Source organism: Acipenser ruthenus, chromosome 52, assembly GCF_902713425.1.
Source record: "Acipenser ruthenus chromosome 52, fAciRut3.2 maternal haplotype, whole genome shotgun sequence".
Classification (NCBI taxonomy): Eukaryota; Metazoa; Chordata; class Actinopteri; order Acipenseriformes; family Acipenseridae; genus Acipenser; species Acipenser ruthenus.
This window is the reverse complement of record NC_081240.1, coordinates 8036482-8108570: the sequence shown is the minus strand read 5'-3', so window position 1 is coordinate 8108570 and position 72089 is coordinate 8036482. Positions and strand designations below refer to the sequence as shown.

At 40.5% G+C, this 72089-nt stretch overlaps 2 protein-coding genes and 1 pseudogene across 2 annotated transcripts in view; 1 reads left to right on the top strand and 2 right to left on the bottom strand.

The window, feature by feature from the left end:
- LOC117969063 (tripartite motif-containing protein 16-like) overlaps positions 1-11872 on the bottom strand; it is a 12898-nt gene extending 1026 nt beyond the window's left edge. The window contains exons 1-5 of the mRNA XM_059016377.1: positions 11274-11872; positions 8957-9046; positions 8542-8775; positions 8228-8387; positions 6655-6720 (exon numbers count right to left, since the gene is read on the bottom strand). Of these exons, the coding sequence (XP_058872360.1) occupies positions 6655-6720; positions 8228-8387; positions 8542-8775; positions 8957-9046; positions 11274-11861 (1138 nt within the window). The 5' untranslated portion in view covers positions 11862-11872. The remainder of the gene's footprint in view (positions 1-6654; positions 6721-8227; positions 8388-8541; positions 8776-8956; positions 9047-11273) is intronic.
- Positions 11873-19825: 7953 nt separating this feature from the next.
- LOC117433048 (tripartite motif-containing protein 16-like protein) lies at positions 19826-27284 on the top strand. Its single transcript, XM_034910890.2, has 6 exons — positions 19826-20417; positions 23380-23475; positions 23653-23886; positions 24036-24195; positions 24803-24868; positions 26442-27284. Exons 1-6 carry the CDS (start codon positions 19836-19838, stop codon positions 26972-26974), a joined length of 1671 nt encoding a protein of 556 aa, XP_034766781.2. The 5' UTR covers positions 19826-19835; the 3' UTR covers positions 26975-27284.
- Positions 27285-43475: 16191 nt separating this feature from the next.
- LOC117432758 (tripartite motif-containing protein 16-like) lies at positions 43476-53565 on the bottom strand (annotated as a pseudogene).
- Positions 53566-72089: the final 18524 nt, after the last annotated feature.

The following is a 72089-nucleotide window of genomic DNA, read 5'->3' as shown; positions in this document are numbered from 1 at the left end:
TGCTCCCTCCTCAATTATTATTATTATTATTATTATTATTATTATTATTATTATTATTATTATTATTATTATTATTATTATTATTTATTTCTTAGCAGACGCCCTTATCCAGGGCGACTTACAATTGTTACAAGATATCACATTATACATTATTTCACATTATACAAATATCACATTATTTTTTCATACAATTACCCATTTATACAGTTGGGTTTTTACTGGAACAATCTAGGTAAAGTACCTTGCTCAAGGGTACAGCAGCAGTGTCCCCCACTGGGGATTGAACCCACAACCCTCAGGTCAAGAGTCCAGAGCCCTAACCGCTACTCCACACTGCTGCCCCCTCCATACTCCCTCCTGTATGCTCCCTCCTCCCTGCTCCCTCCTGTATGATCCCTACTGCTCCCTGCTCCCTACTGTATGCTCCCCTCTCCTTCCTGTATGCTCCCTCCTCCCTCTTCCCTCCACCTCTATGCTCCCCGCTGCCTCCTGTATGCTCCCTACTGCTCCCTCCTCCCTGCTGCCTTCTCCCTCCTCTGTCCTGTTGCTCCCTCCTCCCTGCTCTCTCCTATATGCTCCCTTCTCCCTGCTCCTCCTCCATGCTCCCTCCTCCATCTATGCTCAATCATCCCTGCTCCTGCCTCCGTACTCCCTCCTGTATGATCCCTCCTCCTTCCTCCATGCTCCCTCCTCCCTGCTTCCTCCTATATGCTCCTTCCTCCCTGTTCCCTTCTTTATGCTCCCTCCTCTCTCCTGCATGGACCCTGCTGCATCCTCTCCTCCCTTTTCCCTGCTCCATTCTTTATGCCCCTTCCTCCCTGCTCCCTCCTTCATGCTCCCTACTCCAGGCTCCCTGCCCCCTCCTCCCTGCTTTTTATAGACAAGTATATTTAGAGTGTAATAATTAAGGTTGATAATAGATTTGATCTATAATTCTTACTTGAGATTTATTTCTGACTTTGGATAAGTTCTCCCTTTTTATTTTTCTGTCTTCAATAAACTGCTGCTGCTAATAATTAAACCCTCTTCCTGTTTGATTGTTTTGTTTATTATAATTCCTACATTTTATCAAACTTCTTCAATTGGAACCCATCAAATGCAACTCTACATACAATTACAGTTCACTTAATGTTCCTACAGGGTATGTGTTGCCATTTTACCCACTCAGACCCCTTGCTTACTAAATATCTTCAATAGAATATCATCCACTCTTCAAATATCTGTCTAATATTTTAATGAGCAATCCGTCCCACAAGTGCAGTGATACTGCAATATACATTTACTACCAGCACAGGATGACTGGGAGGGATAGCTGTTCATTTTACCCCACAACTGGTTTCACATGCATTGTACATGTATTAAAAGATGGGATGATTTTCTATTCAGGGACACCAAGATATTTAGGGAGAGAAAGGTCTGAGTGGAAAAACTGGCAACAAATGCCCCTCCCCCAGTCATTCTGCATGTATTCATCTGAAACAATACTTGTTGGAGAGGAGTGTAGATTAATGGCTTCACAATTACTAATAAATAATAATAATTGCTGCCCTCAAGCTCCACCCCTCCCTGTTCTGTAGTGTTAGCTCTTCTCACAATGGAGTGACCCATCTTTCAATCAATCAAATGTTTCAGTGAAAACAGACTTACATTTTAAAAACTCAGCTCTGTTCCTTGGCTCTGGAGCCTGCAGACTGTAAACTGCAACTTCATTCACTGGGCAGAAAAAAGAGAGAGAAATAGAATTGAAACATACACAACAGTCATTGTCTGCTGCATCTTCAAATCACTCCCTGCTCCATCATCCCTCCTCTCTGCTCCCTCCTCCCCCCTGCCTGCTCCCTCCTCCCTGCTCCCTCCTCCCTGCTCCCTCCTCCCTGCTCCCCCCTGCCTGCTCCCGCCTCCATCCTCCCTGCTCCCCCTGCCTGCTCCCTCCTACATCCTCCCTGCTCCCTCCTACATCCTCCCTTCTCCCTCCTCCTCCTCCCTACTCCCCCCTGCCTGCTCCCTCCTCCATTCTCCCTGCTCCCTCCTCCCTGTTCCCTGTTCCCTCCTCCCTGCTCCCTGTTCCCTCCTCCTTGCTCCACCAGTTATCAGACGTTATTTTTGGTGTTTTGGGGCGATCAGCCAATAATACAATCGTTTCCACCCTTTCTGCATTTTCATTGGTCAGATTATATGTCAGTCACACAGCCTGAGGAAACTGCTGAATGTGAGCTGAAGCAATCATGAAACTTCATCACTGAGAGCCGCAGTGGAATGTTATTATAGTTTAAAAAATAATGTTTACACACACACACACACACACACACACACACACACACACACACACACAACTAATAGAAATAATAATGTTTTTATATTTCTGATAAATACAACTAAATAATAATAATAATAATAATAATAATAATAATAATAATAATAATAATAATAATAATAATAATAGTTGTTACATATATAGACATGTTTTTTTTTTAAATATCTCTTTATACATTATTCAGCTTGGTGTGATTATTATTGTTTAGCAGCGTACTGTAAGGTGTCTGTACACGTATGTTATTAATGTAGTTATAACGTTATATTAAACAGCAACACATCCCACAATCCTCTCGGGAGCGCTTGATAAAGAAACCCGTCCAGCCCTCCCTGATCAATCCAAGAGAAACCCACGTTTCCAACATCAGAACCACCGCGGCAACAGCCGCTCCGCATCCCATCTGAGGACAGAGCTGCATTTCCATGAGGGAGTCACCGCGAACATGGAGAAACCGGACACCCGAAAAATCACCCGGACCCACATCAACGGGCTTTGAAATACACTCTGATTCGGACTGAAGGGAATCCACTTCACACAAAAAGGGTTCACAGAAATGTGAGCAAAAACAACCACCCTCAGAACAAACCCGTGAACACAGAAATGGAAAAATAGAAATGTGAAAGCGCGTCATTTTAACACGCTCCCTAACAATTGCCACGGAAACCCTGACGACAAAAAAACAAAACAAAAACAAAACAGGAATGACACTCTGCATTGAAGAAGTATTCAGCTCCACAACACCTGAAAAACTACAGGAAACATCAGCTTATTATCAGAAGAGTTTCTTTTTTTAATTTTTTTTTAAAGGGGTGGATACCCATTTCGTACGTGAAAGGGAATGTGCTGTTTTTAAGTTACAAGTTCAAAGTGTTCTCTTTGGTTGCAGTCGCGTATCACTCCTAGTACAGACCACAGCAATTGCGGGTTTCTCTGTACTGTCTCACACATTGCAAACCTTAATTTAAACTGTGTTCACGTTATCAAAGTTGTTGCTATTTTAAGTACAATTCTTTATGGAATTCACCAGAGATTATAAAAATACTGCATGGGGCAGTGTGTGTGTGCGTGTGCGTGTGTGTGTGTGTGTGTGTATATATGTGTGTGTGTAAACATTATTTTTTAAACTATAATAACATTCCACTGAGGCTCTCAGTGATGAAGTATTACGATTGCTTCAGCTCACATTCAGCAGTTTCCTCAGGCTGTGTGACTGACATATAATCTGACCAATGAAAGATACGATCCCCTCTATTCATACATAGCCTGTCATATCTGATCCTGTAAGATACGATCCCCTCTATTAATACAGAGCCTGTCATATCTGATCCTGTAAGATACGATCCCCTCTATTAATACAGAGCCTGTCATATCTGATCCTGTAAGATACGATGCCCTCTATTAATACAGAGCCTGTCATATCTGATCCTGTAAGATACGATGCCCTCTATTAATACAGAGCCTGTCATATCTGATCCTGTAAGATACGATGCCCTCTATTAATACAGAGCCTGTCATATCTGATCCTGTAACATACAATGCCATCTATTAATACAGAGCCTGTCATATCTGATCCTGTAAGATACGATCCCCTCTATTAATACAGAGCCTGTCATATCTGATCCTGTAAGATACGATCCCCTCTATTAATACAGAGCCTGTCATATCTGATCCTGTAAGATACGATCCCCTCTGTTAATACAGAGCCTGTCATATCTGATCCTGTAACATACAATGCCCTCTATTAATACAGAGCCTGTCATATCTGATCCTGTAAGATACAATCCCCTCTATTAATACAGAGCCTGTCATATCTGATCCTGTAAGATACGATCCCCTCTATTAATACAGAGTCTGTCATATCTGATCCTGTGAGATACGATCCCCTCTATTAATACAGAGCCTGTCATATCTGATCCTGTAAGATACGATCCCCTCTATTAATACAGACATGAAGGACTGCTGTGCTGTAAGTAGTTCCTCTTGGATTGTCTGTCGGGACTGTACTATAAAATAACATTTGCTTACTAAGGTGGGTGTTCATTAGTTTTTATTACAAGCTGGATTGAGGTTGCAGACTCTTCGGGGGATATTTTAGAGACATTATAATAATTGTTGCGATTGTTCAACATCTTTCATCTGAAGTCGATTTAATTGACTAACAAACAGGAATGAATTCAATGTAATGTGTTGCCACTGTGAGAAGCTCATTTTAACAGAATACTGCGAATTACAATTGTGATCAATGATGTGTTGGAATTGATTAAAAGGGAATGGGAATTGATTTTAAAAAGTTATTGAGATTGAAAAAAAGGAATTGACCCGAACCCTGTTCACAAATGGCCAGTTTCACACGAGGCTGAAGATAGCTTCTTATTCGCCTGTTTCTTATTCAGACTTTGATCTGCTCCAAACTGAATGGTTGGCTTTGTATGTAAGAGGTTAAATCACGTTGGGCTGCTAATTTCTCTGTGGATATTTACAGAGGGGCAGCTCCTAAACAATGTTCAGTTCTTATTTGCTCGGCCCAACACTGATTTCAGGGTCAAAACAGCTGACACACATGCCAATGTATGTGTTATAGTTGAAGGAGTAACAGTGTATTTAAGGGGTTAAATCACGTTGGGCTGCTAATTTCTCTGGATATTTATAGAGGGGCAGTAAGTTATAAGTTTTGTCTCCAAAATTATTTAACATAACTATCATTCTGTGGGACAAAATGCTAATTCTGTGGGACAAAATGCTAATTTTTCCTGTGTTTTCCTGTGTTTTTGTCCTTTTCTCCTCCCCTTTACAAATTCATTTGATGATTATTGAGTCATTAGCGTCTCAACGACAATGCAAAAATGTGTCATTTCTGTGCTCTGTGTTGTTTCACATCATGGTTTTTCTAAGTATAACTTTGCTATATCTTGTATGAAACAGTTTTTCTTTTTATATCCCATGTATAAAAAGAATCTTCTTCTGAATAGCAGAGTTATCTAGTTTACATGACATAAATATAAAACCTGATAACCTTTGATTAGCGTTCCCCCAGTTCACATCAGTCTAGACAAACACTTTTGAATAACGTTTAAAATGGAAAATGAAGGATCTCACCTAATTTAACTCCCTGTCACAATTCATCTCTCCTGCATGCTCCCTGCTGCATCCTCCCTCCTCCCTTTTCCCTGCTCCCTCCTCTATCCTTCCTCCCTGCTCCCTCCTCTATGAACCCTCCTCCCTGCTCCCTCTATGCTCCCTCCTCCCTCCTTTATGCTCCCTGCTCCCTCCTCCATGCTCCCTCCTCCCTTCTTCATAATTAAACCCTCTTGCTGTTTGATTGTTTTGTTCATTATAATTCCTCAATCTTATCAAACTTCTTCATTTGGAACTAATCAAATGCAACTGTGCATACAATTACAGTTCACTTAACCCTTCGGTCCATTTATTCAGCGTGTCTCAGGCGCGTCAGGTCCAATTTATTTTCACACATGCAGTTTATTTTAGACACGCAGTTTAAAAGTATTTTCACAGTAAAACAGGTTTAAAAGTCTCTGCATATCAACAGGACTCTCAGTACTGCATCTCCAGCCCCGCTCCTTGTTCGCTGTATTTTTCACATACCTCTTCATAGTCGTGCATACTGATAAATCATCTCCTGATCACTTGATTTATCACCAAACTCCTCAATAATGCGATCCAAGTCATTATTTTATTACTATAACACCTAAAAGAAGCTCTGCAAATGTCTGTGATGTTCTTTGAGCGCTGGATGCGGAAGCAGCTATCTTGTTTGTTTATGTCCGTGTTATCTATGTGGTGCCGGGGCTATCTGTATTCATGAGAAACTCCCTTTTAAATATTGGCAGGGATGGGGTTAAATTCCCCTCCCTGCCCAGGTTTATTGTGTCAGGTGGGAGTAATTAACAATCAATTAGCACCCAGCCACCTGACATAACAGGAGGCCTCAGCTCCTCAGTAGAGAGAGGTAGCTGAGGAAGCAAGGGTGGTTTTTGTGTTGCTTGCTGGGTTTTTCTTTGTGTGCTGTTCATTTTACCCCACAACTGGTTTCACATGCATTGTACATGTATTAAAAGATGGGATGATTATCTATTCAGGGATACCAAGATATTTAGGGAGAGAAAAACAGGCAACAAATGCCCCTCCCCCAGTCATTCTGCATATATTCATCTGAACCAATACTTGATGGAGAGGAGTGTAGATTAATGGCTTCACAATTACTAATAAATAATAATAATTGCTGCCCTCAAGCTCCACCCCTCCCTGTTCTGTAGTGTTAGCTCTTCTCACAATGGAGTGACCCATCTTTCAATCAAATGTTTCAGTGAAAACAGACTTACATTGTAAAAACTCAGCTCTGTTCCTTGGCTCTGGAGCCTGCAGACTGTAAACTGCAACTTCATTCACTGGGCAGAAAAAAGAGAGAGAAATAGAATTGAAACATATACAACAGTCATTGTCTGCTGCATCTTCAATTCACTCCCTGCTCCATCATCCCTCCTCCCTGCTCCCTCCTCCATCCTCCCTGCTCCCCCTGCCTGCTCCCCCTACCTGCTCCCTCCTCCATCCTCCCTGCTCCCCTCACCTGCTCCCTACTCCATCCTCCCTCCTCCCTGCTCACCCTGCCTGCTCCCTCCTCCATTCTCCCTGCTCCCTCCTCCATGCTCCCTGTTCCCTCCTCCTTGCTCCAACTATCAGATGTTATTTTTGGTGTTTTGGGGCGATCAGCCAATAATACAACCGTTTCCACCCTTTCTGCATTTTCATTGGTCAGATTATATGTCAGTCACACAGCCTGAGGAAACTGCTGAATGTGAGCTGAAGCAATCGTAATACTTCATCACTGAGAGCCTCAGTGGAATGTTATTATAGTTTAAAAAATAATGTTTACACACACACACACACACACACACACACACACACACACACACACATTTAATAGAAATAATAATATGTTTTTATATTTCTCATAAATACAACTAAATAATAATAATAATAATAATAATAATAATAATAATAATAATAATAATAATGATAATAATAATAATAATAAATCCTGAATCTTTTATTTTCTTCTGTAATATCAAGTTGAAATCAAGTTTAAGGATGTCATCAACACTGTATTGCTGCGGCGGGTCCTCAATATTCCCTCCTAATAATAATAATAATAATAATAATAATAATAATAGGTGTTACATATATAGACATGTTTTTTTTAATATCTCTTTATACATTATTCATCTAAGTGTGATTATTATTCTTTAGCAGCGTACTGTAAGGTGTTTGTATGCGTATGTTATTAATGTAGTTATAACGTTATATTAACTGGATAGCAGCTTTTTTCAATTGGGCTCATCCACGGTCATGAATATGTATTCCTTCCGTATCAGTGCAGCAGCCAAAGTCAATGTGAACACGTCTGCCACTGCACTGGAGTCTTGTGTTCCTTCCTCTCCATCACATATCTTTACCCAGCAGTATAGTGTACATATTAGGACACCCTTGTGCATCAAACATACAGCAGTCATTGCCTGCTCCAACCTCAAATCACTCCATCTTCCCTGCTTCATCAGTCCTTGTTCCATCCTTCCTGCTCCCTTCTACCTCCTCCCTCCTACCACCTACCTGCTCCCTCCTGCATGCACCCTTCTCCCTCCAGTCTGCTTCATCACTCCCTGCTCCTTCCTCCCTGCTCCCTCCTCCATGTTGCCTCCTCCCACTTACATGCTTCCTCTTCCTTACTCACTCTTTCATGCTCCCTCCTCCCTGCTGCCTCCTCCCTTCTCAAAACTACATTATTTATATAACCAGCAATCTGCAAGAGGTCTTTATTAATGTCTTGCAAGTCCTGTCCCTCCTCAAGCCATGGTCTATTTGAGAAATCTCTACCAAAGGAATCTATTTCACACCAACCTGTTGTGGTTATTTTGACTAATTCCCCCTTGCAGAAGTCCTCAATATGGTCTTTAAGTTCAGATACAGCTTTCCTCACAGCCTCAAAAGAGATGTCTGTATTGACAGTAACGCTGGGTAAGTCTCCAGCTTCAGGAGGGGCACAGAGAGACTGGAAATTCTACAACAGGAAAGTGGAGAAAAGGAGTTTTCAGTGAAACAGAATGGGGTCCAAAACATTCCTGGGGAAAAGCAAGGATTCATTCAACTGGAGAGGTCTGTCTGAAACCGTCCCAGTTGTGGACTTGAGATTTTCTAACAAGCAGTGATGTTACCTGTAGAAAATGGATGTGATCCTCTGTCTCTGAAAGTTGTTTCAGCTCAGCATTTCTCCTCCTTAGCTCAGCAATCTCCTGCTCCAGTTTCTTCATGCGTCCTTCTGCCTGATTCACTGCAGCCTTCTCATTAGCTCCAATCAGCTCAATAACCTCAGTGTGGATCTTCTCAATGTATCGGATCAGCTCAGTAAAGATCTTCTCACTTTCCTTTATTTCTATGCATGCAGATCTCTGAGTGAAAGAACACAGTAGAGGAGACATGGTTAGTATTGATATCAAAAACACATCAGGCATAAAGAGTAAATTTCTGTAGATGTGTTCCAGTCAATCTGTTAATAATAATAATAATAATAATAATAATAATAATAATAATAATAATAATAATAATAATCCCCCTTTTGTCAATACCCACTTTCAGTGACCCCACAGCCTGTTTCAGCTCCTCCACGTCTTTCAGCCTCTCCTGGATTCTCTGTTGTATTTCTGTCTGTGTCTCTTCCAGCTGCTTCTGTGTAGAATCACAGTGACATTTCTGATGGAGCATTGAGTGATATCCTGTCACACCCAACACATGCCTGTTTAAGTATGCTATTGAAACTGATAGAATCATTTTAGTTGAAATATATTTTATGTTTTCTTGTCCCCTTACCTCTTTACAATGTGTGCAATAATTCTGAGTCAAATATATTTTGTCTTCAGTTCTAGTTGCAGGCCATAGACACCTGTAACACAGGCTAGATCAGACAACGTGTGTATAGTAGTAAGATACAACACCATCTAGTGCACAGCTGCCAGCAATACAAAAGGACACTTGACCCACAGTAGCTGTCCATTAGATGGTACTGTTTCATACTAGTAACAGTGAATGATGGCTGATCTAGCATGTGTTACATGTTTGTTTTGTCAAGCACCTAAGAAACTGAAGCAGCATTCTCTTTAATGGATATTTAGGGCTTCTGATTTCTGGTTTTATCTGATAAACACAGATAAAACAGCCCTGATACAAAACAATGAAATCAGTTTATACCCAATAAACACCAGACAAACACTGGACATGGTTACTCAATTCACATTGACTTCACCCCTTTCCATGTGAAAAAATACAATAAAATAACCTAAAACCTAAAAAAACATTTCTCATAGCAGTCGGGCAATGTCCCTCCTTCCTGACTTGTATCTCTCATTGATTCATTCTGAATACTTTAAACTGAGTGGCAGCACATTCCTGCATTTCTATTGTAGGATTGCACACGCTTGTGAGATTTGAAACGAGATTACAATTAGAAACGGAGGTTTGTTCTTGCTCGTGGGATTTCAAGCTATATTACAGTTCAATAGGAGGATTCACACACTCGTGGAATTTAAAACAGAATTGCAAATTGTGAAGAAATGTAAAAAAAAATGTTACCTTCCTTTGGTGACTTGTTTCTCTTACTGTATGACAGTGTGATGGGGTGCTAGCTCGCCCCTATAAATTTGTGTTTGTTATTGTTGTTATTTTTACTGTTTTCATTATGTTTTTTTGATTCTTGTTTTGGTGTGGATCAGCAGGGAGGGGGTTAAGTTCCTCCCTGTGAAAATACATGTGAGAATGTGGCTGGAGCCTTAAGTGCTTAATTGTTAATTATTAGTTAATTGGGCTCCAGCCACAGAGTATAAAGGGCAGGTGAAACCCTTTGTGTGGAGGTGTTTTTTTCTGTTTGGGAGTGCTGGGTTTTGGGGAGTTTTGTGTTTGGAAGGAGGGAGTGTTTTGTTTGAAAAGCCTTGGAACCTGACCATTTATTTTGTAAGTTGTCACGTGTATTATTTGTATTTGAACCTTTTTGTTGGCCCTTGTGCTTATTTATTTGATTATTTTTTTGTTTAATAAAGATCATTATTTTGCCCCTTTCACTGTCTCTGAGCCTCAAATCTCTGTCATCCTGCCACAGACAGGTATTTACTTTTTTCTACATTTCACATAAGAGTGTTGGAAACTACAAATTAAAAGTGAAATGGTGCTTTTGTCTGATTTACTTTTGCTGCGCTACAACCCTGAAAACACGTAAACTATCCGTGCTGTAGAGAGAGTCACTGGCAGTTCTTCCTTTAACTTTGCGTGAGGAACTATCGTTCCTCTCAATTAATCTTGGTGATTTTTTTGCTTTTTTAAATTATGTGCTTGTCTTTGCTGGGAATGTTATTTTTAAACAGTCTAAACAATAAAACTATAATATCTTAAACAATTAAACTGATATATGATTTTATTAAGTCACAAGATACATATAGAAAAACTCTAGGAATATAAATGATGCTAATTTTACACTATAAATTCCAATGCACCACAAAACAGCTGAACAAATCCTTCTACCCTGTGAGGCAGGACTGAGGTCCTGCACGTGTAAATAGTGTATATTTATTAAATTATAAATCAAGAAATTTTCTAGTTGTTTTCAAGCAGTGTTTTGTTTTGAATGTTTTGTGTTTTTTGTATCAAAGAAAACCTCCTGTGTCTCTCCTGTCAATCGGCGATAGCCACACCTGTAACAACACCCCTGTCACACCCTGAAATACATTGTAGTACATCATAGTTTAGATAGAGCAATTAAAAAACTAGGGCTCTCTAAATAGCTCTTAATATACAATTAAAATCTGATCTGATGTGAAACTCTATAACCTAGTAAACAGACATGTTAAATATCCCTGGGAATTCTTATCTTCTAGGATAGCTACAAGGAAATGGTTCAAACCCTTACCTGTTTCACACTCCTTTCTGCCTCAGCTGAGACTGTATCATGGCTCTTGTGTTTATTTTGTGTACACAGCCAGCAAATACACGCCTGATCGGTTCTACAGAAGACCTCCAAAACTCGTTGGTGTTCATCACAAAGCTTCTGCTCCAGATCTCCAATTGCATTGATCAGCTTGTGTCTCTTTAATGTTGTAACTTCACTGTGAGACATTACGTGTGTTTCACAGTAAGAGGCCAGGCACGTCAAACAGGATTTCACAGCTTTGAACTTTCTCCCAGTGCAGAAATCACACGGCACATCTCCAAGTCCAGCATAACTTTGAGCAGGAGGAGGATTGAGTACAGTCTTCTTTAATTTCTCCACAACTTCAGCCAGCATGGTGTTTCTGCGCAGAACAGGCCTTGGGGTAAATGTCTCTCTGCACTGGGGGCAGCTGTACACACCTGTATGATCAGTCTGATCCCAGCAGATCTTAATACACCCCATACAGTAACTGTGTCCACATGGAATAGCGACTGGGTCATTCAATAGCTCCAGACACAGTGAACAGCTGAACTGATCCTCTGACCACAAGTTTGAAGCCATTCTTGCTGCAGTGAGACAGAGAGACTGACGATTTCACAGAAACTTCACTGTGCTGATTTCCTGGAATTGTGTAAATCTCTAAGAGGCAGGATTTTGGACTGAGGCCAGGTTTAGACAAGCAGCCTGAGCAGAAACTGCTGAATTAGTGTGAGAGGGGTGGAGAGGAGAGAGTTGTTAGTGGGACTGGAGTTTGAGAATGGCATTGTCACAGTAACCCTTCTATAGCTACAGTATGTATTTGACTGCACTAGACCTTCACTTCTGTGTGGGTCTGAATCCTCAGAAGTTCACAAGGGAAGTGAGTTTGGTGGAGTTCGATCTTCGTGGGCATTAATCCACATCTCAAAGTCCATTAGTCCTCAACCACAAACTTGTCTCTGAGCACCAACTGCTTTCTTCCCTCCCAGTTCAGGGCAAGCTTGAGGCACAGAGTATAAACTGCTCACCCCCCCTAAGAGAATGTGAAGGGTGGTCCCTCCAGTCCAGGGGAGGCTGTATATTATGAGAACTAGACATGTTCTAGTGTTATCAGACAGGATGTGTACGTTACTGACATACTCATTTACTACAGTGCTGATTTCATGAGTTAAAACCATTTTATACAGAACAGACACTCAAACAAAGCTTACAATCAAGGGACATACTTTTCAAATCTGTGCACTATTTGTTTTATTCATTTCAGACAATGTCTTCCCTCTCATCAGCAGAACATCATCTTCTCAAGTCCCTTCTTGTTTTGCTGTTGCTCGTTTTGTTCTCCACACTTCTTTATTTCCACTCTCTTTGACTCAGGTGAAGCCCATTGATCCTGCAGCCCCCACACTGGTTTCCTCTCCCCGTTCACTTCCTTCCTTCCTGTGTTACAGGTAATAGGACCCCACCTCCTGACCCCCTTCATCAAACATTTCAAAGAGATTTCATTTCAATCAGCCATGCTGCTGTGTTTTCATGAACAGATACAATTGGTCATTTTGAAAACTCTCCTGATAGATAGATATTAATGAACACTCATGGGCACCACACTGAGGTTAAAGGTTTAAACGTCATCATGTTCTTTACATTTCTTACCTGATGAGGATTTTCAATGGCTGTTTCTGATTAGATTTTATTCGCTATGCTTAATAACTATTCCAGCAAAACATTGCTTCTGAAAGACTCCTGGAGGCTGATTGTGGGGAAGCGTATGACTGTTGCACGGGCTGCAGTGCACAATGCTTACCCTGTAGACTTCAGTGCCCAGCGCACCACCAATATGCTTCCCCACCTCGTTTCCACACAATCAGCCAGGACAAGAGTTTTCAGAGGCAATTGTTGCTGAAATAGTTAGTAAGCATTTCAAATAAAGATCTAAGCAAAAATCACATTGAATCATTCAGCACACACATACTAGGACATTAAAGATCAGAAATGCAATATTAAGAATATATAGATGATATAAACAATACTTTAATCAACCAATTTTCAATTGTATTTCTTTAATAAAAAAATCTTACATGAAGTTATTGCTGATCAAATTTAAAACCATTACATTGTTTTGATTAAAGTGCAAATTGAAAATCATATTTATTTTATTAAAAACTTAAATACAACCTTATTTATTCATTTTAAATTTAATTAACGTATTTATTGTCATTGTGAAAGTAAAATACTCTGACAATCTGACAATCTTTAGCTTGTATTTGAAGACGGTGCTATTATCTTTTCAGATGCACCAATATATTTAGAAAGCGAGGGATCTGAGTGGGTAGAATGGACAGAAATGCCCCCACTTCAGTTCTCAATTGTTTTTGGAGGGGAGGGGAGTTTTCTTCTTCAACAAGGAGAACAAGTGGAATAACAAGAACAAGCTTGTTTTCATGTTTAGACTGTCCATTTCCCCTGATTTATCACAGTATTAACAATGGGTTTGACTGCTGTGTTAGAGTGTCTAGTTCTGTACAGGAATATAAGAAGGATGGAACTCCAGCCATTGGAATAGTTGTGTCAATACCCTCGATTCACCATGAAATGTGATCCTGGGCTGGAATCACAATATGTGCTTCTGTTGTTTCTGTTGAAATGATACAGAGAAAGGGATGGGTTTCACAAGAAACGAAACTTCCCTGTGTTTCTGAATTCCAGGAGTTATATAAAGCTCTAAGACGCAGGGTTTGGGACTGAGGACAGGTTTAGACAAGCAGGCTGAGCAGAGACTGCTGAATCAGTGTGAGAGGGGCGGAGAGGAGAGAGTTGTGAGTGGGACTGGAGTTTGAGAATGGCACCCTCTGTCACAGCGCTCCTTCAAGACTGAAGCTTTCTCCAATGGGACAGGCCCATTCCCAGTAGAGACTCTGAATGCGGGCGGGACACTGGCCACATAAACAATCCCATCTCCTTCCAAGAACTCAGTCCTGTATACAGGACACGTGATGGGTTTGCATGAGAAATCCTGGAGTGAGTCAGAAGAGATCTTTCCTTTCTACTGGAGAGAAATCGAGGGCTCTCAGTATATCTGCAGGGACATGTCATGTGTTCTTCATGAGTGATGAAAGGCTTTGCAATGATAAGCTATGAAGCTCTTTTCCTTCATCACACCTGCAGATATATCTGGAATGGACTGACGGTTCAGCTTTGGGTTTTCACTTCTCAAAAGACATACAGCAGCCACCAGATCCTCTTCACTTGCATTAGCTGGCAGAGTTATTGAAATCATGCTATAGTTTGATACAGATTTGTTCTTCTAATACTGTGGAGTGTAGAAAAGGTATAGTGATTCAAGCAGCACTATCACTATACTCCAGAGCAGGGGCTCCCAGACTTATGATGGTCACATGCCCCCTTCCAGAGCTATCAGCTGTCTGCGTACCCCAAGCATAGAGGTTTCCATTTTAATGTTATTTTTAATATATGCTTTCATAATACACATATTTATACACATACACAATAATACATACAATATCAATGACTATAATAATATCAATATGATACTTTTCCAGTGCAGCTGCGCAATGTCCCTCGATCCTTCCTGACTTGTCCTTTAAACCCGTGTTGTCCTTTACAACATGTTCCTCTGTGAGAGAGCTTTAAAGTTAAGGGTGATTCAAGGAAGCATTGGGCATGTTTAGACTGCATGTGTTATTATTTAACTACATGTTTATAGTGGGTTAGATCTCAGCCTTGTATACAATACAATCAGGATTAGATTGTGCAGATTTGCTGTTCTGTTCAGTAGAATGTCTTTGTCCACAAGTATCAGTACTTTAACTAGTGAGCACTGTTTCCAGTTTAATACAGAATTCTATTTCAGTACATTCAAAATGACCTGCTCATAAACATGTCAGGAAATCATTACTAAACAATTTCTGTAGCGCATGTTCAGCTATTTCTGTATCCTCTCACCCATCGTTCTTCCCCACCTCTTCTACAGCTGTACCCCTACCCAAACAGAACAGTGCAGACCTGTGAAAATAGTCTTTCTACTGATGTACCAGTGATATGAGAAGAGGGCTGACCCTCACATGACTGATTTAATTGTGATCCAGATCCCTGGCAGGTGAATCAGTCCCATAGTGTGCACCCTATTGACAGTGCTATAGCAGGTGAATCAGTCCCATGGTGTGATATTCACAGTGCTATGGCAGGTGAATCAGTCCCATGCTGTGCTATTGACAGTGCTATAGCAGGTGAATCAGTCCCATGCTGTGCTATTGACAGTGCTATGGCAGGTGAATCAGTCCCATGCTGTGCTATTGACAGTGCTATAGCAGGTGAATCAGTCCCATGGTGTACACCCTATTGACAGTGCTATGGCAGGTGAATATTGACACAGGTTCTTCCTGCAGTGTGACAGAGACTCACGGTTTCACAACAACAAATGGAAATTCCCTGTATTTCTGATTTCCAGGAGTTCTATGAAGCTCTAAGAGGGGTTTGTATTGAGATGATCCACACAGGCGTTCAATTCAAAACTTGCACCAGACCAGATAAAAAAAGATATCATGAATATAACGTGTTGTGAGTAAACATGGTGATGCTCTAAAAATCCCATTAAAAGACACATTCAGGGGCAGAAGAAGCACCCATGGCTGTGCCCTGTACCTGCAAATAAATCTCGTTCTCGTGTGCAAAATCATTTCTAGTGAGAACAATGTGTTCCATATCAAGCAAACACGCTGTGGAAGGAATATGCATAGCGGTTCATTTATCTAAAAAGATCCTCAATGTATTAAAGCCATCTGCATGTGGGATATTGATGTACAAACTCATAACATCAAGGGAAATAAGGATACTGTTCTGATTTTGTAACTTATTTTAGAAAGTTGGCTTATTAACACACTTCTATCCCTTAGAGGTGAGGGGAACTCCACCACTAGTGGTCTGAGATACTAATCAATGTAATTTGAGAGAGGTTCAATGAGAGAACCAAGAGCAGAAACTATGGGATGACTGGTGGATTATCAAGTGATTTATGGAGCTCAGGCAGCACATATAGTACAGGCTTAACAGGAGAATTACTCTTCAGATACAGATGTGCATTATCAGACATGCAGCCAGATTCCAATGCAGATTGTGTAAAACCATCTCTTTCTGATTTAAAACCTCCATTCCTCATGAAGTGTGATCCTGGGCTGGAATCACAATATGTGCTTCTGCTGTTTCTGTTGAGATGATACAGAGACAGGGATGGGTTTCACAAGAAACGAAACTTACCTGTGTTTCTGAATTCCAGGAGTTATATAAAGCTCTAAGAGGCGGGGTTTGGACTGAGGTTTTGATAAAAAGGTTTAGCAGAAACTGAGATGCTTACAACTATTGATAATTTACTGAGATCTTTACTGATTTTTATTTTTATTTTTATGTGACACAATTAATTCAATGTTTTAAATTATTACCATTTGACTCATAAAATGATAGTGCTTTGTAGTTTGGTTGTTTTATGAGTCAGCTTAAAAAAAAACTGAAGCTACTACAAATTAGAAAATGCAGCCCTTTGCAATTCATAAATAAATAAACAATGAAGCCGTTTGCAAAGCACAGATATTTTTTCATCCTTTTACACTTCTGTTATCTTTGCTTTTGGTGATCGAATAGCCAATTGCTTTAAGCTTAGACTTTTCTGTCCCTTAGCCATAAGGTGCAATACACTGTACACAAGCCTCACATATAATCTATCATGGGTACCTACCAAGGACAAAAAACTCACATTTGTATCCCCAAAATGAATTAACATAGCTGGGAATTCGTTGGCTGCGAATCTGAGTGGGTAAAATGGACAGAAATGCCTCCACTTCAGTTCTCAATTGTTTTTGGAGGGGAGGGGAGTTTTCTTCTTCAACAAGGAGAACAAGTGGAATAACAAGAACAAGCTTGTTTCCATGTTTAGACTGTCCATTTCTCCTGATTTATCACAGTATTAACAATGGGTTTGACTGCTGTGTTAGAGTGTCTAGTTCTGTACAAGAATATAAGAAGGATGGAGCTCCAGCCATTGGAATAGTTGTGTCAATACCCTCGATTCACCATGAAGTGTGATCCTGGGTTGGAATCACAATATGTGCTTCTGCTGTTTCTGTTGAAATGATACAGAGACAGGGATGGGTTTCACAAGAAACGAAACTTACCTGTGTTTCTGAATTCCAGGAGTTATATTAAGCTCTAAGAGGTGGGGTTTGGGACTGAGGACAGGTTTAGAAAAACAGGCTGAGCAGACTCTGCTGAATCAGTGTGAGAGGGGCGGAGAGGAGAGAGTGGGACAGGAGTTTGAGAATGGCACCCTCTGTAACAGCGCTCCTTCAAGACTGAAGCTTTCTCCCAATGGGACAGGCCCATTCCCAGTAGAGACTCTGAATGCGGGCGGGACACTGGCACACAAACATCCCACCTCCTTCCAAGAACCCAGTCCTATATACTGGACATGTGATGGGGTTTGCATGAGAAATCCTGGAGTGAGTCAGAAGAGATTTTTCCTTTCTACTGGAGAGAAATCGAGGACTCTCAGTATATCTCTGCCCCTCTCACACTGATTCAGCAGTCTCTGCTCAGCCTGCTTGTCTAAACCTGTCCTCAGTCCCAAACCCCGCCTCTTAGAGGTTTATATAACTCCTGGAGTTCAGAAACACAGATAAGTTTTGTTTCTTGTGAAACCCATCCCTGTCTCTGTATCATTTCAACAGAAACAGCAGTAGCACATATTGTGATTCCAGCCCAGGATCACACTTCATGGTGAATCGAGGGTATTGACACAACTATTCCGATGGCTGGAGTTCCATCCTTCTTATATTCCTGTACAGAACTAGACACTCTAACACAGCAGTCAAACACATTGTTAATACTGTGATAAATCAGGAGAAATGGACAGTCTAAACATGGAAACAAGCTTGTTCTTGTTATTCCACTTGTTCTCCTTGTTGAATAAGAAAACTCCCCTCCCCTCCAAAAACAATTGAGAACTGAAGTGGGGGCATTTCTGTCCATTTTACCCACTCAGATCCCTCGCTTTCTAAATATATTGGTGCGTCTGAAAAGATAATAGCATCGTCTTCAAATACAAGCTAAAGATTGTCAGATTGCTATTTATTTTACTTTCACAATGAAAATTCATAAATAAACTTATTTAAAATGAATAAATAAGGTTGTATTCATGTTTATATAAGAAATATAATTTTCAATTTGTCAAAACAATTTATTGGTTTTAAATTTGATCAGCAATAACTGCATGTAAAAGTTTTTTTCTTAAATAAATATCATTCAAAATAGGTCATTTAAATTAAGCTATTGTTTATATCATCTATATATTCTTAATATTACATGTCTGATCTTTAATATCCTAGTATGTGTATTCTGAATGATTCAACATGATTTTTGCTTAGATCTTTATTTGAAATGCTTACTAAGTATTCCAGCAAGAATAGCCTCTGAAAACTCTTGTCCAGGCTGATTGTGTGGAAACGAGGTGGGGAAGCATATTGGTGGTGCGCTGGGCACTGAAGTCCACAGGGTAAGCATTGTGCACTGCAGCCCATGCAACAGCCATACGCTTCCCCACAATCAGCCTCCAGGAGTCTTTTCAGAAGCAGTGTTTGCTGGAATAGTTAGTAAGCATGGTGAATAAAATCTAATCAGAAACAGCCATAGAAAATCCTCATCAGGTAAGAAATGTAAAGAACATGATGACGTTTAAACCTTTAACCTCAGTGTGGTGCCCATGAGTGTTCATTAATTTCTATCTATCAGGAGAGTTTTCAAAATGACCAATTGTATCTGTTCATGAAAACACAGCAGCATGGCTGATTGAAATGAAATCTCTTTGAAATGTTTGATGAAGGGGGTGAGGAGGTGGGGTCCTATTACCTGTAACACAGGAAGGAAGGAAGTGAACGGGGAGAGGAAACCAGTGTGGGGGCTGCAGGATCAATGGGCTTCACCTGAGTCAAAGAGAGTGGAAATAAAGAAGTGTGGAAAACAAAACGAGCAACAGCAAAACAAGAAGGGACTTGAGAGAATGATGTTCTGCTGATGAGAGGGAAGACATTGTCTGAAATGAATAAAACAAATAGTGCACAGATTTGAAAAGTAGGTCCCTTGATTGTAAGCTTTGTTTGAGTGTCTGTTCTGTATAAAATGGTTTTAACTCATGAAATCAGCACTGTAATAAATGAGTATGTCAGTAACATACACACCCTGTCTGATAACACTAGAACATGTCTAGTTCTCATAATATACAGCCTCGCCTGGACTGGAGGGACCACCCTTCACATTCTCTTAGGGGGTTAGCAGACCTTGTTCCTCAAGCTTGCTTTGAACTGGAGAGAAGAAAGCCATTGGTGCTCAGTTTGTGGTTGAGGACTAATGGACTTTGAGATGTGGATTAATGCCCACGAAGATCAAACTCCACCAAACTCCGCCTCTTAGAGTGTTACACAATTCCAGGAAATCAGCACAGTTAAGTTTTGTTTGTCGTGAAATTGTCAGCCTCTCTGTCTCACTGCAGCAAGAATGGCTTCAAACTTGTGGTCAGAGGATCAGTTTAGCTGTTCAGTGTGTCTGGAGCTATTGAAGGACCCAGTCACTACATCATGTGGACACAGTTACTGTATGGGGTGTATTAAGAACTACTGGGATCAGACTGATCATACAGGTGTCTACAGCTGCCCCCAGTGCAGAGAGACCTTTACCCCAAGGCCTGATCTGCGCAGAAACACCATGCTGGCTGAAGTTGTGGAGGAATTAAAGAAGACAGGACTCAATCCTCCTCCTGCTCAAAGTTATGCTGGACCTGGAGATGTGCCGTGTGATTTCTGCACTGGGAGAAAGTTCAAAGCTGTGAAATCCTGTTTGACGTGCCTGGCCTCTTTTTGTGAAACACACGTCAAGCCACACTATGAGGGGGCTGCTTTCAAGAGGCACAAGCTGATCAATTCAATTGAAAATCTGGAGCAGAAGCTTTGTGCTGAACACCAGAAGGTTTTGGAGGTCTTCTGTAGAACCGATCAGACGTGTATTTGCTTGTTGTGTACACAAGATGAACACAGGAGCCATGATACAGTCTCAGCTAAGAAAGAAAGGAGTGGGAAACAGGTAAGGATTTGAACCAATTCCTTGTATCTTTCCTAGAAGATAAGAATTCCCAGGGATATTTAACATGTCTTTTTGCTAGGTTATACAGTTTCACATTAGATCTGATTTTAATTGTATATTAAAAGCTATTTAAAGAGCCCTAGTTTTTTAATTGCTCTATCTAAACTATGATGTACTAACATGTATTTCAGGGTGTAACAGGGGCGTTGTTACAGGTGTGGCTATCGCTGATTGACAGGAGAGACACAGGAGGTTTTCTTTGATACAAAAAACACAAAACATTCAAATCAAAATGCTGCTCGAAAACAACTAGAAAATAAAAGTTGACCAAACAAGAAAGGAGGTCCCGCTCCAGGAACACAGTCTCCCTGACACCTCCTGTCAAGACTTGGGTGGCATTAAAATCCTGGATTTGAATATGCCCTGTCATATCTAGCACACACTTGATTGGCAAAAACATTATTTACAATCAAACAAAAACACAGTATTTACACGTGCAGGACCTCAGCCCTGCCTCACAGGGTAAGAAGGATTTTATATGTATCTTACAACTTAATAAAATCATAGATCAGTTTCATTGTTTAAGATAGTTTAATAAGTAACATAAAACATAACATTCCCAGCAAAGTCACCTAATTTAAAAAAACAAAAAACAAACAAAAAACAAGATTATTATGATATTCAAATTAAAATATTAATATGATATGCAGTATACAAGATTAATATGATATTCAATATTCACAGGGCTTCTGTTTTTCTTTGTTTATTAATTTCATTAAACCAAGAGCCAGCCATGCTTGTGTTTGTAGTGATGTGGTGGAAATATGATCCTCGCTTGGAAAATTGGTGCTGCAGCCGGAGGACGGAGCGAGCTTCACCCAGTGCTGCCTCTATGATGCAGGGCCTCTTTAATATATTGAAACAATGATTGCAGCACAGGGATAATAATATCTTCTTAATAAACTAATACATCACATTTTAAACAAGACTTTAATAATTGTGTTTTGAGATATAGGAAACAAAACCCATGCCTTTAAAAGTGACACATACGCATCAATCTGCACTGGCAGAGCTGCTGTGCCCGTGCCTTTAAAAGTGACACATACACATCTATCTGCACTGGCAGAGCTGCGTGCCCATGCCTTTAAAAGTGACACATACGCATCTATCTGCACTGGCAGAACTGCTGTGCCCGTGCCTTTAGAAGTGACACATACGCATCTATCTGCACTGGCAGAGCTGCTGTGCCCGTGCCTTTAAAAGTGACACATGCGCATCTATCTGCACTGGCAGAGCTGCTGTGCCCGTGCCTTTAAAAGTGACACATATGCATCTATCTGCACTGGCAGAGCTGCTGTGCCCGTGCCATGCCATTCTTGCCAGTCTGCCCACAGTGAGGGGGTGTGTTTTTGGGAGGCTTGCTTGTACACTTAAAACGTTTGATCTTTCAATTTATAATCACCATCTAGCTGAAAAGAATTGTTTTTATTGGTAAAGTGTTCATCTTTTTAATTATGAAGGCTCAAAGTGAGTAGAGGGCATGACTCAAATCCAAGATGGCTGCCAGGCAGAAACAGTAGCTGAATTTTTGGTGTGTTATTATTATTATTATTATTATTATTATTATTATTATTATTATTATTATTTCTTTCTTAGCAGACGCCCTTATCCAGAGCGACTTACAATTGTTACAAGAAATCACATTATACATTATTCAGATATCAAATTATTTTTACATACAATAACCCATTTATACAGTTGGGTTTTTACTGGCGCAATCTAGGTAAAGTACCTTACTCAAGGGTACAACAGCAGTGTCCCCCACTGGGGATTGAACCCACAACCCTCCGGTCAAGAGTCCAGAGCCCTAAACACTACTCCGCACTGCTGTGTTAAAAAACATTTTTACATGATTAAAATAGAAATGTTTAAGTTAGTTAAAAACGAAATTTAATAACCTATCTGAGAATTTGTTTGTTGAAATCTACAATTTATTTTGCTCACCCTACTAGTCCCCTCTTTCCTTTGCTCTCTTCCACAGTGAAGTCCTTCTGCTCACGGGCTCATTCTTCTGGGGATTTTGTGTGTTTAGGCATTTTTTACATGTCTTCACAATTTGTTTTAAATTCCACGAGTGTGTGAATCCTCCCTATTGAACTGTAATATAGATTTAAATCCCACGAGCAAGAACAACCCTCAGTTTCTAATTATAATCTCATTTTAAATCTCACAAGCGTGTGCAATCCTCCAATAGAAATGCAGGAATGTGCTGCCACTCAGTTTAAAGTATTCAGAATGAATCAATGATAGATACAAGTCAGGAAGGAGGTTCATTGCCCGACTGCGCTGGGAAAGGGATTTTTTTAGGTTTTAGGTTATTATATTGTATTTTTTCACATGGAAAGGGGTGAAGTCAACGTGAATTGAGTAACCATGTCCAGTGTCCAGTTGGGTATACACTGATTTCATTGTTTAGTATCAGGGCTGTTTTATCTGTGTTTATAGGTTAAAAATGGAAATCAGAAGCTCTGAATATCCATTAGAGAAAGCTGCTTCAGTTTCCTAGGTGCTTCACAAAACAAACATGTAACACATGCTAGATCAGCCATCATTCACTGTTGCTAGTATGAAACAGCACCATCTAGTGGACAGCTACTGTGGATCAAGTGTCCTTTTGTATTGCTGGCAGCTGTGCACTAGATGGTGTTGTATCATACTATTATACACACATGTCTGATCTAGCCTGTGCTACAGATGTCTATGGCTTGCAACTAGAACTGAAGTCAAAATATATTTGACTCAGAATTATTGAGGTAAGGGGACAAGAAAACATAAAATATATTTGAAATAAAATGATTCTGTCAGTTTCAATAGCATACTTAAACAGGCCTGTGTTGGGTGTGACAGGATATCACTCAATGCTCCATCAGAAATGTCACTGTGTCACTGTGTTTCTACACAGAAGCAGCTGGGAGAGACACAGACAGAAATACAACAGAGAATCCAGGAGAGACTGAAAGACATGGATGAGCTGAAACAGACTGTGGAGTCACTGAAAGTGGGTATTGACAAGAGGGGGTTATTATTATTATTATTATTATTATTATTATTATTATTATTATTATTATTATTAACAGATGGACTGGAACACATCTGCAGAAGTTTACTGTCTATGCCTGATGTGTTTTTTATATCAATTCTAACCATGTCTCCTCTACTGTGTTCTTTCACTCAGAGATCTGCATGCATAGAAATAAAGGAAAGTGAGAAGATCTTTACTGAGCTGATCCGATCCATTGAGAAGATCCACACTGAGGTTATTGAGCTGATTGGAGCTAACGAGAGGGCCGCAGTGAATCAGGCTGAAGGACGCATGAAGAAACTGGAGCAGGAGATTGCTGAGCTAAGGAGGAGAAACGCTGAGCTGAAACAGCTTTCAGAGACAGAGGATCACATCAATTTTCTACAGGTAACATCACTGCTTGTTAGAAAATCTCAAGTCCCTAAACAGTTTCAGACAGACCTCTCTAATTGAATGAATCCTTGCTTTTCCCCAGGAATGTTTTGGACCCCATTCTGTTTCACTGAAAATTCCTTTTCTCCACTTTCCTGTTGTAGAATTTCAAGTCTCTCTGTGCCCCTCCTGAAGCTGGAGACTTACCCAGCGTTACTGTCAATACAGACATCTCTTTTGGGGCTGTGAGGAAAGCTGTATCTGAACTTAAAGACCATATTGAGGACTTCTGCAAGGGGGAATTAGTCAAAATAACCACAACAGGTTGGTGTGAAATAGATTCCTTTGGTAGAGATTTCTCAAATAGACCATGGCTTGAGGAGGGGCAGGACTTGCAAGACATTAATAAAGACCTCTTGCAGATTGTTGACTATATGAATATTGCAGCAAGGAGGAGGGAGAGGGAGGAGGGTAAATGGAGGAGGAAGCTTGGAGGAGACAGGAGGGAGGACTGTGGAGGAGGGAGCAGAGAGGACGAAGCAGGAAGGAGAGAGCAGGGAGGATTGAGCAGGGAGCAAGGATTAGGGAGCATGGAGGTGGGAGCAGGGAAGTAGGAGGGAGCAGGGAGGACGAGGAGGGAGCAGGGAGGAAGGAGGATACAGGAGGGAGCATAGAGGGAGAAGGGTACTCGGAGGAGAGAGGAGGGAGCAGGGAGCAGGGAGCAGGAATGATGCAGGGAGGAGGGAGTGATTTGAGGATGGGCCAGACAATGACTGTTGTATGTAATCATGAACATCTTGAAGTACAGATTTTTACATCCTGAAATGAAGTGAATAAGCCTTGTTTCTTTTCAGATTGCTGTTTGGAGTCTTATGTGTGTTGTGTATTAATCCACATGTTTCAATTCTATTTCTCTCTCTTTTCTGCCCAGTGAATGAAGTTGCAGTTTACAGTCTGCAGGCTCCAGAGCCAAGGAACAGAGCTGAGTTTTTAAAATGTAAGTCTGTTTTCACTGAAACATTTCATTGAAAGATGTGTCACTCCATTGAGAGAAGAGCTAACACTACAGAACAGGGAGGGGTGGAGCTTGAGGGCAGCAATTATTATTATTTATTAGTAATTGTGAAGCCATTAATCTACACTCCTCTCCAACAAGTATTGGTTCAGATGAATACATGCAGAATGACTGGGGGAGGGGCATTTGTTGTCTGTTTTTCCACTCTGACCTTTCTCTCCCTAAATATCTTGGTGTCCCTGAATAGATAATCATCCCATATTTTAATACATGTACAATGCATGTGAAACCAGTTGTGGGGTAAAATGAACAGCTATCCCTCCCAGTCATCCTGTGCTGGTAGTAAATGTATATTGCAGTATCACTGCACTTGTGGGATGGATTGCTCATTAAAATATTAGACAGATATTTGAAGAGTGGATGATATTCTATTGAAGATATTTAGTAAGCAAGGGGTCTGAGTGGGTAAAATGGCAACACATACCCTGTAGGAACATTAAGTGAACTGTAATTGTATGCAGAGTTTCATTTGATTAGTTCCAATTGAAGAAGTTTGATAAGATCGAGGAATTATAATGAACAAAACAATCAAACAGCAAGAGGGTTTAATTAATAGCAGCAGCGGTTTATTGAAGACAGAAAAATAAAAAGAGAGAACTTATCCAAAGTGAGAAATAAATCTCAAGTAAGAATTATAGATCAAATCTATTGATTATCAATCTTAATTATTACAGTCTAAATATACTTGTCAATAAAAAAGCAGGGACAAGGGAGCAGGGAGCCTGGAGCAGGGAGGAGGGAGCATAGAGGAGGGAGAAGGGAGCAGGAAGGAGGGAGCAAGGAGTAGGGAGCATACAGGAGGGAGCAGGGTGGAAAGAGGATTGAGTAGGAGCATACAGGAGGGAGCATGGAGGAGAGAGGAGGGAACAGGGAGCATACAGGAGGGGGAAGGACCAGGAAGTAGGGAGCATACAGGAGGGATGAGGGTGGAGGGAGGATGGAGTAGGGAACATACAGGAGGGAGCATGGAGGAGGGAGCATAAAGGAGGGAGAAGGGAGCATAAAGAAAGGAAAAGGGAGGAGGGAGCAGGGAGGAGGGAGCATACAGGAGAAGGGAGGGAGCATACAGGAGGAAGCAGGGAGTAGATAGCATACAGGAGGGAGGAGGGACCAGGGAGTAGGGAGCATACAGGAGGGAGCAGGGTGGAGAGAGGATGGAGTAGGGAGCATACAGGAGGGAGGAGGAAGAAGGGAGTATAGAAAGAGGAGGGAACAGGAAGGACAGAAGAGGGAGCAAAGAGGAGGGACCATAGCACAGGGACTATAGAGGGAGGAGGAAGCAGGGAGGATAGATCAGGGAGGAGAGATCAGGGAGGAGGGAGCATAGAGGAGGGAGGAGAGAGCATGGAGGAGGAGAGGAGGGAGGAGGGAGCATAGAGAAGGGTGCAGGGACTGGTGAAGCAGGGAGGAGGGAGTGATTTGAGGATGCAGCTGACAATGACTGTTGATTTTCTCAGTGACTTGACTTTTCTAACCGTCTCTCCTCTTCAATCAGATTCCTGTCAGCTCACACTGGACCCCAGCACAGTGCATAGAAACCTCTGTCTGTCTGAAGGGAACAGAAAGGTGACATGCAGGAGAGAGACCCAGAGATATCCCACTCACCCAGAGAGATTTGAGAGCTATCCCCAAGTGCTTTGCAGAGAGGGTTTGTCAGGGACACGCTGTTACTGGGAGATTGAATGGAGTGGTAGAGGGGCTGTTATAGGAGTCACATATAAAGGAATCCGCAGGAAAGGAGGGGATCGTTCCTGTATCCTTGGATTCAATGACAAGTCCTGGAGTTTGGAATGCTCTGATTCCAGTTACTCTGCCTGGCACAATAACAATCACACTGCAATAACTGCCCCCCGCTCCCCCAGAATAGGAGTGTATCTGGACTTTAATGCCGGCACGCTGTCCTTTTATGGCGTCTCTGACACAATGACCCTCCTGCACAGATTCCAAACCACATTCACTGAGCCGCTCTATCCTGGGTTTTGGCTTCGTTATTATGATTCCTCTGTAACAATCTGCCAGCTGAACTAGACTGTTTTGTGTTGTAAGAAACCCTTTGTATTGAACTCCCTGTCGGTCCTCTCCACTCCTCGGGTGAAGGGAATGTTCAATCTGACACAATTTTGGATGAAAGTTAGGGTGTAAAACGGCGCCACCTGCAGAGCGAAACGAGGGGAATTATTTGTTTTTAGAAACGAAAGGATTTCATACGAAATAACTATTTCATTTTTTTTTAATTGTTATGTTTTAAATATATTTAAAAAATGGCATCCAATAGTCAGTGCTGTAATAGTTTTTAAAAAAGTTAACTTAAGTTTGCTTTATTGTGTGTGTTTTTGTTCTTTGATTTCCATAAGATATTTGTTTTGTTTATTTTTTCAGATTTTAGTAATGTGATTTAATAAAAAAAAAAAAATTGATTAACTGACTTTTCTTATTTATTAATATTCATAGGGAAGCATTGTAAAGCATAGAGAGGTCTGATAAAGCATAGGGAAGCATTGTAAAGCACACAGAGGTGTGGTAAAGCATAGGGAAGCATTGTAAAGCACAGAGAGGTGTGGTAAAGCATAGGGAAGCATTGTAAAGCACAGAGAGGTCTGGTAAAGCATAGGGAAGTATTGTAAAGCACAGAGAGGTCTGGTAAAGCACAGGGAAGCATTGTAAAGCACAGAGAGGTCTAGTGAAGCATAGGGAAGCATTGTAAAGCACAGAGAGGTCTGGTAAAGCACAGGGAAGCATTGTAAAGCACAGAGAGGTCTGGACTCGAAGCCTGGGCTTGAGACTCAGCTCAGTGATTTCGATTCCTGAACAGCTTCTTAGTAAAGGTATTATTCAGCATGCCGCCGCACCGTGAACTAATAAGAAAAGACTTTCAGTACCTGGCAGGCTCTTGTGACATATCAGGCGGGTCATTCTCTTTACTCCTTCTTCTTCTCCTTGGAGTCGGGTCCATGCCTCTCTCTACTGAATCACTCGTTCCTCAGTTAGCTGTGTTTCTCCTCTGCAACACAATTGAAACAAGTCCGTTGTTAAAGAGTACAGCGCTTCAAATGTCATTTTTCTTTCTCTTTCTTTAGACCGGCCCTTATCTTTTCATGCTGTTTGAAATCATCCTGACCGCTTCTTGTTATCACAGTTACTCAAATGCTGGGTTTGTTTTTGGAAACGTCTGTGTTGCTAATGGAGTGCCATGGGAGCATTGTATTTTAAACAATTTTGTATCAATTAAGATTACGTTTCATTTTGAATTATTAATTTTGAACTTTAAATATACAGGTTAATACTAACAGTTACAATAGCACCTAATAGGAAAAACAAAAACTATGATCTTTTTGTATGTTTTGTCCAGTTGTTCTGCTTGGATTTTGGTGTCTGACTAAATTTATATTCGAGCTTGAGTTTCTTGCACTGTTCATGTCGTTAGGGTTACCCGATTTGCCGTGAAAAACTAAATAAGACGTTCTTTTTCTCCTAGTCACTGACGCAGTACCAAAATAACAGTATTGTGCATTAAAGAAACAAGGACCAGGGGTCACAAATGGAGATTAGATAAAGGGCCATTCAGAACAGAAAATAGGAGGCACTTTTTTACACAGAGAATTGTGAGGGTCTGGAACCAACTCCCCAGTAATGTTGTTGAAGCGGACACCCTGGGATCCTTCAAGAAGCTGCTTGATGAGATTCTGGGATCAATAAGCTACTAACAACCAAACGAGCAAGATGGGCTGAATGGGGCCTCCTCTCGTTTGTAAATTTTCTTATGTTCTTATGTATTTAACACAATAGTTTTATCAAATTATTGTGGAATAGTTGTATTCTTGTGTCTTTTGAAAATATCAGTTTACAAAAGCACTCTTATTTTGAAGACTCCATGTTCACAAGTATGCGGAAGCCCCTTTGGCAGTCAGCATGATCTGAAATTATAAGTCACATGACCGGAACCTGCGTGACGTCGAGTTATTTTGCTTAAACATCAATAATAACCTAACAACGAAGAAGAAGCGAAAAGGAAAATACAAAGAAAAAATGATGTAGCCTATCATTGTGATAAGCTGAAATATTGAAGTACCTTGACAAGATGTTTTGCCGGTTCGCAATTCCGGGACGTACCGGCTGACTTTCAACTCTATTATTATTATTATTATTATTATTATTATTATTATTATTATTATTATTATTGAGTTTTATTAACCACTATCCTCAACAATACGAAGTATAAAATCGACTCGCACAAGCGTTCCTCTTCACTGTAGCTGAAGCGAGCTGCGGGTCACATGACACAGGAAGTAAATGTCTTCAAAGCAGTTCCTTGGGTTGGGCAGCAGCTGATTCATGACGAGAGAAAAACACAGACCTGTTCAGAGTCATGCGAGTCACGAACGACTTTAAATAATCGTGTGTGTGTCTATCTCACCTCGCTCGACCCGCTGACAAGTCTTGACAGCCCGCTATTAATAATGAACCAGGGAAAGGCTGAGGTCCCCATGCAGCTGTGGTGATATCTTTGTTTCCTCCTCCTTGAAGTCATCTCCGTGTCTGTATCTCCTAAATCACTCGTTCCGCAGTTAGCTGTGTTTCGACTGTGCAACACAACTGAAATCATTAACGAGAGGAGCACAGGGCACCCCGATATACTCACAGCAGAACAGCCTCCATTCACAAAACCTATAGCAACGCGATCATTAACGAGGGGAGCACAGAGCACCCCGATACACTCACAGCAGAACAGCCTCCATTCACAAAACCTATAGCAACGCGATCATTAACGAGGGGAGCACAGAGCACCCCGATATACTCACAGCAGAACAGCATCCATTCACGTTCAGAAAGACATCCTGGCGGATTCCAGTAACTCACATGCAATCATCGAGCGCGCAGCTGCTGCTGCTGTAAGAGCCGCTCTACAGGCTGGAACAGCCAGCGCTGCTCAACCACCACAAACTGAGGGACGTGGAAGGATGTCATCCGTGGACCTGCCACATCATCTTCAACATCATTTCAGAATAGGACTTACAATTCCCGTGTATCTATGCTATAGTCTATAGCTCTAACACTGCTCCGAAGTTATTTCAGATTGAATGAGTGTCCTGATTTAATAAATGCAGTGTTAAAGACGGGCACGATATGTAATGAAAGTGTATCATACAGTCCCATGACATTCCCCGCGTCTTCCTCGGTGACCCCTCTATAAAATTGCACGCCTCGTTGCCAGGTCCAGCTACAGTATATATAGCCAGTGCTTAATGTGTAAAGAAAGAGGAGCCGGGGCGCAAGTAATGACAATAACACCGTCCTGAAGAAGCGCGCATTCAAAATCATAACACGTGTATTTGAAAGAGTATTGCACGTGCTAGTGTTAGATGTTTACAATCACGTGTTCCACATCATATACAAAGCAGGAGTGATGCAGAGAAATTAAGCAAAGGCAACCGCAGGACAGATAATAAATACAAAAAAGCATGTGTACACGTTTTGTTATGGTTTTGCATTTAAATGGTTTAAAAAAACAAACACATTAAAAGACAATCCGAGGACTCCAGAAGGACGACACTGATTTAAAAAATAAATAAAATAAATTAATCCGCCCCCCCCCACACGCGCATTGGTTTGCCCCGCGGTCTGCACTATTATCAGTGATGTGTTTGCAACAGAAGTCGCTGGTAGATTACAAAAAACATCAATTAAACTGAGGCTAGGTAGTTGTGATCTTAGTATGTTTTGATACTCTAGTAATTAAATTATATTAATTGAAAATTCAAGAGAGAACCAGATCGTTATTATTTTTCTGGTTTAATATAATATAGCAAGCTAATGTTCCTATTGAAGTAGGCTACAATATATTTTTTTCATTGAAAAGTTGTCGTTGTTCTTTGTTGAAATTAATGTCCAGCTTTCATATTTTGTTGTGTACTACTGATTTAATCAAACCAAGTAGTGTAAGAAGTTGCTTGTATCGTTCATGACGTTTTTCAAATCAAGTAATCTTATTTGTGTTTATAAAAGACAATAGCGCAGCCATCTTACTTAAAGGCGCTCATGATGAAATCGTAAAGTAATTTAAAGTCGGCTAAAAACGTGACCGCGGACTGTCTCTTTAGCGCGCGCGCAAGCGCTTGCAGATTTGATACAACTGTGTTGAGAATTTAAAAATAAAGCGTTTAATGAGATTTTTAACTCGAGGTCCCGGGAATATGACTCTGCACGCCCAGAGATTCCGGGGCTGAGCCCCGGCACAAATTAAGCACCGAGTATAGCGATGTAGAAACAAACGATTAAATATCCCAGTCGATGGAAATTCAAACTTCAATTCAAGTCCAAAGCTATTTCAAATTAAATGAGTGTGAGTGAGTGTAATACATGTACTGGAAAAGACGGGCACGATAAAAGCGGAAAAAAGATATATATTTTTAATCCCATTTCCTCATGTCATTGTTCCAGATAGTACAGACTTGTGTTAGAGAGTACAGTTATGTTTTATTCGTCTTGCTGGTAGCTAGCTAACAGTCGTCGCTACAAGGTTTGTGTCTCATAAAGCAGCGCATCACCTTGTGTTTCAGAATGGTTCAGCATTGCGTTCACCGCAATTTGTGTTTTTGTCTCATTAATCAGCAAATTATTATTATTATTATTATTATTATTATTATTATTATTATTATTATTATTATTATTATTATTATTATTAGTTTATTAGGTCGCTACGTTGTGTTTTGTGTTATCGTTTTAATTCGGCTACATTCATTTTTAGAGCGCCCCCTTATCCTTCGTTTCTTTCCCCGCGCCAATCAGAGGATGATTCCCTTTACCTGGATCATTTAAAAGGCTGGTTTTACAGACAAGGTGGAGCGGAATAGGAAGCAGGATGTAAGGGAACGGGAGGCTGTCTGGACGGCGGCAGTATGGTTGTGCAATGGCGGTGTGTTTAAAATGATTTCGTGTGTGGTGTGCGAGTAGCGGCAGTAGTACTGAAGTATGAGACGTGAGTAAGCCAATTTGATTATGATCTTCTAGTCAGCTACAACCTTCGTTGGTTGTCGTTAAATCCTTAAAGGGACTGACTAGTTTAGAACTTACTGTTTCAAAGCAGCACGTTTGTTTCCATCACGTGGCCGGCTACTCTTGGACCATCACACGCGTGATAATGCCCTGACAGGCTGCCGTTCCCCAGAGTAGTTTGTGTTTTAAGCTTCCGTTCTTTCAGATATCCCCCTGGTTGTTTTATGACTGTTTTTATTAATTTTCTGTAATGATTAGACTCCAGTTCGCAGTATCATTATTTGATTGATGATCTGCATTGTCAACGATAACCTACTTGTTTTGTGTGTTTTAAATAAATGGAATAGTTAATTATAATAGTAAAGTGTTGCACTTTGCACGTTTGTTTTTATTGGTTTGTATATGCGTGATTTAAAGAGGATTGGTGTATTTGATTTGTTTTTTATTATTGTGATTAGTATTTATTAGCATTTTTTTTGCACAGTTAATTTGTTGCTGTTTAAGTTTTTTTAACACTCCGTCACGTCCTGCACGGTTATACACTGTCGTTGGTAGTAATTGCTTGTTAATGTGCATATCTATGATCTGAGTTGGTGTCTCCTCCAAATAAAATCTGGAATGATTTTTAATCGTTGTAGTTTGTGCTCCTTCTGATTTCTATCCCAGTTCCACGCCCTATAAAATATAACACTTAGGAGACGTGTTTTAAACTAGCGTTTGTTTTAATTCTGAGGGTGGAATTCCCTCGGTGACGTAGTCAGGCTGTTCTTTTTGTGTGTTCCGTGGCGCTGCCCCGCTCTGTCTCGGCGGGCAGGTGCTTCATTTAAAAAAAAAGTCTTAGAAAATAGCAGTTTACAAAAGCTCCCTTATTTTGAAGACTCCATGTTCACAAGTATGCGGAAGCCCTTCAGTGTTGCCACATACACACCCTAATACATGAGTATTATAACAGAAATACTAATTAACAAAGAAAGATCAATCAAATGCTTACAGTTACCGACTGCACTGGTCTTGCACCTCTGCATACCCAGAATTACACAAACACAAACATGAACTTTATACATTCCGCTTTGGGCCAAAGAGTCACACCAGCAATACTGCACTGGTCTTAGCACAGCTTAATCAGCACTCCAAAAACAGAAAACGGAACTATATACATTTCACTGTGTCTCCAATTATCCAGCAGGATCCGCCAGGTGCTGTACATGCTGGAATCAAAATTGACCAGCAGTTCCTGTGGAGGCTACGTTCCCTCTGAGACTTTCATTTAGTTACCCGCTGTGACTAAAGCAACTTTATCCACACTGGAAAAATTGAAGCAACTAAACAATACTGTATACAAGTTAAACATACTGTTTCACAAGGCAGAAAGACACGTGCTTTATTTGAAAACACGTAAATATTTAAATGCCAGGTCTATATAGGCCTATATGTAAAGTACACTTTAACTCTGATTCCCATTTAATAAATCCCAAACTTAGTCCCACGTGAAAAAACGTCAGTACAGATTTCCTAAATTGTGAATAGGTTCGCAGAGATATTCATGTACTGCATAATCCTTTACATTATTTTGACTGTGACGCGGTTTTCTTTCCACTGCAGGACAGTGCTATTAGTGTGTGTTAAATATTAATGCCTCCCTGACCAACCGCAGCTCGAGTTACACAAGCTTGTACTGATGTGATTAATAATATTAGCAGGATTGTACAGCCACTACTGTTCACCTGGGACTAGCGACAGCAATATTGCATCGATTCTGACATTGAAACTCGTAGTGAGACATACACTTCGTTTAAAAAATAATAAATGTGTTTATTTTTTATGAAATTGTTCTTTCGAATCCACTCTGTTCCTATTTCCAAAATATATTTCAACACATTTTTAAAGAGATAGCAAACAACGAAAAAAGAAAATAAAACGTATCTGTGATTTTTTTTGAAGCTGCGTATTTGTGGCTTGCCGTGTGTGAAAATGTTCCTTCGGGACGGTGGTGTGTTTGAAACCAGACTGCTTCACCTCCCGGTGACTATCACGCTCATATTTCAGTTGTGTTTACATGGTTGGTATTCCTTGGGCTACATCTTTCGGCTGCATTATTCTGATAATTTGAATACAATTTATTTTATTTATGTATTTTAAAATGTGTCAAGAATTTTTCCGTTTGGATGCCATGTTTTTTAAAAAAATATTTTGTACAAGCATCTCTGTCCGCTGACTGTTTCTAATTAGAACCTCTGTCCTCCCGCCAAACAACGTTCGTGGTGTACATATTACATGAACAAGCTAAAGGGCTTTCATTGGGCGAAATGAAATCAAACTAAACAGACTGTATTGATCATTCACCAGCACACGTTGATAGTAATCGTGCTGGCAGTCTCACACAAGTACATTTTTCAAAGCCGTCGCCACCGTGGTGAACTTGGTGAACAATCGCTGAGCCACAAGGGAACACGTGACGTGATGGTCTTCTGCTGCTGTCAATCATGAGTCCATGCTTGTGTTAAGGTGGGTTAAAGTGGTTATGAAAAGTGTTTTAGTGACGTCATTTTACCATCAGCTCATTGAATCTTACTTTATTTTAGATGTACCTTATTTATTTATTTATTTATTTATGTTTTGTATGGACCTCTGACAGAAAATACAAATTACCCACCCAAAGACTTAAAACTAGCCCAAAATATCATCACCAATTTTTACCCGCATAAATAATAAAAGAAACAGCCCAATTGGGCGGGAACCAGGGCAACCTGGCAACACTGATTACAATCAGGACGGAGGCTTGTTAGCGGGATTTCAAGCTGTATTACAGTTAAGATACAGAGGATTTAAAACAGAATTGTGGAGAAATGTACAAAAATGCCTCCAGACAAAAATCCCAGAAGAATGTGCCGAGACCAGAGGGGTTTCACTGTGGAAGACAGCAAAACAAAGAAGGGACAACTTAAGTGTGCAAGTATTGTCGAGTTACTATACATATTTTGACACACACACACACACACACACACACACACACACAAACGCTCAAGCATTTTGGAAAGTAACTGACAACACTAATTTCATACAGTATATCAAAAACGAAAGCCCAGAAAAAAACGATTTACATAAAACTAGAAAATAGCTCAAAATAAGCACCGAAAAATACAATTAATAAAACCTGAAAAACAGAAACCCTAATTATACAGCAACACTGAACACACAGGGCTCTATGTAATAAATGAAATACTAAAATCAAAGAGTTTGAGATGTTATATCCTGACTGACGAACCCCTAATGGGTAAATGTATGAGCTTGACCCTTTAGATTCACAGCTAACCTCAACAAAATTAGGGTTCAAGAGAAAAGCCCCAAACTAAGAACTCCAGCGCAGCGAGACAGAATATCTCAGTTTAACAGCGTGTTCCCGGGGTCGTGTCTGCTGGCTGTTTGTGAACCAATTCCGCTTCGTGTCGGACAGCCTTAAAAATGAATGCGCTTTGTAGCGTCACTCTTTATAGAAAGTCTGACACGAGAGGCCCAAGACAACGCGAATATGCCAACAGACCCTAATATCTCCGGGGCAGCCCCGATCACAATCCTTACTAACATCCGACAGGAAACGAAAAAAAGATATTTCTGAATAAAAAGCTGGGCTAATAAGAAATAAACTTCGACACATTTTACCAAAAACAAAATCCAAACCTGAATATAATCGGCTGAACTAATAAGAAATCAACCTCATCTCAATTTACCAAAATACAAAATTCAAACCTGAATACAGTACTCATATTTCAACTTTAAACATCAATTACAAAATTGTCAATTCTTATATACCTTTAAAATGTAAACTTTTCACACAATCACTCGACTTGTATCATATATTTATATTAAAGTATATTATTTACAACTATATTTATTAATATCTCTTTTATTATTCATAATCTTTAAATCCAAGCTAATATTAGGAGGCTGTATGGTCCATTGTTTAAAAAAGAAACTGTCTTGTAACCAGGAGGTCCCCGGTTCAAATCCCAGCTCACTCACTGTGTGACCCTGAGCAAGTCACCTCACCTCCTTGTGCTCCGTCTTTCGGGTGAGACGTTGTTGTGAGTGACTGCAGCTGATGTATAGTTCACACACCCTAGTCTCGTATCATGTAAAGCGCTGTGTGATGGGGGTCCACTATGAAAGGCGCTATATACAAATAAAGATTCTTATCATTGCATATTCAGGCAGCGCCGCTTCAGCCGTTGAGATTCGAACTCCTCCAGTTTGAATTGCCAGGTCGCGCTGCTCAGGGTCAGCGCCGCTGTGTTGTTTGTATATTTTTGTCTGTAAAACCAGCCTTTTAAAGGATCCAGGTAAGGGGTTCATCATTTGATTGACGCGGGGGAAGAGACAAAAGAAAAGGGGGCGATCTAAAAATGAAAATAATGAAGACGGCAAACAAACACAAAGCAGCGCCCGGCTACACATATATTTCTAAAGCCAAATCCATGTTAACTAAAGTATTCACGTTGCTAATGGTTATCCTGTGTAATAAATACGCCTTTCCTTACTCAAGTTTGCGATTTATTGTCTTCATGGATTCGAATTACATTAGCTGCGACAACTGATTTGGTTTGAACATAAATCTGTGATTATATGAATCTAACCAAAGAGTATTTTAGATTCTAACCAAAGCAAGACTATTTTTTTAAATCAACAAAATGTGTTTATAAACTAGAGAAGCTTAACTTTTTCAGTAAATGAAGAGGCTTGCGAACACGAAGCATTATTTTACAACGTATTGTTATCTGTTAATACAATTCAATGTAGCTGAATTCACGAGCTGTTGTTCAGTTAATATGTTGAACGTTTGGCTGCTCAGATCTGCCGTTTCTTAATATAGCAATGTTGGTGTGTAGAGATTGTATGTATTGTACGGATCTGTGCATTGTGTTTGTGTGCTGTCATTCCCGCTGTCTGTCTGTGTTTACCTGCTGTGTGTTTATTCCCTCCCCGCTGTATTCCGACGCTGTTTTGTGTATCTCTTGTGTGTGTATTCCCGTGTGTAATGTAACCCGCCTGCCTGTTTGTCTTCCCTGGTCTGTTAAGATTGGTTGTTTTCTGTCTGTGCCCATTGGTCCTAGTGTGCGGCTGAGGGCCAATGGGGTGTGCTGAGCTCTGGTTCCCTGATTTGAATAAGGGGCGGAGCTAAGGTTCTGTTCTGTTGTTGGTGAATAAAGTGTTAAATCCTGAGAAGCTGACGGAGCTGTGGACTCTGGTGCGTGCTGAGCTAGCGTCCAGAATAAAGGGAAGGATTTGAAGAAGAAGAAAGCGTGTCTCAGTGTTCAGCCTCCTGAGAAACACCACAATATATTAATATACAGCAATATTGTTTCTAATACTGTCCAGAATTATGTAAATTAGATTTTTTTTACCCAGTAAAACTATATCTACCCACATCTGAAACACCCTAATTTTTTAATTTGTTAACACAAATTATTTTTCTTCTAAGAAAAAAATAAAACAATATTATAGGCTGCTGTGAGTCTTGCCATGGATGAGAGAGGTCAGAATTTATTACGCAAATATTACAAATATGGGTGTGATTAGGTATGGGGTACTGTGAGGGTGTGCCGATACCCATAATAATTAAACACAAGAATCCAGATTATTATTATTATTATTATTATTATTATTATTATTATTATTATTATTATTATTATTATTATTATTATTATTATTATTCAATAAGAATGCTTCACTTCACATTAATTTGAATATAAACTCAATCTTACCTTTATTCAATTTACCAATATTAAATAGGGGTAAGCAAGATGAAACGCCCCCTCTATGGAAAAAGTAAGCGCGGCCCCGAAAGAACCGCGCATATTAATCTCGAGCCTCAGGCGCGCTCCCTTTCCCACACAGACACCAGCTTGCCACAGAGAGCAAGCAGACGCGTTACCTGCACTCCTTAAATCCAATGGGAAACACCATCTCTACGTCTGGTAAGTCGTGATCAGCGAAAGGGAATACCATGACCAAGCTCTCAGGTAGCCCCATTTGGGCCGTTTCTTTAGAAAGGGGTTCCTAGTTTATAAATTGTCCCTTCATGGGTCTAGCCCGCTCTTCGACCCCTCTTTCTGGAATTGGTCCCTTATTCAATTCTGCTGAGGTCTTGGGTCTCCAACGACCAGGGTTGCTCGGAGGAGCTCGAGCCAAATCATCTGCGGCAAGTTGACGCTCGACTAACGACACAAAGTCGTCTATATTGGAGGGGTCATTCTGGCCGATCCACTTCCTCAAAGGCCCCGGCATGGCCCTCATGTAGCAATCCATCACAATCAGTTTGACGACACGATATCCATTGTTCACGTCTGGCCCCAGCCAGTGTTGGGCGAGATGGATGAGGTCGAACATCTGGGAGCGAGGGGCTAGCGATGGGTTGAAGGTCCACACATGATATTTTTGAGCTTGCACTGCTGTAGTCACCCCGGCTCTGGCCAGGATCTCAGCCTTGTCATAATCCTTTGCGTCACTCAGTGGTAGATCATGGTAGGCTTTTTGCGTGTCTCCTGTCAAGAAGGGAGCGAGTATCCCTGCCCACTCGTCCCTGGTCCATTCTTCTCGGCTGGCAGTCCTCTCAAACGTGAGCAGAAAAGCTTCGATGTCATCCGCCCCCGTCATTTTATTCAGGACCTGGGTGGACCGGATATTGCTGTGGGTAGGGGTTTTTACGTTTCCGCGCTCCAGGCTCCTCATAATAGCCAGTCGCTCCTCTCTGGCTTCTTGGAGCAACGTTTCGTACTGACGGTTGGTTTCCTGTTGTACTAGGATATCTGCCTGTTGCAACTCTTGCATCTTCCGAGTGCTGTCTTGTTGTGCTGCCGTCGCATTCACGAGCGCACGGACAAGTGTGTTGGTGTCTGCCATATTTTCCTGTTTGGTTTATGTCTATTTGTTTGGTGTGGAAGCTAAATTGACATTCGGAGAGAGCACACAGGACGAAATCAATATAATAAACTGGTAAGTTTATTTATATTTAAACATGAATAATGAAAAACGAAAATAAACAAAAGAAAACCTGCCTTCTGGGCACTAACTGAACTGTTTTCTTTTCCCCATCTAGCCCTGGAGAAACTAACCTTCTAACAGATAAAAACAGTCACTTCGTGTTCGGACTACTGAGGGCAGTAGACTGGTATATTTCTTCATTATACTTTGGTGAAACTCAAATGGGGCCAGCAGGTGGCACTGTTCCCCAGAACAGTGCAGGAACACAGGTAGGTATTCCCAGTTGCCCTCTGGTGGACACCGGTCACAGTTGCAGCCTCACAGGTAAGTATAGACAGTCCACGTTTTGGCAACCCTCAATGAATTATCAATTTGTAATCCTTTGTCTGCTTCTCCAGGTTATTTAATTTTCCCCTTGCTGAAGGAGGGACCGCCTGTGGTCCACTCTTATCCCTGGAGCGGTGCTTTTTAACAGCCAGCCTGGTGTGTTCACAAATTACTCAACAAACTACAAAGTGTTGGCTTCCGTGGGTTTTTTCAAAACCAAATATTAACACTTTCGTTTCTATGTGTTTGTTCCAAACCAAATAATAAAACAGTCCTTAAACAGCTTCTGTGTGTTTTTTGCTCCAGAAATAATAACACAGTCTTTAAACACTAGCTTATGTGTGTTTGTTCAAGAGAAATAATAAAACAGTCCTTAACATGGTTATTTTCAGGTATCTGTTTCACACAGCACTCGCTCTCTATGTAAAGCCCTGGCGAGACATACGCACAGGGTTATACAAATATTCAGAGTCCCGGGTATTACCTTCCTCTGTAAATACACAGCGTGTCTTCTCCTGCTTGGTATTATCACCAGTAATTTATAACCCTGTCCCATATTTTTGGTTTTTAAGACCACAGGATATTTTAAATCACACTTTCCCCAGGAGGACAGTGCAGCTTGTAATTTTACTCGACTGTACCGATACATTCACAGCAGTCAATGTTAGGATAGCCCTGATCCAGTTGACTCGAGTAAGCAGGTTTCACTCAGCGGTGCAAACTTTCTTTTCACTTCAGCCAAACAGAGAGTAGCTTAAATGTCGTTTACCTCTCGGGTGCGGCTATCCAGGATGTAGTATTCACGGTGTTTTCTATTGCTCCTCGTAATCCTTTTCACGTCACCCACGATTCTTTAACACGTTATCTCTTTTAACCAAAACGTAGCTCTCACAAATCAATAAAACGGTTGTACTTGTCTGTAATACCTTATTCTATTCTACTTTTCAGAAGTCTTACGCAACCCAGTTGCGTCCTTCCTACACCCACACTTGTACACTCCGGGGGACCTTTTTATCATCAATTTCCCCTGCTACCAGGTCACCTGATCTCCTACTGCGCTCGCGCTTTTGGGAACTGAAGTTTTGTTTTGGTTTTCTTTTATATAAGGGAGAAATACCAGTTTCCCCACGTCCCTGGTACTACCTCCTCTTCCTATAACCTGACTATTCTTCACAGTATATGATTTTGCCAATTGTGTCTCTTAGTCATTTAACGTCCTCTTTGAATGTTCTCTTGCTGTTATAATATTGGAAAAACATTTTGGAATTGGTTTTAGCCCCCTTAGCAATATTGATTTCTATCTCTCTCTTGGCCTTTCTAACTTCCTTTTTGACTTGTGTTTGCAGTTCCAAGTACTCTTTCTGTGTACTGTGTTTTTGGTCCCTTTTTAACGCTCTGAAAAGTGCCTTTTTTCCGCTGAATATTTTTTTAAATTGATCTATTAAACCATTTTGGCCATTTTTTTAAAATTTAGATTTGTCTACTTTTAGGATGTAATTGTTTTGAGCCTCTAGTACTACATTTTTTAAAAAAACAGCCATCCCTTTTCTGTGGATGTTTTCTCTATTTTACTCCAATCTACTTCTGTTAGTCTCTGTTTCATACCTTCATAGTTTGCTTTTCTAAAATTGTAAACCTTAGCTTTAGTCATTACTTTGGGGGTTTTAAAAACACTTCAAATGAGACTATTTTGTGGTTTGAGTTTGCAAATGACTCTCTGACCTCTGTTTTAGTTATTATGTCTTCGTTATTTGAAAAGACTAAATCAAGGCATGCCTCCCCTCTAGTCGGTGCCTTGACAAATTGCGTTAGGAAGCAGTCATTTGTCATTTCCACCATTTCAATTTCGTCCATCGTGCTCCCCACCAGGTTCTCCCATTTTATACGGGGGAAGTTGAAATCCCCCATTAGTATGGCTTTTCCTTTTCTACATGCATTTCTAATGTCATTGTATAAAAGATTATTTTGCTCAGCGTCTGAATTTGGCAGTCTATAGCATGCTCCTATTATTATGCCCTTTGAATTTTTGTCCATTATTCTGACCCATATTGATTCAGCGTTGTTTTCTTTGTCCAGATTTAACACCTGGGCTTCAAGACTATTTCTTATGTATAGCGCTACCCCTCTGCCTCTTCTGTCCTGCCTGTCTTTCCTATATAGTATGTACCCACTAATATTATATTCGTCTCCATCACTCTCAGACAACCAAGTTCCTGTAACACCTATCACGTCGTAGTCAAGTGAAGTGAGGGTTTGATCTTACTGGACATTCGTGCACATTTACAAAAGAGACTGAACTGCTCCCTCCCTCACGGCCTGAGAGAAAGGATGCTCCCTCCAGTCCAGGGCAGGCTTGAGGCATGGAGACTGAACTGCTCCCTCCCTCACCCCCTAACAGAAAGGGTGCTCCCTCCAGCCCAGGGCAGGCTAGAGGCATGGAGACTGAACTGCTCCCTCCCTCACCCCCCTAAGAGAAAGGGTGCTCCCTCCGGTCCAGGGAAAGGCTTGAGGCATGGAGACTGAACCAATCCCTCCCTCACCCCCTAAGAGAAAGGGTGCTCCCTCCAGCCCAGGGCAGGCTAGAGGCATGGAGACTGAACTGCTCCCTCCCTCACCCCCTGAGAGAAAGGGTGCTCCCTCCAGTCCAGGGCAGGCTTGAGGCATAGAGACTGAACTGCTCCCTCCCCCCCTCACCCCCCTAAGAGAAAGGTTGTCCCAGAGTAAAAGAACAGCAAAGTGTAATACAGCACAGTGAAATCTAAAACATAGTGATGCACGGTGAAGCACAGAGAGGTCTGTTAAAGCATAGGAAAGCATTGTAAAGCAGAGAGGTCTGGTAAAGCATAGGGAGAGCATTGTAAAGCACAGAGAGATGTGTTAAAGCACATTAAAGCATTGTAATGCACAGAGAGGTGTGGTAAAGCATAGGCAAGCATTGTAAAGCACAGAGAGGTCTGGTAAAGCCTGATAAAGAACAAACCATGGTAAACTAACACTTATATAAGCTCCTTGTAGTAAGAGCACAGGAAAGTGTAATACAGCACAGTCTAAAAATCCTGAGTGTCCAAGGGCTGAGTGTGACTGTTTGATAGACGACTGTGAAATTCAATAGAGAAGCAAGATGGTCCCGCAGCAGGCCAATAGCTTAAGGGTATGATGAGTTTATTTTATAAAGACGCTGCCCACTCACCCTTCAGAAGCACAGATACTCTCAGCAGCCTTAGATCAGATGTTGCATCATTTCAGTTATAAATCGAAACACACAATGTAATGTAATTTTCCTTTTTTCTCTCTGGTGTGGGTGCACCGCTACGCCCTCCACAAGATTCACTCCTGGTGCAGCAGCTATTAGTTTGTAATTAGTTTTATTCAAAGTTTCCAGTAAAATATGCAGTTATTGCAATATTATAACAAACTATGATGACATCAAGTCGATTACTAATACAGCCATTCAACTTCTTCAAAGTTAACTTAAGATACATATTATAAATAAACACGTTCATTTTAAGTACGCCTATTTCATTCCTCTTTTAATATTCAGTACGGGGACTTACTTAATATTCATGAGAAAGGACGAGACGGGCAGTCGCGTTCTGCATGACATAATTTTGGCGCTTCCGAAAAGAGAAGCACATTTTTAATCCAGCATCATATCAACACAGAAAGCCTGGGTTTTATTTTCAGCCACTAGATGGCAGTATAAACCCATTGTTTTGGGTAGGTCCTCATGGAAATCTGCAGTCAAATCTCCTAAAATCTGCAGAGAAAAGCACGTTCATCTGCAAAGACCTTGTCAAATTCTGTGGCAAAGACTTTTTAATGACAAACAGTGTTAATGAGTATTAATAAATAAGAAAAAGTCACAGTTAATCAAATTATTTTTTTTTTTATTAAATCACAATCTGAAAAAATAAACAGAACAAACATTTTATGGAAATAAAAGAACAAAAACACACATACAATAAAGCAAACTTAAGTTCACTTTTTTAAAAACTGTTACAGCACTGACTATTGGATGCCATTTTTTAAAATATATATTAAACATAACAATTCTTAAAAAATAAATTAAATACAGTTATTTCGTATGAAATCCATTCGTTGCTAAAACAAGTAATTCACCTTGTTTCATTCTGCAGGTGGCACAGTTTTACCCCCTAACTTTCATCCAAAGTTGTGTCAGATTGAACATTCCCTTCATCCGAGGAGTGGAGAGGACAGACAGGGAGTCAATACAAAGGGTTTCTTACAACACAAAACAGTCTAATTCAGCTGGCAGATTGTTACAGAGGAATCATAATAACGAAGCCAAAACCCAGGATAGAGCGGCTCAGTGAATGTGGTTTGGAATCTGTGCAGGAGGGTCATTGTGTCAGAGACGCCATAAAATGACAGAGTGTTGGCATTAAAGTCCAGATACACCCCTATTCTGGGGGAGTGGGGGGCAGTTATTGCAGTTTTATTTTTATTGTGCAAGGCAGTGTAACTGGAACCAGAGCAGTCCAAACTCCATGACTTGTCATTGTATCCAAGGAGACAGGAATGATCCCATCCTTTCCTGCTGATTCCATTAAATGTGACTCCTATATAAGCCCCTCCCCCACTGCACTCAATCTCCCAGTAACAGCGAGTCCTAGACAAACCCTCTCTGCAAAGCACTTGGGGCCAGCTCTCAAATCTCTCTGTGTGATCAGGATATCTCCGGGTCTCTCTCCTCCATGTCACCTTTCTGTTCCCTTCAGACAGACAGAGCTCTCTATACGCTGCGTTGGGGTCCAGCGTGAGCTGACAGGAATCTGATTGAAGAGAAGAGGACGGGTAGAGGAGAGAGACAGTTAGAAAAGTCAAATCACTGAGAAAATCAACAGTCATTGTCTGCTGCATCCTCAAATCACTCCCTCCCCCCTGCTTCATCAGTCCCTGCTCCCTCATCTCTCCTCCCTCCTCTATGCTCCCTCCTCCCTAATCTCTCCTCCCTGATCTCTTCTCCCTGCTTCCTCCTCCCTCTATGGTCCCTGCTCTATGGTCCCTCCTCTTTGTTCCCTCCTCCATGCTCCCTCTTCTCTCCTCCCTCCTTCCTGCTCCCTCTATGCTCCCACCTCCCTCCTGTATGTTCCCTCCTCTCTGCTCCCACTTCTCTCTATACTCCCTCCTCTCTCCTGTATGCTCCCTCCTCCCTGCTGTATGCTTCCTCCCTGCTCCCTCATCCCTCCTGTATGCTCCCTCCTCCCTCTTCCCTGTTCCCTCCACCTCTATGCTCCCTCCTCCCTGCTCCCTCCTGTATGCTCCCTACTGCTCCTTCCTCCCTGCTGCTTCTACTCTAATCCATGCTCCCTGCTCCTTCCTCCCTGCTCCATGTTCCATCCTGTCTCCTCCGTCCTCCGTCCTCCATGCTATTTTATAGACAAGTATATCTAGACTGTGATAATTAAGGTTGATAATCAATAGATTTGATCTATAATTCTTACTTTAGATTTATTTCTGACTTTGGATAAGTTCTCTCTCTTTTATAAACTGCTGCTTTTTATTAAAGAGTTCATAAGGACCTTTTTATTTTATTGTGTTACATGTTCCCATGTGTTGCTACAACTGTTTACATAAGATCTCAGAACTACATTTCCCATCATCCTCCTGCTCAAATGTGTAATTGAGATGGAATTACCAGTGAGCAGGAGGATGATGGGAAATGTAGTTCTGAGAGGTCCATGCCGGTCCGCGGGAAGCCATCTTGAGGCAGGGAATGCAATTTAAAAAGTTTAAAAAGTGGTCAAAATGTATATATACTAAAATAATAATAATAATACACACACCTTACGTAAACAGTTTTAGCAACACAAGGGAACACGTAACACAATAAAATACAAAGGACCTTATGTACCCTTTAAGCCGTCTTGCTGTTTGATTGTTTTGTTCATTATAATTCCTCAATCTTATCAAACTTCTTCAATTGGAACTAATCAAATGCAGCTCTGCATACAATTACAGTTCACTTAATGTTCCTACAGGGTATGTGTTGCCATTTTACCCACTCAGACCCCTTGCTTACTAAATATCTTCAATAGAATATCATCCACTCTTCATATATCTGTCTAATATTTTAATGAGCAATCCATCCCACAAGTGCAGCGATACTGCAATATACATTTACTACCAGCACAGGATGACTGGGAGGGATAGCTGTTCATTTTACCCCACAACTGGTTTCACATGCATTGTACATGTATTAAAAGATGGGATGATTATCTATTCAGGGATACCAAGATATTTAGGGAGAGAAAGGTCTGAGTGGAAAAACAGGCAACAAATGCCCCACCCCCCAGTCATTCTGCATGTATTCATCTTAAGCGACACTTGTTGGAGAGGAGTGTAGATTAATGGCTTCACAATTAGTAATAAATAATAATAATTGCTTCCCTCAAGGTCCACCCCTCCCTGTTCTGTAGTGTTAGCTCTTCTCACAATGGAGTGACACATCTTTCAATCAAATGTTTCAGTGAAAACAGACTTACATTTTAAAAACTCAGCTCTGTTCCTTAGCTCTGGAGCCTGCAGACTGTAAACTGCATCTTCATTCACTGGGCAGAAAAAAGAGAAATAGGATTGAAACATACAACAGTCATTGCCTGCCCCATCCTAAAATCCCTCCCTCCTCCCTTCATCATCAGTCCGTTCCCAGCTCCCTGCTCCCCCTGCCTGCTCCCTCCTTCCTCCTCCATCCTCCCCCTGCCTGCTCCCTCCTCCCTCGTCCCTGCTCCCCCCTGCCAGCTCCCTCCTCCATCCTCCCTGCTTCGTCCGCTCCTGCTCCCTCCTCCATCATTCCTGCTTCCTCCTCCTTGCTCTCTCCTCCATCCTCCCTGTTCCCTCCTCCCACCTCCTTCCTCCATCCTCCATGCTCCCTCCTCCCTGCTCCACCAGTTATCAGATGTTATTTTGGTGTTTTGGTGCGAACAGCCAATAATACAACCGTTTCCACCCTTTCTGTGTTTTCATTGGTCAGATTATATGTCAGTCACATAGCCGGGGGAAACTGCTTAATGTGAGCTGAAGCAATCGTAAAACTTCATCACTGTGAGCCGCAGTGGGACGTTATTATAGTTTAAAAATAATGTTAATACACACTGACACACACACACACACACACAAATAATATAAATAATAATATGTTTTTATATTTCTGATAAATAAAACTAAATAATAATAATAATAATAATAATAATAATAATAATAATAATAATAATAATTGGTGTTACACTTATGGAGCACCGTTTCAAACCCAGAGATACCAAAGTGCTGGGATGTGAATCTGCCCTCACAGAAACGAACATATATAGACATGATTTTATTTTTTTTAATATCTCTTTATACATTATTCAGCTTCGTGTGATTATTATTCTTTAGCAGCGTCCTGTAAGGTGTCTGTACGTAGGGTTACCATGTGGCTCCAGATTAACCGGACGCTGTGAGACAAAACGGGATTTCAAACTTGCCCCTACATTGAATTAAATGAAGGTGTAAATGAACCATCCTTAGCTAGAATTAAGAATGGTGAATGTACGCGTATGTTATTAATGTAGTTATAACGTTATATTAACTGGAGAGCAGCTTTTTTCAATTCGGCTCATCCACGGTCACATGACACCGGAAACACGTGCTCATTAATCCCAGCAGCAGAGTGCGTCCCCCAGCGCGAGCTCCCGTCAAAGTGTCAAACAGCAACACATCCCACAATCCTCTCGGGAGCGCTTGATAAAGAAACCCGTCCAGCCCTCCCTGATCAATCCAAGAGAAACCCGCGTTTCCAACATCGGAACCACCTCGGCAACAGCCGCTCCGCATCCCATCTGAGGACAGAGCTGCATTTCCATGAGGGAGTCACCGCGAACATGGAGAAACCGGACACCCGAAAAATCAACCGGACCCACACCAACGGGCTTTGAAATACACTCTGATTCGGACTGAAGGGAATCCACTTCACACAAAAAGGGTTCACAGAAATGTGAGCAAACACAACCACCCTCAGAACAAACCCGTGAACACAGAAATGGCAAAATAGAAATGTGAAAGCGCGTCATTTTAACACGCTCCCTAACAATTGCCACGGAAACCCTGACGACAAAAAAACAAAACAGGAATGAAGAAGAATTCAGCTCCACAACACCTGAAAAACTACAGGAAACGTTAGCTTATTATCATAAGAGTTTCTTTCTTTAAACTTATTTTTATTTATTTATTTTGTTAAAGAGGTTGATACCCATTTCGTGCTTGAAAGGGAACGTGCTGTTTTTAAGTTACAAGTTCAAAGTGTTCTCTTTGGTTGCAGTCGCGTATCACTCCTAGTACAGACCACAGCAATTGCGGGTTTCTCTGTACTGTCTCATACAATGCAAACCATATTTTAAACTGTATTCACGTTATCAAAGTTGTTGCTATTTTAAATACAATTATTTATGGAGTTCACTAGAGATTATAAAAAATACTGCATGGGGAGTAATTAGTTTCTCAACGACATTGCAAAAATGTGTCATTTCTGTGCTCACATCGTGGTTTATAACTTTGCTATATCTTGCATGACACAGTTTTTCTTTTTATATCCCATGTATAAAAAGAAGCTTCTTCTGAATAGCAGAGTAATCTAGTTAAATTTACATAAATATAAACGCTGATAAACTTTGATAAGCGTTTCCCCAGTTCACATCAGTAGAGACAAACGCATTTGAATAACGTTTAAAATGGGAAATGAAGGATCGCACCTAATTTAACCCGTCACAATTCACACAATTCACCTACTCCCTCATCTCTGCTGCATGCTCCCTGCTGCATCCTCACTCCTCCTTTTTCCCTCCTCCCTCTGTGCTCCCTCCTTCCTGCTACCTCCTCCATGCTCCCTCCTTACTGCTCCCTCCTTCCTTCTTCCTCTATGCTCCCACCTCAATTTTCTTTGCTCCGTGCACAGTGCTACATTTTCCCTGCTATCTTCTCCATGCTCTCTCTTCCCTGTTCCCTACTCCCTGCACCCTTCATTCTCCCTGCTCCCTCCTCTATGCTCCATCCTCCCTATTCCCTCCTCCCTCTCCTCTGATCCCTCCTCTATGCTCCCTGCTCCCTCCTCCCTCCATTTTGCTCGCTCCTCTATGCTCCCTGCTATTTTATAGTCAAGTATATTTAGACTGTGATGTTTAAGGTTGATAATCAATGGATTATATTTGATTATAATTTATTTGTGACTTTGGATAAGTTCTCTCTTTTTATTTTTCTGTCTTCAATAAACTGCTGCTGCTATTAATTAAACCCTCTTGCTGTTTGATTGTTTTGTTTATTATAATTCCTTCATCTTATCAAACTTCTTCAATTGGAACCCATCAAATGCAGCTCTACATACAATTACAGTTCACTTAATGTTCCTACAGGGTATGTGTTGCCATTTTACCCACTCAGACCCCTTGCTTACTAAATATCTTCAATAGAATATCATCCACTCTTCATATATCTGTCTAATATTTTAATGAGCAATCCATCCCACAAGTGCAGTGATACTGCAATATACATTTACTACCAGCACAGGATGACTGGGAGGGATAGCTGTTCATTTTACCCCACAACTGGTTTCACATGCATTATACATGTATTAAAAGATGGGATGATTATCTATTCAGGGATACCAAGATATTTAGGGAGAGAAAGGTCTGAGTGGAAAAACAGGCAACAAATGCCCCTCCCCCAGTCATTCTGCATGTATTCATCTGAACCAATACTTGTTGGAGAGGAGTGTAGATTAATGGCTTCACAATTACTAATAAATAATAATAATTGCTGCCCTCAAGCTCCACCCCTCGCTGTTCTGTAGTGTTAGCTCTTCTCACAATGGAGTGACACATCTTTCAATCAAATGTGTCAGTGAAAACAGACTTACATTTTAAAAACTCAGCTCTGTTCCTTGGCCCTGGAGCATGCAGACTGTAAACTGCAACTTCATTAACTGGGCAGAAAAAAGAGAGAAATAGAACGTGGATTAATACACAAACACAAGACTCCAAACAGCAATCTGAAAAGAAACAAGGCTTATCCACGGCATTTCAAGATGTAAAAATCTGTACTTCAAGATGTTCACGATTACAATGAATATGTATTCCTTCCGTATCGGTGCAGCAGCCACCGTCAATGTGAACATGTCTGCCACTGCACTGGAGTCTTGTGTTCCTTCCTCTCCATCACATATCTTTACCCATCAGTACGGTGTCCATATTAGGACACAATTGTGCATCAAACATACAGCAGTCATTGTCTGCTCCATCCTCACATCACTCCCTCCTCCCTGCTCCCTCCCCCTGTTTCATCAGTCCCTGTTGTCTGTATTCCCTGCTCCCTCCTTCCATGTTTTCTCCCCCCTGTTGCCTCCTCTCTCTTCCATGCTCCCTCCTCCCTGCTCCCTCCTCCTTCCCTGCTCCCTCCTCCATGCTTCCTCCTCCCTGCGCCTTCGTCCATGCTTTCTCCTTCCTGCTCCCTGCTCCCTCCTCCATTTAACATCCTCCCTGCTCATTCTTCCCTGTTGCCTCCTTCCTTCCTCCTCCATGCTCCCTCCTCCCTGCTGCAATATTCATATAGCCAACAATCTGCAAGAGGTCTTTATTAATGTCTTGCAAGTCCTGCCCCTCCTCAAGCCATGGTCTCTTTGAGAAATCTCTACCAAAGGAATCTATTTCACACCAACCTGTTTTGGATATTTTGACTAATTCCCCCTTGCAGAAGTCATCAATATGGTCTTTAAGTTCAGATACAGCTTTCCTCACAGCCACAAAAGAGATCTCTGTATTGACAGTAAAGCTGGGTAGGTCTCCAGCTTCAGGAGGGACACAGAGAGGCTGGAAATTCTACAACAGGAAAGTGGAGAAAAGGAGTTTTCAGTGAAACAGAATGGGGTCCAAAACATTCCTTGGGAAAAGAAAGGATTCATTCAATTGGAGAGGTCTGTCTGAAACTGTCCCAGTTACGGACTTGAGATTTTCTAACAAGCAGTGATGTTACCTGTAGAAAATGGATGTGATCCTCTGTCTCTGAAAGCTGTTTCAGCTCAGCGTTTCTCCTCCTTAGCTCAGCAATCTCCTGCTCCAGTTTCTTCATGCGTCCTTCAGCCTGATTCACTGCTTCTCGTTAGCTCCAATCAGCTGAATAACCTCAGTGTGGATCTTCTCAATAGATCGGATCAGCTCAGTAAAGATCTTCTCAATTTCCTTTATTTCTATGCATGCAGATCTCTGCGTGAAAGAACACAGTAGAGGAGACATGGTTAGAATTGATATCAACAACACATCAGGCATAGACAGTAAACTTCTGTAGATGTGTTCCAGTCCAATAATAATAATAATAATAATAATAATAATAATAATAATAATAATAATAACCTCCTCTTCTCAATACCCACCTTCAGTGACTTCACAGTCTGTTTCAGATCCTCAATTTCTTTCAGTCTCTCCTGGATTCTCTGTTGTATTTCTGTCTGTGTCTCTCCCAGCTGCTTCTGTGTAGAAACAGAGTGACACAGTGACATTTTTGACAGGGCATTGAGTGATATCCTGTCACACTCAATACAGACTATTTCAGAGCAGGCTGTGTTTTCACACCTCTCTCCCCTTCATATGGAGTTAGATTAACGATACACACATTATGCAAACAGATATCCTAAGGGTCGAATGCACCAGCGTGGATTAACCACTAACCCAGATTAAATCAAGGATTATATTTGAATCATGTTACACAAAACTTTAAACCAAGATTAATATGTAATCCTTGTTTAAAATTAATCCAAGGTTAAACATTTAAAAGATTAAATATAATGAAAGTGCACCACTCATTTTAATCCATGTTTAAATGTGATAGCTGAATTAAATTTAAACCTTCATTAGAGGTGGTTTAAACTTGGACAAAGGCAGCAATTTCAGACAAGAAGTGTGTATAGTAGTAAGATACAATACCATCTAGTGCACAGCTGCCAGCAATATGAAAAGACACTTGATCCACAGTAGGTGTCCACTAGATGGTGCTGTTTCATACTAGTAACAGTGAATGATGTCTGATCTAGCATGTGTTACATGTTTGTTTTGTTAAGCACCTAGGAAACTGAAGCAGCTTTCTCTTTAATGGATATTTAGGGCTTCTGATTTCCGTTTTTAATCGATAAGCACAGATAAAACAGCACTGATACAAAACAATGAAATCAGTGTAAAAAATGCCTAAATACACAAAATCCCCAGAAGACCCATGACCAGAAGGACTTCACTGTGGAAGAGAGCAAAGGAAAGAGAGGACTAGTAGGGTGGTCGAAAGAAAATGTAGATTTTAACAAACAAAATCCAAAATAGCTTATTAAATTTCATTTTAAACTAACTTAAACATATCTGTTTAAGATTAATATGATATTGTATATCATATTAATATTGTATATTATATTAATCTTGTATATTATTAATATTATTAATTTATATCATAGCAGATGTCCTTATCCAGGGTGACTTACAATTGTTACAATATATAACTTTATTTTTTACATACAATTACCCATTTATACAGTTGGGTTTTTACTGGAGCAATCTAGGTAAAGTATTTTGCTCAAGGGTACAGCAGCAGTGTCCCCCACCTGGGATTGAACTCACGACCCTCCGGTCAAGAGTCCAGAGCGCTAACCACTACTCCATATAATATTAATCTTGATCTTTTCTGCTTTTTTAAATTAGGTGATTGACTTTTCTGGGAATGTCATTTTTAAAAAGTTTAATGTCTTAAACAATGAAACTGATCTATGATTTTATTAAGTTGCAAGATATATATATATATATATATATATATATATATATATATATATATATATATATATATATAAAACACTAAGAATATAAATCATGCTAATTTTACACTACAAATTCCAATGCACCACAAAAAAGCTGAACAAATCCTTCTTACCCTGTGAGGCAGGGCTGAGGTCCTGCATGTGTAAACAGTGTGTTTTTGTTTGATTGTAAATAATGTTTTTGATAATCAAGTGTGTGCTAGATATGGCAGGGCATATTAAAATCCAGGTGTGAAATGTGGCCAGGTGTTAATTGATTAATTGATTATCGCTTAGACCCGGCCACATGCTGAAAAAGGGTCTGAAAACCAGTTTCTTGGTTCTACAAGCTGGGATACAGACTCTCTGGGAAGGAGAGTGTTGCTGTAGGATCCTCAGGACTGGGTGTGTTAACCAGGGTGAGAAAAACACAAGAGGAAAAATGTACCTCTGATCACTGTGTGAGTTAACCAGGATCGCTAGCACTGGAAGGAATAGGGAACAAGTTTAGGGGATTTTAATCCCACCCAAATCTAGAGAGGAGGTGTCAGGGAGACTGTTCCTGGAGTGGGACCTCCTTTCTTGTTTGGTCAGCTTTTATTTTCTAGCTGTTTCCGAGCAGTGTTTTGTTTTGAATGTTTTGTATTTTTGTATCAAGAAAACCTTCTGTGTCTCTCCTGTCAATCAGCGATAGCCACACCCAGTAACAACACCCCTGTTACACCCTGAAATACATTGTAGTACATTATAGTTTAGAAAGAGCAATTAAAAAACTATGGCTCTTTAAATAGCTCTTAATATACAATTAAAATCTGATCTAATGTGAATTTGTGTAACCTAGTAAACAGACATGTTAAATATCCCTGGGAATTCTTATCTTCTAGGATAGCTACAAGGAAATGGTTGAAACCCTTACCTGTTTCCAAGTCCTTTCTGCCTCAGCTGAGACTGTGTCATGGCTCTTGTGTTCCTTGTCTGCACACAGCCAGCAAATACACGTCTGATCAGTTCTGCAGAACCCCTCCAAAAGCTTTTGGTGTTCAGCACAAAGCTTCTGCTCCAGATTTCCAATTGCATTGATCAGCTTGTGCCTCTTGAAAGCAGCAACTTCACTGTGAGACTTGATGTGTGTTTCACAGTAAGAGGCCAGGCACGTCAAACAGGATTTCAAAGCTTTGAACTTTCTCCCAGTGCAGAAATCACACGGCACATCTCCAGGTCCAGCATAACTTTGAGCAGGAGGAGGATTGAGTCCTGACTTCTTTAATTTCTCCACAACTTCAGCCAGCATGGTGTTTCTGCGCAGAACAGGCCTTGGGGTAAAGGTCTCTCTGCACTGGGGGCACCTGTAGACACCTGTATGATCAGTCTCATCCCAGCAGTTCTTAATACACCCCATACAGTAACTGTGTCCACATGGAATAGCGACTGGGTCCTTCAATATCTCCAGACACACTAAACAGCTAAACTGGTTATGTGCTACCAGAATATTCGCTTCTGCCATTACTGCTGCAGTGAGACAGAGAGACTGACGATTTCACAAGAAACGAAAGTTCACTGCGCTGATTTCCTGGAATTGAGTAAAGCTCTAAAATGTGGGGTTTGGGACTGAGGCCAGGTTTAGACAAGCAGGGGGAGCAGAAACTGCTGAATCAGATACTCTATGAAACTGTTTCTAAATCCCCCAACAAATATTACAATGTTATGATTAGGAATGAAACAACTGATGTTAACAACTGTTTAATACCAGGGCTGAAGAGTCTGACTTTGTGTTTTAGTCCCAGATCTATAATATGTAAAATCAAGGAATGTTCTGTTACACGTATGTTTGTGATGACGGTTTGAACGGCATCTCGTTACCTTAGTAACGCCTTACTGTAATAATATTACTTTAGTCAATAACAAGGTAATATAACGCGTTTAGCTTTTAATGGCAGTAATAACATTACAGTTACTTTCCAAACAATAAACGCGCTTGCCTCGTTCTCTTGTCTCTGCTGTGCAGCTCCATCGGTTGTCTTTTCTTGTTTTAAAGCCAGTATATGTCAGTGCAGTTATAACCGTAAACGTGACGCGCTCTTTATTATTTAATTATTTTATTTTTAATTATTTATTTCGGAAGGCCATCTGAGCTACAAGTAGCTCGTTTACAAAGGCGTGCTAGAAACAACAGCAGCAGGTTACAGGTTTCAAAAATAATAATAATAATATAAACGCATAATGACAAGACAATACACAAAGTACACATCAGATTTGCACAGCACATACACACGCCTGTTTAAGCACTAGAACAACAGTTTTTTTTAATTCCCACAGCAGATGTCAGGTCTCAGTCCTGCGGGTAACAGCTTCCAGTCTGTAGCAGCAGAAAAAAACGAAAGACTTTCTTCCCGCAGCACTTTTTCCAGACGGTATATTAAAGTATTGTGTGTCTCAGACATTACGATAGACTGTATTTACAGGTAAACTCAGAAACAAGCTGTTTAAATAAAATGGTAATGTGTTGTGTGCCCCTTTAAAGAGAATCCGATTCCAGTGATAATTCCTTCTGTTAGCAGGCGATCGCAAGTTTAATGTAGAAATACGCGCTGCAGTGATGCGCTAGCGGAGTACACGGGAGCACACAGATACACATCCTGTTACACATTGTATCGATCTTCTTCAGTGATTCCTCACTAGCAGACCTGCAGATCACATCATTATAGTCTAGAATAGGGAACACAAGTGACTCATTTAAACCTTGCTGTAAAGCTTACACAGTGGCGCTGACCACACAATACTCCAAGCTTCCTTCCAATTTTACTACATACATCTTTAATGGGTTTATCAAATTGAAGAGTTGTGTCAATATAAACCCCTAGATATTTAAAAGTGTCGGCTCTCTCCAATGCTGAGGTATTACAAGTAACACGAGAGAAATCTGAACTAGTATTTTGTATCATTTTTTCCAAACCAAACAGCATGATATTTGTCTTTTTTCATTTAAGATCAGACCATTTTTATTAATATTTTCAGTCAGTACCACACGTCACGGATATCGCGACATTTCGCTTACAGGGCTATCCCGGACACACACAGAGCCGTCTGCGTTCTGATTGGACACGAGGAAAATAGGTCCGCGAGCCCTACCCGTATTTTCATTGTTCAAACAGAATGCGTTCTGATTGGCTCTTATTCTCGCCCTTCCATTGGCTGATGGAAGTGGTTTGAATTTTCAGTTCTGGCGGGTTCTACGTCGAGAAGGGTTTGTGTGCAGAACGGAGATCTGCGTCACTGTAACTGCGTCACTGCACTTGCGTCACCGTGCGAGTGCGTGCGCAGCTCCTAAAGCACGACTTTCAGGGGTTTCAGGGGTTTCGTCACAACGGCAGCAGCTTACGTGGTGTTGCGCGCATTATTATTACATATAAGCACTTTGATTTATTATATAACTGTAAATTGCGTATGAGACAATACAACAACAATTAGCCATGAAGAAAATGAATGTTAAAACTGTCAGATCAGAATAACACCGGTGTCGGTTTCCCATCAGCCAGCTTTGCTTCAAGACATACACCTCAGTAATGTTCCTGCTCCAGAACTGAAGTCTGTCTGAATTGCTTCTTTTATATTAAACAGATCCGTTTCGTACGTACAGAACGGTATCGAATGATTCTGATGTTCATTTATTAAGTTGAACAGATGAAGTGGATAGGGTGTGCTTGATTGGTGTCTGCCTTTCTCCTGCTTTAACAACTTTGCTTAGAATATATTTTATGCAAAGTATGTTAAAGTGACGTGGTCTTGAAATCTAAATGCTGTATTAATGTTGTATTTTAAACATACGCTGGCAGCGTGTAACAGTCACGTTTATTAGAATCAATTACGATGGGCTGCAGTTTCCTTTGTTCTGCTGGCTGCATTTAACAGCATTGAATTGAAGTAAAACGTTAAGAAGATATGAAAAGTGTTGTCAGTCAAAATAGAATAATACGATTCTTCTGCTGCTGGTGGTTGAAGGGGACCCCAAGACCTCTGCTTTTTTTCTGCCTCCCCATTTTTTTGACCACGAGCCGCTACTGTTAATGAGAAGTGATGGATTGAGAGTATACAGTGTGGGGTGGGGAGTGTTGAGGAGGGGGTGCTGTTAATGAGAAGTGATGGATTGAGAGTATACAGTGTGGGGTGGGGAGTGTTGAGGAGGGGGTGCTGGAGATGAACTGTGCTGGAGCTGGGAGCTGTGTGCTGTGCCGTGTGAGAAGCTGAGACACCAGATTGCAACTCAAGCTGTGGACTTGGAGGATTGGAGCTGTGTGAGATCACTAGGAGCAGTAGTTGAGGATCAGTGGGTTTCCTACCTGGGAGCAGTGTGTTCATGAGCAGTGAGATATACACCCCTTCCCTTTAGACCTCTCTCTCTCTCTCTTTCTCAAGCACTTAGTCTGGGTAAACTTGCTGCACGGGGGTTTCATGTGTTTTAAATGGGATGTTTTAGTCTTTTAGGGGCTGTTAGCTTGACTGACCATCTGGAAGTGTCTGGTAGCTTGATCCCAGAGTCGAGAAGCGACTGAAATCATTTGAACCCGGGCTCGTGCCAGCTGGGCATGCTGAAGATGTGATAAACCTGCTTTTATTTTCTCTCACAATATTGTACTGTCTCCGTTCATTCAGTTTGTAACTTTGTTATCTTTTTGGTGTTTGTCTATCCAGAGCGGACATTTCAGTTCTTCTATACTTCACACCCTCAGCTTCTGGGAGGATTCAGGACTGTACCTGTAGTGTTCTTTGAGCAGCTTCACAATAGTATTACCCTGCTATCATTGGCTCCTTCAACTGGCAGGCAAACCTTTGAAAGATACAATAGACTGAATCGCTCTGTTTTCTTTTTTCTTAGATCAGACCCAGCAGTCACTGGACAAGACCTGTATGAAATATGCTGGTCTGCTGGTTTTGTTCAGTTAAAGCAACACTGTGTGGTCATTGTTATAGTAGTATATGTCATTTAACTTGGTTTACACCGCCTATATATATATATATATATATATATATATATATATATATATATATATATATATATATATATATAATAAACAGTCTTTAAAACAGCGCTTACAACAGTCCAAAAGGTTGTGTGAATAGGGCCCTACATTTCCCAAGTGAAATGAATTGCTTTCAATCATCTCTGTGCAGCTGCAGAGTCTGTCCTGAAGCGAGTGACAAAGGCCAGGCTTAAAACATGTTTTGCAGTTTGCCCATTTAATGCATTTACTATGAAGAGGCAATTTGATTGTGATTTACGAGATCCATGGAAATGTCTTCTTTCTGGTGATGATATTAATCTCACATTGTTGTTCAAATAAGCAAAAAATAAATAAATATTGAAACTCTGAACTGCCTACCGAGTAGATGAAATGCATCTAATTAAGTGCTTGTTAGGGTAGTTATCCAACCATCCGATGAGATAATTTATAAACAATTAAAACATAATAATAATAATAATAATAATAATAATAATAATAATAATAATAATAATAATAATAACAAGTGGAATAACAAGAACAAGCTTGTTTCCATGTTTAGACTGTCCATTTCTCCTGATTTATCACAGTATTAACAATGTGTTTGACTGCTGTGTTAGAGTGTCTAGTTCTGTACAGGAATATAAGAAGGATGGAACTCCAGCCATTGAAATAGTTGTGTCAATACCCTCGATTCAGCATGAAGTGTGATCCTGGGTTGGAATCACAATATGTGCTTCTGCTGTTTCTGTTGAAATGATACAGAGACAGGGATGGGTTCCACAAGAAACGAAACCTACCATTGTTTCTGAATTCCAGGAGTTATATAAAGCTCTAAGAGGCAGGGTTTGGGACTGAGGCCAGGTTTAGACAAGCAGGCTGAGCAGAGACTGCTGAATCAGTGTGAGAGGGGCGGAGAGGAGAGAGTGGGACAAGAGATTGAAAATGGCACCCTCTGTCACAGCGCTCCTTCAAGACTGAAGCTTTCTCCCAATGGGACAGGCCCATTCCCAGTAGAGACTCTGAATCACTGGCATCTTGGTTGGCCTTGGGGGTCCTACACCCTACTGACAGTGTTATGGCAGGTGATTCAGTCCCAGCGGTGTCCTACACCCTACTGACAGTGGTATGGCAGGTGATTCATTCCCAGCAGGGGGTCTACCCCTTACTGACAGTGGTTTGGCAGGTGATTCAGTCCCATGGTGTCTGTTTTGACACTGATGTGCTCGTCTGTCTGTTTAGATGTTGTTTCTTGAAGGGTTTTTAGGCTTCACTGTAACAGTTCGTTCTTCACTCTTCAATAATAGCAATGCATTGGAGCAGCTGTCCAGCAGATATTTAACATGATTCCCTTTGATTGGAATTGAAGCAGCTCACTGTCACTCTGTCACTTTGTAATATTGCATTATACTGGAGAGGAATCCTGGGTTTGTCTGCAGGCATTGTTCTCTGATGAAAGCCTAGCTAATGGACATCAGAGCGTTTTAAAATGCAGAAGAAACCAGTTTGCAGCTCTGAGTGTGGCTCTTAATTATTACCAATGTTTCTGATTATTTTACAGTCGCTCCTGAGTTAAGCAACATCACTTGTGTTGAGTGAAATTCTGTAAAATGTCATTTTTGAATTCAGTAAGATGTTGATGTATTTTCTTCAGTTGTGTTTATTTCTGTTCATTTTCACAGTAAAACAAATCCAATATATATGTGGCAAAGATTTAGTATAAAAAGTCTGATTCAAATCCCACACCTCTTACCACGCAATCCCCTCCTCTCACACATCATGTGTTATATATTCTATTTGAAATGGTGAGGATACACAGGTCCTTATTATCAGAGTTTACGACTGGTAACATTAGAGCTATGTGGCAAAGTGGTTAACAGTGTGCAGGTGCAGGTGATCAATGAACAGACAGACAATTATAATCCAGGTGCAAAGGTTAATGATATTTTTGTGTCCAGTGCCTGATGGTAAAACAAACAGTAAACAATAAATGATGTTAAGTATACAGCAGCGTGGATTACTTCATTTCTAATCCCCGGGTTTGTCCCGAAATAGTCCAGTTTTTATTATACACCCACACAAAACATAAAACACATACACAGTCATTTTGTGCATGAATTAGTGCTTGTGGTGCAAATACAATTATTTGTGATCCAAGTGCAGTGCTGTTCCAGGTTTGTGCTGGCCTCTGGCGACAGCTCCAGAACGTGTTATCTATCTAGTGATAGCAAAGAACAATAAACAGAACCAGACCAACACTCACGATACGGATACATGAAACACAGGTCCTTCCAGGTCACTTTTCATGAACCAAAAACGAAGGAACAGATAACATCGCTTTAACCCCTATTTATACTCTTGACCCCTTAATAAACGATCTGCAGCTGCTTTTTATGATCTGCAGCTGCCACATCATTTCGCTTCCGGGTCAGTGAGTTTGTGTACCGAAGCTCTGTCTCTTTTCCACATGACCGACTTCCTTTTAACCCTCGGAATGAAGTGTCAGGCCAAGTAGTCCAGGGTACTCTGTTCCCGTTACTTCGTACTCTCACGGGTTGAGAGAGAGATTTACCACCAAGAATCATTGTCTTTCTGTCACAAGCTATCAGGGTCGTTACTGATCTGAACAGCAATGCAGGGGGATTCCTCAGTGCTGTAAAATGCAATACAAAACCCACCTTGATCAAAGGGAAGCCGATATCCAACCACCCTTTCATTGAGGAGTCAAACTGCAGTTCTTTGTTTCTCCCAGCAGGGGGAGACAATGTTTCAGGATTGGAGGTGACATGTTCGGATTTATCTGTTCACTAAATGTTGGAAATAAAGATGTATGTTCCATGTAGTTTTTCACCAGTGGCATGCCCTCAAGACCTTCAAGGTATTCTCTACTGACCAGACAGTGCCAAGTAAACCGTCAGTCAAATGACATTACGTTGCCTCACTCACTTGCGTACAGTGTGCTTGCTTATACTATGAAGCATACTACTATAATTATTATTTGTTAATTTGTCCAACGCCTTTATCCAAGATGAAGATGAAGGTCTTGAGTGAGTTTAACCAATAGGCGAATCGAAGAATGTCCTTTTTTTAGACAGTCGACCAATCAGGAGTGAGCAGAGGCAGGCCATACATCTCCCATGGTATTCTTTGCCTCACTTGAAGGCCCTGATTTAGCAACCAACGAGAAAGTCAAAGCTCTGACAGCTGACCATTCATTAGCGAGCAACCCCAAAACATTAATATTCCTTGGTTAGCCCTGCAGTTAGGAGGATAGCTGGATTTCACACGATATTGCTTATAAATATACATTGATAAATACAAATACCCCGGGGGGGAGGGGGGGGGGGGGGGGGGGGGTTGCGTCGACTCTGCTACCCCAGTCCATTTTGTGTGTTAAAAAAAGTACACATTTCAAAACTTATATGTTTTGTTAACATTTCTGAATGAAGTTAAAACTGTATTTTTATGTATATTTTAAATCTGACATGTCACTATGTGGGTCCGTGTGAGATATTGATCTCTTTTCTTTTTTTTTACGCACCGCTATCTTGTGTTGTTATCTGAACATGTCTGAAACACGCTTTTGGTTGGTGGTTCAGCTTTTCTTTATTCTGAATGGTGGGATTTTGTGCCATCTAGCGGCCACGGTTTGTATTTTCCCAAAAAGAAAAGTAGAAAAAACAGTCCAAGCTTTTTTCAGCACATGCAAAGGAGGAACTCATTTGACGAATCAATATGTATTTTTCATGAGCCGCCTGTGTAGACTGTATATGAGACCGCATTTTAGAAGCCGGTATAACTGTAGGCATACATGTCGTTGACCAGAAAAGTGAAGCGACTCCATCAGACCCAAGAACCAAACCCCAACATTACAGTGTCAAATATGTTGATATTTGAGTTGTTTAGTCTAATTCATATTTTTAGTAATCTATAGTAATCTTTTTAGAAATCTTTTTTCTCAATTTGTAGAAAATGGATTGTTCAATATTGATAAGAAAATAAAACACAAACTTTAGTAAGGAATGGATTATTTATTACACAGGCTAATCATTAGCAACTTGAATACATTAGTTAACATGGATTTGGTTTTAGAAATATTTGTATTTATTGTTTCATTTATTTTAGAAGAATAAGAAAACAGTTTCATGTGTCTTGTTTACTGACTGGATGAATAAGTCAGCTCTATATTAACCCAAGTCCTGCAGACTCTGCTGTGTAACATACCTTACTATCCCAGTTATATTATCAATATATGTTAAATGAGGGGGTGGGGGGGGGGGGGGGGGGGTAGTAATGGACCTTTACATTTAAAAACATAAGAACATAAGCAAGTTTACAAATTTTGCTTGTTTGGTTGTTAGTAGCTTATTGATCCCAGAATCTCATCAAGCAGCTTCTTGAAGGATCCCAGGGCGTCGTCTTCAACAACATTACTGGGGAGTTGGTTCCAGACCCTCACAATTCTCTGTGTAAAAAAGTGCTTCCTATTTTTTGATCTGAATGACCCTTTATCTAATCTCCATTTGTGACCCCTGGTCCTTGTTTCTTTTTTCAGGTTGAAAATGTCCCCTGGGTCGACATTGTCAATACCTTTTAGGATTTTGAATGCTTGAATCAGATCACTGCATAGTTTTCTTTGTTCAAGACTGAACAGATTCAATTCTTTTAGCCTGTCTGCATACGACATGCCTTTTAAACCCGGAATAATTCTGGTTGCTCTTCTTTGCACTCTTTCTAGACCAGCAATATCCTTTTTGTAACGAGGTGACCAGAACTGAACACAATATTCTAGATGAGGTCTTACTAATGCATTGTAAAGTTTTAACATTACTTCCCTTGATTTAAATTCAACACTTCTCACAATATATCAGAGCATTTTGTTGGCTTTTTTTATAGCTTCCCACATTGTCTAGATAAAGTCCAACATAAACTCCTAGATGTTGTTCATAGATTCCTTCTTCAATTTCAGTATCTCCCAATATAGTATTATAATGCACATTTTTATTGTCTGTGTGCAGTACCTTACACTTTTCTCTATTAAATGTCATTTGCCATGTGTCTGCCCAGTTCTGAATGCTGTCTAGATCATTTTGAATGACCTTTGGTGCTGCAACAGTGTTTGCCACTCCTCCTATTTTTGTGTCCTCTGCAAATTTAACAAGTTTGCTTACTATACCAGAATCTAAGTCATTAATGTAGGTTTCTCATGAATATTAATCATTCAGTTATTGCAATAATATATCAGACTATAATTACATCAATTCGATTACAAATACATCCATTCAAATTCTTCAAAGTTAACTTAAGATACATATTATAAATAAACACGTTCATTTTAATGTACACCTATTTAATTACCCTTTTAATATTCAGTACCGGGGCTTACTTAATATTCATGAGAAAGGAAGAGGCGGGCAGTCGCGTTCTGCGTGACGTAATTTTGACGCTTCTGAAAAGAGAAGCATATTTTGAATCCAGCATCATATTAACACAGCAAAGCCCGGGTTTTATTTTCAGCCACTAGATGGCAGTATAAATCCGTTGTTTTGGGAAGGTCCCCACGGAAATCTGCTGTCAAATTACCTAAAATCTGCAAAGAGAAAAGTAATTTATTTTCTGCAAAGAACTTGTCAAATTCTGCAGCAAAGACATTTTAATGAAAAATAGTGTTAATGAATATTAATAAATAAGAAAAGGCCACACTTAGTTATTTTTTTTTATTAAATCACATTAAAAAACTGAAACAACCCCAAGAACAAACATTTGCCATATTTTATGGAAATCAAAGAATAAGAAAAAACACTCACACACATGATAAAGCAAACTTAAGCTCCCTTCTTTTATAAACTGTTACAGCACTGACTATTGGATGCCATTATATATATATATATATATATAGATAGATAGATAGATAGATAGATAGATAGATAGATAGATAGATAGATAGATAGATAGATAGATGGATAGATAGATAGAAAGATAGGTAGATAGATAGATAGATAGATAGATAGATAGATAGATAGATAGATATACATATAATAACAATTCTTAAAAAAGAACTGAAATACAGTTCTATATTTCATCACATTGGTAATAATAAAGTGTACCAATAAACACTGCCTGTGTTAACTGTTATTCAGCAGCACTGTGTGTGTAATAAACACTGCCTGTGTTAACTGTTATTCAGCAGTGCTGTGTGTGTAATAAACACTGCCTGCGTTAACTGTTATTCAGCAGCACTGTGTGTGTAATAAACACTGCCTGTGTTAACTGTTATTCAGCAGCACTGTGTGTGTAATAAACACTGCCTGTGTTAACTGTTATTCAGCAGCGCTGTGTGTGTAATAAACACTGCCTGTGTTAACTGTTATTCAGCAGTGCTGTGTGTGTAATAAACACTGCCTGTGTTAACTGTTATTCAGCAGTGCTGTGTGTGTAATAAACACTGCCTGTGTTAACTGTTATTCAGCAGCACTGTGTGTAATAAACACTGCCTGTGTTAACTGTTATTCAGCGGCGCTGTGTGTGTAATAAACACTGCCTGTGTTAACTGTTATTTAGCAGCACTGTGTGTGTAATAAACACTGCCTGTGTTAACTGTTATTCAGCAGCGCTGTGTGTGTAATAAACACTGCCTGTGTTAACTGTTATTCAGCAGTGCTGTGTGTGTAATAAACACTGCCTGTGTTAACTGTTATTCAGCAGTGCTGTGTGTGTAATAAACACTGCCTGTGTTAACTGTTATTCAGCAGCACTGTGTGTAATAAACACTGCCTGTGTTAACTGTTATTTAGCAGCGGTGTGTGTGTAATAAACACTGCCTGTGTTAATTGTTATTCAGCATCACTGTGTGTGTAATAAACACTGCCTGTGTTAACTGTTATTCAGCAGCACTGTGTGTGTAATAAACACTGCCTGTGTTAACTGTTATTCAGCAGCACTGTGTGTGTAATAAACACTGCCTGTGTTAACTGTTATTCAGCAGCACTGTGTGTGTAATAAACACTGCCTGTGTTAACTGTTATTCAGCAGTGCTGTGTGTGTAATAAACACTGCCTGTGTTAACTGTTATTCAGCAGTGCTGTGTGTAATAAACACTGCCTGTGTTAACTGTTATTCAGCAGTGCTGTGTGTGTAATAAACACTGCCTGTGTTAACTGTTATTCAGCAGCGCTGTGTGTGGATGAAGACTCAATTTTAGCCTTTTATTTTAATTGCGAAATAACATGGATTTTTTTTTTGAGAATTTTCGTATTTTTTTTAAACTGGGATCCGTGGCAATTACTAAACATTCAGCTGAAATATGAATCAATCAATCGTTTATTTTGTTTACTCAAGTAAAACCCTTGAGAACACATTCTCCTTTCCAATAACGCCTTGTTACCAGACTGTGCCTTTTAGAAAGTGCTCTGTTTGTAGCCCAAAGTAACACACTACCCACAATGCAATGCAGGTCATATCCACAGATACATATCCACATACATACATATCCACAGTTACAATGTTTAGCAACAGTGATGTAAACACTAAAGGCTTTGTATTATAGCTTACTATCTTGCTTAATATACACGGGCACCAGGTCCTGTGATTTTGGTACACGCTGGTAATTAGTAATCTAGTACTTGGTAACTCTTATTCTGATTCCTCTTTCCAGGTTCTTTTTGATCCCAGGACCACACAACACGCTCAAGACAAGGTAGCTAAATAGATTTTAATTGGTACACAGGTTTTTAAAAGATGGAATTTCATAGGTCACAACATACAATATTGTTTTTGTTTATTTGGGTAACACCCAATAGTCTAATTAGTATATATTTCAAAGCACAGTTGATTACCCTTTAATAGCGGGGGTATAGCAATTAAAAACAATGCAGCAGCATGTGCTATTAAAAAAATACGATTGTAGTCAAGTGCAACTGGCTATATCTTTTGCCAAAAGAAAATATAAAGAAAGTCCATTTCAGTCTCAGATTCTGTTCATCTCTATGGGTGGGTCCAACTGATTGCTTACTCTCTCTTTCTTCGAGGAATGCTCACAGATTCTCCCGTGCGGCAATGATAAAGCTTCAGCCGGTAACATAAGAAAGTTTACAAACGAGAGGAGGCCATTCATCCCATCTTCCTTGTTTGGTTGTTAGTAGCCTATTGATCACAGAATCTCATCAAGCAGCTTCTTGAAAGATCCCAGGGTGTCAGCTTCAACAACATTACTGGGGAGTTGGTTCCAGTTTACACAATTCTCTGTGTAAAAAAGTTCCTCCTATTTTCTGTTAAAATTCAACACTTTTCACAATATATCCAAGCATCTTGTTGGCCTTTTTTATAGCTTCCCCACATTGTCTAGATGAAGACATTTCTGAGTCAACATAAACTCCTAGGTCTTTTTCATAGATTCCTTCTTCAATTTCACTATCTCCCATATGATATTTATAATGCACATTTTTATTGCCTGTGTGCAGTACTTTACACTTCTCTCTATTAAATTTCATTTGCCATGTGTCTGCCCAGTTCTAAATGCTGTCTAGATCATTTTGAATGACCTTTCCTGCTGCAACAGTGTTTGCCACTCCTCCTATTTTTGTGTCGTCTGCAAATTGAACAAGTTTGGTTAATATACCAGAATCTAAATCATTAATGTAGATTAGGAATATCAGAGGACCTAATACTGATCCCTGTGGTACTCCACTGGTTAATTTATTTGTTTATTTAGCAGACGCCTTTATCCAAAGCGACTTACAGAAAATAGGGTGTGTGAACTATGCATCAGCTGCAGAGTCACTTACAACTACGTCTCACCCGAAAGATGGAGCACAAGGAGGTTAAGTGACTTGCTCAGGGTCACACAATGAGTCAGTGGCTGAGGTTGGATTTGAACCAGGGACCTCCTGGTTACAAGCCCTTTTCTTTAACCATTGGACTACCACAGCCTTACCTAACAGCACTGGGCCCCGGCACAACAAAGTAATTATTCAGCACAACTGGTTGTAAGTATAGATTTCAGTACCAATATAGGTTCACGCGATAGTCAATGCCTTTTACTTGATTTGTTTATCTAATATAGAAACACAGTCTCATCTTACTCTAGTCATTCCAACCCAGGTAATCTTGGAAGGGGATATGGCAGCATCTTCTGCAGCCAAACATGAGCACAGATCCACACAACTCCTCCTGTAATGTACTTCCCTGCTTGCTGCCTTGATCGAGTCTCTTCTAGTCTCCTCGCTCTCCTGGTTTTTAAAGGTGTGTAGATTTGCTTGTTTCTTTCATCGGCTCCGCTCACACGATCTTGTCCACCTGCACACCTACTTGATCCACTAGTACACGGGTTGATCTTGTTTGTTTTTCTCTCTCCTTCCTGTGAGTCAAAGCCCTCTGAAGGGTAGATTAGGGCAGGTGAAAATGTCACGGGTAGGGTAACAGCGATAACCAGTATACTGAAAGAACTTAAAGTTCAAAGTATAAGTAGACAACTATGCCACCTTGAGTTTCAGAATGGCCTTTGTGGCTGAGAAATATTACACAGGTTCTTTTCGATCCACAGAGTTCTGCACACACAACAACGGTAACAAGTTTAAAATTAATAAAACAACTTTATTAATTCTCCACAGTGTTAGGTTCACACAAGGAAGCTCCTAGTAAAACAAACAAAATACAAAATCTAAAAATACTACTTGGAGCTACCCTCCCGCGGGTAAGAACACTCAATTACTAATCACAGCAAATCCAACAAAGGAGACAAAATGCAATACTAATGCAGTTCGTAATTAGTAGTCCAGCATCCTGCAAAGGAATGGAAAAGATTGAACAGTCCAAAAAGGAGGGGGGGGGGGGTATTATGCTCCCCCCCACCGTCCCTGCCTCAGATCATCGTCCTTCAGGAGGCGCGGCACCCGCTGGTACCGTCCTCCAATCCACCGCTGACTCTAGAGAAGGGAGATCCTGGGGAACCTGGGAAAGGTCAAAAGTAGCTTTCAGGAAAAGGAAATACAGGTAAGCAAGTTCACAATTCCTCCTAAATCCCTTTAGCTGGACGTGTCTCCACCTCTTTGTCTCCCTACTCTGTCCTGGACTCTGGAACAGGTAAGTATAGCCGTCGTCAACTGTCCCCAGTTGTGCCTCGGGACAATGCACACGGTAAGTAGCTGCTGCCATATTTTAATCAAAACTTTACATGACTTCCTCCCAGTTGCACACGATAAACAGGTATTTGCCTATTGAATGTAATCAAAACATACTATCCTCCTTGCTTGTGTCTTTTCAGGTTCCCAGTACCGTATCACCCCAACCGAGCCCGCTGCGTTCGTCCAGGTAAGTAGTCCAGTAGAGCAGCATGAAGAGGGAACACACAAAACACCAAGGAGCCACACACAAAAAGAAAATACCGGGGCTACCACGACATAACCCGACGTGCGACCTCCAATTAGCCCTCACACCTGTATCCAGTCAATAAAAACCTCTGTAAAAAACAAACGTTTTTCATAAAACCGTCCGTCTCTTCCTTCTTTATATATAATAGTTAAGCACCAGGTAGCGTCAAATAAGGTGCACTTTATTAACAGGGAGATAAAATATACAGCCAAAAAAATACAGCCAAAAAAAGAAACAATTGTGCAAAGATAAACAAAACACAGTCCCAATCCAACCATAAAGAAAAAAAAGTCCCTAAACAAATGGCTGTATTACCTGTACTCCGATGAAGTCCCGATATCCAAAATAATTCAAAAGTTTTCAAAACTCTCGCTTGTATTCCACACTGCCACTCTTAGATCCTTCTTCTTCCAAATGCCATTTCCTCAGAGAACCGTCCTTCCTTACCTCCAAGGCTCTCCCTGGTTCTCTAGCCACTTCTTTTATACAACCTCTTCCCCTTGCTCACCCAATCACCAGTCGTGCAGTATACTTAAGGCGAAGTATTTTTCCATTACAACTTTTGAATTTACTTAATGCATTATAGGGCTAACATGGATAAAAATACCCCAGTCTCAAAATGATGCTCATTTGATTTCTCCAAACACCTGTATTATCTGCACATGTATGTAATCTGTACCTAACCATGTGTTTGTTATTAGCACAATAAATGTGTATTCCAGTTAAGAATGTGGAAATACATTGTGAGGCTCCTCACTGGCCCTGGCTGCTTTCTGCTTCACACAGGCTTGCTTCAGTGTGCTGCCTTTCTGACTCATCCTGACTTTCTCTTTCACACTGTCTGTGGTGCCACACCTCAATATATTAAACTGAAAAAAAAAGAAAATCGTGATTGTTTTTAATGAATTTTAGTTTGGGGAACATGAATCTGACTACAGACAATACACATGTGGCACAAATAAATGTATTTTTTTAAACAAAAGTAATCTGGACTCGTATTTTGGTCAGCCATAAATAAAATGTCGAACAAACTTCAGTGTGTGCGGAGATACATATGCTGTATGAATAAGCAACTAGAAGTAACCACAGGACTGAAGCGCAGTTAGATGAGTCTAAGAGATAAACATGCCTAATTAATATAGCCCATGATTTTCAGAGAGTTGCATTTCACTTCACTTTACAAACATGCATGTTTTTAAAACATGTCCTTAACAATTTCATCTTAACAGCGGACTAGTTCATCTTCAGGGCAACTAACATATAAAACATGTTTTACTTTGAAAAAAAACAAATAGACCACCCTTTTTTTAATATAATCCCTCATGTGAATTAGCCTAAATTCCTGTCATACAATACGATCAACCAAAACTGTTTATATGAAATAAATGACATATGATTTCTATTTAAACCGGGGGTGTACTTGTTTTAAAGCATGTATTTCTGTATTTATTTTAAATCTGGTCTCTGCTGCTGCAGCATTTTGCCCAGGACTACAATCCACAATTGACTGCAGAGATGACACATGTCTAAGGAAACAAGCAAAGTGGGAATCAAAAGGATTGTTAGAAAAATTACATTCTAATGTTCATTAACACATATATTTAGACTTGCATCAGGCCTCAAGTAGACATTAGAAAATACACTCTGTCATATAAAATAACTCTCTATATAATTTATTCATAAATCAAACATGGTCATTTAATGTTTGAGACCCCGAATATACACAGTTCCATGAACACATACATTTCAATGATATAGCGTGGCGATCCTGTATGAGAAAGTATAGGATTTCTATCTCTGGAAGAAGTGGCTCAGCTGTTCATTGTACAGGGCTGGTCTGTGGTCAGTCTTGCACTAGCTTCATTACTCAGTCTCAACCCAGTTTCATATGCACTCTTTGTAACCCCCAACTTCCTGTTGTTGCAGAACTCAAGCTGTGGTTTTCAGTTTTGCCATGCTTACCCCCGACACAAACACTTGTTCTGGTTTTATCTAGCAAGTGTATGTGGTTTCTGTTCTCACACGCCTGTAGATACGACCGTTCATCTGCAGACTTCCGTTTTGTCTGTTTCTCAGAAAATCATATTTCTTTGGTGTTTTGTATGCCACCTTCAGTTAATGTGGAAAGTTCAATAGAGTCCAGTTCAATGTTATGTAATATTGATATGTGATCCTTCAGTCCCCACCTCGATACCTTCCTTTAGGAAAGTAGTAGAGCATCGTCTTCATTAGGATGTATTGAGCTCCGACTCGGATCTTCATCTTCATTAGGATGTATTGAGCTCCGACTCGGATCTTCACCTTCATTAGTATGCATTGAGCTCTGACTCGGATCTTCATCTTCATTAGGATGTATTGAGCTCTGACTCGGATCTTCATCTTCATTAGTATGCATTGAGCTCCGACTCGGATCTTCATCTTCATTAGGATGCATTGAGCTCTGACTCGGATCTTCATCTTCATTAGGATGTATTGAGCTTCGACTTGGATCTTCATCTTCATTAGGATGTATTGAGCTCTGACTCAGATCTTCATCTTCATTAGTATGTATTGAGCTCCGACTCGGATCTTCATCTTCATTAGGATGTATTGAGCTCCAACTCAGATCTTCACCTTCATTAGAATGTATTGAGCTCCGACTCGGATCTTCATCTTCATTAGGATGCACTGAGCTCCGACTCGGATCTTCATCTTCATTAGGATGTATTGAGCACCGACTCGGATCTTCATCTTCATTAGTATGCATTGAGCTCTGACTCGGATCTTGCTCAGTTGCCCCTAAACTTGCAAGTTCAATATTCCACTTACCTGGGATCATGTTAAGTTGGTGAGAACGTATAGTCAGAGCCCACAGGTGTCCCTGCTCTTCAGGCATTCTTGTGTCAGATGTGAGTTTTATAGGCTATATCAGGGTGAGTTCAAAGGTCCAATATGGGTCTTGATAAGAGGCAGTGCGGTCCAGTGGTTAAAGTCCAGGGCTTGTAACTAGAAGTCACTGGTTCAAATCCCACCTCTGCTACTGAATGACTTGCTGTGTGTGACCCTGAGCAAGTCACTTAAGCTCCTTGTGCTCTGTCCTGCAGATGAGATGTTCAAATCAACGTCCTATTGGAAGTGACTCTGCATATAATGTACAGTTCACAGCTTACCTCTGTAAAGCGCTTTGTGATGGTGGTCCACTATGAAAGGAGCTATATAAAAATAAGGATTGGAATGGCTGTAGTAGTTGATGTTGGTAATAGTTGTGGATTAGGTAGTAAAATATGAACCAGTGTGCCAAAAATATAACAACTGAGCATCTACATACATTGTAAATATCATGTCGTATTAAGATCTTTCATATAGTCATTGTAAGTCTCGAGTAGAAAGGAGCTCATAAAACTTTTTAGTTTTGAGGCAATCAAATAGAAATTTAATTAAATGATTAGCCTTCCTTTTATAATCATTTTATTAATTTTTCAAACAATGATATACACTGTAACAAAGTAGGGGTGCCTTGCTACAATTCGGGACCTTCTTGATTGTAAAAGAAACATTTACTGGACCACAGAGGTTATTTAAACAGGACAGGGCCTGTATATTTATTCATAAACCCCAAACAAAACAAACAAAAGCCTAACTCCTCAAATGAGTACTAACTAAACACACAGGAACACCCTGACTACAAGTGGGACAGATAGGCCGTTTCCCCACCAAACAATAAACAAAAACCACACAGGTTTAATACAGCACACTATTACCTCACGACTGCCAGGAAGCAGAGCACTCCTTTCTGCCTCCTTATCCTCAGCAACCCTGAGCAAACTGACTGCCTCTCTTAAATACCCTGCACCTGGTTCTAATTTAACAATGGCTACCAGGTGCAGGGGATAATTAATAATAAAACAATTAACAAAACCCACATTTTACTGCGGGGAGGATTTCAAGCCCCTCCCCGCTGTGCTACAATGCCTTAATTAATATTTATTGAAATCTATGACCGGATCATATTTCCATGACTAGTAATAGGAAACAGGTCAGCTCAAGCAATTTTGGAGACCCCCTGTAAAAAAACAGAAAGCTGTGTGTCTGTAGGTAAGTGCCAGTGTAGAAAGCTGTGTGTCTGTAGGTAAGTGCCAGTGTAGAAAGCTGTGTGTCTGTAGGTGAGTGCCAGTGTAGAAAGCTGTGTGTCTGTAGGTGATTGCCAGTGTAGAAAGCTGTGTGTCTGTAGGTAAGTGCCAGTGTAGAAAGCTGTGTGTCTGTAGGTAAGTGCCAGTGTAGAAAGCTGTGTGTCTGTAGGTAAGTGCCAGTGTAGAAAGCTGTGTGTCTGTAGGTAAGAGCCAGTGTAGAAAGCTGTGTGTCTGTAGGTGAGTGCCAGTGTAGAAAGCTGTGTGTCTGTAGGTAAGTGCCAGTGTAGAAAGCTGTGTGTCTGTAGGTAAGTGCCAGTGTAGAAAGCTGTGTGTCTGTAGGTAAGTGCCAGTGTAGAAAGCTGTGTGTCTGTAGGTAAGTGCCAGTGTAGAAAGCTGTGTGTCTGTAGGTAAGTGCTAGTGTAGAAAGCTGTGTGTCTGTAGGTAAGTGCCAGTAAGTGCTAGAACTGTACATAAATGTAAGCCATATTGCCTATCTTATCATAAGGGAACAGATTGTTTTCTATCTATATATACCCCAACATGCACCAAAGTAG

Excerpts from the sequence above, each read along its gene's own strand:
- LOC117433048 (XM_034910890.2), top strand. The coding sequence starts at position 19,836 with ATGGCTTCAAACTTGTGGTCAGAGGATCAGTTTAGCTGTTCAGTGTGT. Across the intron at positions 23,887-24,035 it reads ATCACATCAATTTTCTACAG|AATTTCAAGTCTCTCTGTGC; the intron begins GTAACATCACTG and ends TTCCTGTTGTAG. Across the intron at positions 24,196-24,802 it reads AGTCAAAATAACCACAACAG|TGAATGAAGTTGCAGTTTAC; the intron begins GTTGGTGTGAAA and ends TTTTCTGCCCAG.